The 54,104-nt window shown below is 40.9% G+C and overlaps 5 protein-coding genes and 1 pseudogene across 20 annotated transcripts; 2 read left to right on the top strand and 4 right to left on the bottom strand.

Annotated features, from left to right (window-relative positions):
• Positions 1-2,796: 2,796 nt before the first annotated feature.
• On the bottom strand, positions 2,797-3,924 carry LOC148800952 (uncharacterized). Its single transcript, XM_088899706.1, has one exon. It carries the CDS (start codon positions 3,922-3,924, stop codon positions 2,797-2,799), a length of 1,128 nt encoding a protein of 375 aa, XP_088755832.1.
• Positions 3,925-9,031: 5,107 nt separating this feature from the next.
• Positions 9,032-14,433, top strand: LOC104595649 (LIM domain-containing protein WLIM1-like). Its single transcript, XM_010256480.3, has 5 exons — positions 9,032-9,394; positions 11,785-11,881; positions 11,981-12,021; positions 12,121-12,210; positions 13,808-14,433. Exons 1-5 carry the CDS (start codon positions 9,257-9,259, stop codon positions 14,015-14,017), a joined length of 576 nt encoding a protein of 191 aa, XP_010254782.1. The 5' UTR covers positions 9,032-9,256; the 3' UTR covers positions 14,018-14,433.
• Positions 14,434-14,569: 136 nt separating this feature from the next.
• LOC104595640 (pentatricopeptide repeat-containing protein At3g62890 pseudogene) lies at positions 14,570-17,314 on the top strand (annotated as a pseudogene). Its single transcript, XR_016084076.1, has one exon. The product of XR_016084076.1 is annotated as a pentatricopeptide repeat-containing protein At3g62890 pseudogene (transcript).
• A 1,843-nt stretch (positions 17,315-19,157) lies between these two features.
• On the bottom strand, positions 19,158-22,168 carry LOC104595634 (uncharacterized). The gene is made up of 4 exons (XM_010256457.3): positions 21,683-22,168; positions 20,966-21,019; positions 20,386-20,445; positions 19,158-19,440 (listed from the first exon to the last, which is right to left on the bottom strand). The coding sequence occupies exons 1-4, from the start codon at positions 21,986-21,988 to the stop codon at positions 19,312-19,314; spliced, it is 549 nt and encodes a 182-aa protein (XP_010254759.1). The 5' UTR covers positions 21,989-22,168; the 3' UTR covers positions 19,158-19,311.
• A 4,311-nt stretch (positions 22,169-26,479) lies between these two features.
• On the bottom strand, positions 26,480-42,382 carry LOC104595616 (uncharacterized). 15 transcript variants are annotated; one of them, XM_088901052.1, is made up of 11 exons: positions 42,056-42,376; positions 41,696-41,742; positions 41,365-41,554; positions 39,122-39,280; positions 38,145-38,231; positions 35,080-35,172; positions 31,576-31,668; positions 31,339-31,482; positions 28,659-28,796; positions 27,148-27,199; positions 26,480-27,072 (listed from the first exon to the last, which is right to left on the bottom strand). In XM_088901052.1, exons 2-11 carry the CDS (start codon positions 41,707-41,709, stop codon positions 27,050-27,052), a joined length of 993 nt encoding a protein of 330 aa, XP_088757178.1. In that variant the 5' UTR covers positions 41,710-41,742; positions 42,056-42,376; the 3' UTR covers positions 26,480-27,049. The 15 variants fall into 15 exon arrangements, 14 of the variants coding, with proteins under 14 accessions (XP_088757178.1, XP_088757182.1, XP_088757172.1 ...); XM_088901056.1 differs by having other exon boundaries at positions 41,365-41,541; positions 42,056-42,370; XM_088901046.1 differs by having other exon boundaries at positions 41,365-41,742; positions 42,056-42,378.
• Positions 42,383-43,826: 1,444 nt separating this feature from the next.
• On the bottom strand, positions 43,827-49,220 carry LOC104595608 (RNA-binding (RRM/RBD/RNP motifs) family protein). Its single transcript, XM_010256405.2, has 4 exons — positions 48,456-49,220; positions 45,873-46,080; positions 44,334-44,792; positions 43,827-44,252 (listed from the first exon to the last, which is right to left on the bottom strand). The coding sequence occupies exons 1-4, from the start codon at positions 48,970-48,972 to the stop codon at positions 44,165-44,167; spliced, it is 1,272 nt and encodes a 423-aa protein (XP_010254707.1). The 5' UTR covers positions 48,973-49,220; the 3' UTR covers positions 43,827-44,164.
• Between the last annotated feature and the right edge of the window lie 4,884 nt (positions 49,221-54,104).

Below are 54,104 nucleotides of genomic sequence, written 5' to 3'. Positions count from 1 at the left end.
TTTAAAGTCGTTTTTGTCATTATGCCATACAGTTCAGTTCACAGTCACAACTCATCATCTTTGTATCGATCACACTTCTCACTTCTGTTTGGTCACAAGGACATTTTTCTTCGTTTTTGGGCTTTCTTTTCCTTTTTCAAATTACAATAGTACATTACCCTTTGGACCTTGATTTTCCTTTTAAATACTTTGAAGGGCTATACAACGGGGAATTCCGTCCCCCAATCCAGGTGCAGGCGAGATTCGAACCCCAAGTCTCTGCTCCTATCAGTAGAGATATACGGCCCGGTATGATACGGCCTGTATGCGGTTTGCGCAAAGTGCAGGCTAGGCTGTACTGGCCCATGGGCCGTCTCAAGCCGTGCCTCTCTCTGGATTATTTTGGGGGCTGGCCTGACACAGCCCACAGTCCAAGCCCACGTGGGCTCATATCGGGCCGAACTAGGTTGGTCTATGAGATGAGCTTTGGGCCAGGTCGGGTCGTGGATCATGCCAAAGTTATTTATTTAAAAAATTGAAAAAAAACCTTAAAATTTTAATTTTATATGAATTTTGATGTACACTATTGTTTATGTATACAATAATTAAATAAATAGTATAATAAAATTGAAAAAAATATTTATTTTATTAATATATTATATACTATATATTATTATGATGTAACCGTTTTTGGTCACGTACCAATTTTTGTGATGTATCAATTTTTTTTTGCTAAGTGCCTCGCCATTTGACCTGCTCCCAGGAGAGGATGGCAGAGCTCCCTGGTGGGGAGCTACCTTGGTGGACTCGTCATTTGACCTGCTCCTAGGCGGCCTGTAACTCAGAGGATGGTGGAGCTCCCTGGTGTAGCGCAACCCGACTGCCCTCTACATGAGGTGGTCTCCTCTCCTTTGTAGGCGGCGGGAGCTGAGAGACCTGCAAGAATTCCATCTTTTCCTCCTCTTTGTAGGCGGCGGGAGCTGAGGAACCTATGAGAACTGAATCAGAGGACCCGGGGGTATTTTCCCGGTGGGGACTCTCCGATGCCTAAGTTAGCATTATGATTATAGGGAGCTTGGAGAGAAATGAGAGAGCTAGAGAGTAGGGATTACCTCCATTTTCCATTCTCTCCCCCTTGTCTTTGGGGGTCGGAGTCCTTATATAGTGGTGTCCTGTCAGGCGTAACTGCCTCTGTCTCTCTACCGCATCCGTTACTGCTAGAGTTGAGGTGGCGGGTGCAGGCGACTGCTACAGAGTACGGCTCTGCCAGTCAAGGGACAACTCTCAAGACTGGCAGACACGGCGCCGCCTAGCGAGAGACGTGGGCGCAGGCCTCCGGATCTGTCAGGTAGGAAATCTTCCTGCGATACGCCGAGCTGCCCCTAAGTGCCGAACTACCTATGCCGAGCTACCAGTAAGTGTCGAGCTGCCCCTAAGTGGCGAGCTCTTCGTAAGACGCCAGGCTGCCAGCGGAGTGGCCAACTGCCTGTGGCGAGCTGCCTATGCCGAGCTGCTTGTAAGTGCCGAGCTGCCCCTAAGTGGCGATCTCTTCGTAAGACGCCAGGCTGCTTGCGGAGTGGCCAACTACCTGTGGCCACTCGTGGAGAGACTAGTTCGGGTTAGCAGACCCCGACTATATTTGTTGGACTAGGTTGTTCCATTATGATGACTGTGGCAGTGTGTTCCGAATGTCTTCTAACAGGGTGGCTCGTGGTTGGGAGATCGCATGGAGGAGCATACTATCTTCTTCTCGTCGGGATAGGGCATCTGCTGCACGGTTCAGGGATCCTGCCTTATAGTCCACTCGGAAGTCGAACCCCAGAAGCTTGTTGACCCAATGTTGCTGTGGGGAGGTGGTCAGCCGTTGTTCCAGCAAGTATTTGAGGCTATAGTAGTCTGTTTTGACGACGAAGGGTCTGCCCCACAAGTACGGCCTCCAGTGTTGTACTGCCTTGGCTAGGCCAATGAGCTCGCGTTCATAGGCGGGTAATTTGAGATGGCGGTCAGCTAGCTTGCGGCTGAGGAAGGCTGTCGGGTGCCCTTGTTGTTGAAGGATGGCTCCTATGCCTGTGCCGGAAGCATCACACTCGATTGTGAACTCAAGATCAAAGTTTGGTAGCTGGAGGACTGGTGTGGAAGAGAGGGCTTCCTTTAGGCCTACGAAGGCTGCATCGGCTGTGCTATCCCAGTGGAAGGCATTTTTCTTGAGTAGGTTGGTAAGCGGGGCTGCTAACAGGCCGTAATTCTGTACGAACTTTCGGTAGTACCCTGTTAGCCCTAGGAACCCACGGAGGGCCTTGGCGGACTGTGGCTGGGGCCAGTCCTTAATGGCCTGAATCTTGGAGCTGTCCACAGTTACACCTTGCCCGCTGATTACATGTCCAAGGTAAAGGACTTGGTGTTCCCCAAAGGAACACTTGGATCTTTTAAGGAAGAGTCGGTGCTGCTTTAGGAGCTCGAGCACGACCCGCAGGTGTTGAATGTGTTCCACCCACGTCTTGCTATAGACCAAGATGTCGTCAAAGAAGACCAATACATATTTACGGAGGTGGGAGTGGAAGACTTCATTCATCAGGGCCTGGAATGTGGAAGGGGCGTTGCAGAGGCCGAATGGCATAACTAGGAACTCGAAATGGCCATGATGCGTCCTGAAGGTTGTCTTTTCTACATCTGCGGAAGACATCCTGACCTGGAAATAGCCTGACCTGAGGTCTAATTTCGAGAAGAATTGTGCGCCGTGGAGTTCGTCCAATAATTCGTCTACGATGGGGACCGGGAACTTGTCCTTGACGGTTCGGCTGTTGAGTTCCCTATAGTCTACACAAAATCTCCAAGTCTGATCCTGTTTGGGCACCAACAGAACTGGGGAGGACAAGGGGAGTGGCTAGGCCGAATGATCCCCTGTTGTAGCATATCTGCGCATTGCTTTTCTAACTCATCTTTCTGTCGGTGGGGGTAGTGATAGGGCCGAACAACGACCGGGTCTGACCCTACAATTAGAGGGATCCGATGGTCGTAGGGTCTAGGAGGTGGGAGGCCCTTGGGTTCTTGGAAAACGGCCGAGTAATCGGTGAGAAGTCTCTCCACATCCGTTATGCGCGAATTCTCCCCCTGGAGTGCATGCAGTTGTGTCTTGGTCCTTGTCCGGGTCCCCTGCCAAGTAACCGGTTTGCCATCTAAGTGGAAGGTCATGGTTAGGGCGGCGAAGTCCCACAGGATTGGGCCTAGCGTGATCAGCCATTTGACGCCTAGGACGATGTCAAATTCGTCCAAGGACAGTACAAACAAATCTGCTTGGAAGGATTCTTTTTCAACCTGAATTCTGGTGTTCTTGCAGATACCGGGGCTGTGGACTCTTTCCCCGTTCGCCACGGCTACCTGTAATTGTGGCTTGACTTCCATGGGCAACTCTAACTTGCGGGCCGCCTGATTGCTGATGAAATTGTGGGTGCTTCCGGAGTCTACTAGAATGCGCACGGGTTTCCCCGTCACTAGTGCCCTTAGTTGCATCGTCTGGGAGGTTCTGATCCCTGTGATTGCGTGAAGTGAGATCTCGGGTTCAGTTGGTGACGAATCTTCCTCATCCTCTTTCGTCTCGTCTACTAGAAGGCAGAATAATTTCTTGCATCTATGCCCTGCGGAGTATAGATCATCGCAATTGAAGCACTGCCCCTTCGCGTGCCGTTCTGCCATCTCGGCTCGGGACATACGCCGGATGGGGGGTGACACCCTGCTGCTCCCTATCTGTGATACTGATCTGGAGGGGTTTCCGGTGTGGGTCCTCTGCTCCCTGTTGGGCGCAGGGGTAGACACTCCCGCTGGCCTTGACGGTGCCCAAGTCGTGGCTGGCCGTCTAATGCTAAAGGGTCCCTGAGTAAGCTGCATCTTTCGTTCAAAGGTGCGGGCGAGGTTCATTGCCGTAACCAGATTTGGGGGGTGCTGCATCTCTACGCCTACCCTTAAGGGTTCTATCAGCCCTGCTGTGAACATGTCCACCTACTGATCTGGTCTAACCGTGGCCACTCTGGCAAGCAAGGTTTGGAACTGGCGTTGATATTCAGCCACGGTTCCCATTTGCTTGAGATTGATTAGCTCACCCAGCGGGTTGCTCGTCATCGGGGGTCCAAACCTGAGGAGGCAATAGGACCTGAACTGCTCCCAGCTGAGCCCGGGTTCTTCTTGCTCCACGCGGTAGAACCAGAGTTGTGCCTCTTCCGTAAGGTGGAAGGCTGCCAGGCTGACCTTGTCTCTGTCCTCCATGCGCTGGTTGCGGAAGAACTGCTTGCAGTGGTACAACCAACCTAATGGGTCTCCGGTGCCGTCGTAAGATGGAAATTCAAGCCGGCTGTACTTGGGGACAACAACAGTCATCGGTGCTGTGGCCTGATGTTCGTTGGCAGATTCTGTCCCGTCCATGCGGCGACTGCTGGTAGAGGCTAGTCCCTCGGAGTTTTTTTCTTTGTTGGAGAGGAACGCTTCTAACAGGCGACGCAGCTCCCGGACGTCATCTTTGACCTCTCGGACCTCCATACTGGTTTCTGCGAGCCTATGCTCCAGTTCATGGACTTTGAAAGACAGCGGCTCCTGTTCCCCCATGACGGTTGGCTCTAATACCAAGATGTTATGGGCCCGAGCATAGGATTGCGTCATGGGTCGCTCCACCGCAGGAACCTCAGATCTTTCCTTGTCCTTGGCCTTGCGTACAGGCCCTATTTTGACTATCTCAGGGGTGATTTGTCCAAGAGATCACCGAACTCTCCTTTACTCTCTTTCTTGACTGAATATTCGATATCCTCATTCAATAATAGCGTCTCCTTAAATAGGAGATTACAAGAGGAGGGTTCCTTGTTGGATTCGGCTAGGTTAGTCCTAAACGGACTCAAAACTCCTACTTCTAATTAGACTACTTACTTTTAATGGTACTACAATTCCTTCTAAGAATAGGGGATAAGATAAGGGATAAGGCGCATTCTCTTGTCGTGTCCGGATAAGGGTGGGCCCACCCTATGAGCTGTCGTGTGGGCCCCGCTCTACTGCTGCTGCTAGTGTGCGTGCGCGCGGTGCTGCGCACGGCGCGTGGTGCCGTTGCCGCGCGGTGCTGTGCATGGCTCATGGTGCCGCTGCCATGCGATGCTTGTCGTGTGTGCGCTGCTGCCTCAACTGCTGCCGTGTGGTGCGGGTGCTCATAACACTGCACTTGGTTTGCATGTGGTGCCAGGTGTCACAATTTCACTAGAGGGCCAAATCCGCCCTCATCATATTATATAATATAATATATATATATATATATATATATATATTTATATTAGGTCAAGCCACAGGCTGTGCTAACCGGCAGGCCATGAGCGGCATGGCACGACAGTGCGGGCCATGCTGATCTGATCTACTGACCTAAAACCCCAAGCCCGGCATACAATTATGCCAGGTCACGGCACGGCCCGTAAACCTTCATCCAAGCCGGGCCGGTTCAAAATCGTGCCAGGCCTTACTACCTTGATTTTCCTTTGGCCTTTGCCCTTTTGTTACGGTTCAGCACAGGCTTAGCCTTGCCTACACTTGGCAGGCTTACGTTAGGGACATGCCCATCATTTTCGCCTGTAAGATTTTTGGGAGAACTGATGTCATCTTCAGGCAGACCACCAAAAGCTTAACGTACTCTTTGAGGAGGGGTGGTTGACCTCCTTGGGTGCCTAACCTTGGCACTCCTAGACCTTCATCCCCTTGCAGGGCGGCCTTGGTTAACGGCTAGCATGGCAACCAAGGTTCCTCATGGGCGCACACTTGCTCATGGGGACAGTGTTGGACCGACACTGCGCTACCGATACTCAAGGGAGGCTTGGCATGCGGGCCTGGCTCAAGCATGTCCCTTCACTTCGCCAGCCCCTTGCCCAAGCTGATTGAGCTATCCCGTTGCCCTTAGCGCACGGGTGTGTTCCGGCCCAAGCGGTTGCCTATCATCATGGCACACAGGTGCCTGTCATCATCAGCATACAGGAGACCCTTCACAACAGTGCCAAGTCACCTCATCGGCGCATGGTCGCCTTTCATGATGGTTGTCCCCCTTTAGCACGTAAGTGGTGCCTCCCATGGACCGGTCTAAGCCAGGAGAGTGCCCCGGCCATTGGACTTGAGGTCATGATCCAGTGCTACTGACTTTGGTGGAGCCATCCCATCGGGCAACTCCTAGCCTCTAAGCGCATAAAGGCTTGTCCTGGCCTGCCTTGGCCAGGACGCCGCACGGGTTTCTTCCGCTGTAGAACTACCCCCGTGACAGTTGGTATCAGAGCAACTTGGCTAATTGCAACAGTAGTTGGTTTTCAGCAGATTAGCCCAGAGCCAGTTGAAGCGGTCATTTCGACAAGCAGCATTTTGTGGGGTGTGGTCCCTAGTCACCTCCACCCAGGATCGAGCAGAATTCAGATCAGGCCTGGCAAGAGGCCATTTCATAGTTCGTGTCCCCATTCCAATGACATTAAAACAGCTTCCCTCGTGGTTGCAAACGCGATGGTCGTTGTCCTCATGCGGTGGCAGACGCGTGAGCCTTGATAGGAATGTGGGTACACTGCCCGAGCATATTGTTTATCAGGCCTATCAAGAGGCCATTCAATGTTCGCGTTCCCATTCCAATGACCCTAAAACAGCTTCCCTGCGGGTGCAGACGCATTGGTTGTTGTCCTCATGCGGGGGCAGACGCGTGAGCCTTGTTAGGAATGCGGTTACGCAAGCCGTTGGAGCATGGCGGCCCTACACCGGCAAAGTATCAGGTGGACATGCTCAGTTTTCAGGTTGAACACTTGTAGCAACAGAAGCTCATCACAAGGCGAGTGCATGTTCGGAAACTCATGGGTAAAAGTTGCCACACTCGCGTTTGAAGCGGTCAGGTCTCCTTGAGGCAGCAGCAGTGGGGCCCCCTCGGAGTGAAGATGTAGCCCGAGTCGGCGAGGCAAAGCGTAGTTTCGAGGGCCCAGAGAGCATAAGCCATGGCTAGGTTTGAGTAACCTGAATCGGCGAGGTGAAGTCTGCAGGCCAGCATGGTGAAAGGGTACCCATGTCATCGCCAACATGAGGAGTAGACCTATCAATGTGTTTGGTAGCATCACTGAAAAGCTACCAAGAAGACGGTTGAGCCTTGAGGTAAGATGATACATGGGGTGGACCTCCGCGAAGCACCACACACATTTCTTTGAGGGCCCTTCTTTCACAGTTCAACGGCATAGCCATTGCGCGGTTTGAGTAACCTCGACACTGGGGGTGAAGCCCAGGCAGGCCGACATGATAAAATGGTTCCGTCCCCATAAATGGACACCAATATAGGCAAGACCCGGGCTAGCCAGACGAGCCTTGGAACTGGCAAGGAAGTGAATGGCGCGGGACACAGACACCCATTCACGAGGAAGACCCATTGTCGAGGACGACAATGGATTGAGTGGGGGAGCCTGTTACAGTTCAGCACAGGCTTAGCCTTGCCTACGCTTGGCAGGCTTACGTTAGGGACATGCCCGTCATTTTCGCCTGTAAGATTTTTGGGAGAACTGATGTCATCTTCAGGCAGACCACCAAAAGCTTAACGTACTCTTTGAGGAGGGGTGGTCGACCTCCTTGGGTGCCTAACCTTGGCACTCCTAGACCTTCATCCCCTTGCGGGGCGGCCCTGGTTAACGGCTAGCATGGCTACCAGGGTTCCTCATGGGCGCACACTTGCTCATGGGGACAGTGTTGGACCGGCACTGCGCTACCGATACTCAAGGGAGGCTTGGCATGCGGGCCTGGCTCAAGCATGTCCCTTCACTTCGCCAGCCCCTTGCCCAAGCTGATTGAGCTATCCCGTTGCCCTTAGCGCACGGGTGTGTTCCGGCCCAAGCGGTTGCCTATCATCATGACACACAGGTGCCTGTCATCATCGGCATATAGGAGACCCTTCACAACGGTGCCAAGTCACCTCATCGGCACATGGTCGCCTTCCATGATGGTTGTCCCCCTTTAGCACGTAAGTGGCGCCTCCCATGGACCGGTCTGAGCCAGGAGAGTGCCCCGGCCATTGGACTTGAGGTCATGATCCAGTGCTACTGACTTTGGTGGAGCCATCCCATAGGGCAACTCCTAGCCTCTAAGCGCATAAAGGCTTGTCCTGGCCTGCCTTGGCCAGGACGCCGCACGGGTTTCTTTCGCTGTAGAACTACCCCCATGACACTTTGGTGCTTACTTCGGAACACCGGATCAACAGTGGCAACCAGGAAATCCACCCGTGAACCCAAGAAAACGTTTTCGTTGACAACTTCCTATCTCTATTCCTGAGCACGGTGTGGGTTCAGCAATGGCTTATCCATAACCGTTGGCCCTTTGGCGGGCACAGAGAATCACCATTGAAATGGGACAGAGCGATTTAAATCATGTGGACTTCGTGGTGGAGAAACCAATTGCAGGGATGCCAGTGGAGCTGCTCGTCTATAACTTCATATGTTGCATCATAAGTCACTCTTCTTCATTGAGTTTACAGGGAAGAAGGAGGAGGAAGAGAAGCAGCTTACGGTTGATCACCGATTGATCCTTTGCCGAGGGCATCGGATGGTATTGATTGCTGATGATCTGATAACAGGGCTAGGTTTGGATGACAGAGGGGGTTTGAGTCGAGTTCTAACATGAGAGAAAAAGCCAAATCGTGTTTTGTGGCCGGTTCAACCAGCCCAACCATTGATAACGGAGAAAGTCTCCGTTAATTCGCGGTTAAGACTGATGAGATGACGTGTTCGCCTTTCATTGATGGGTGCACTCGTCCAGTGCACAGAACGCGGACTCGAAAACATGGATGATTGGTCCAATATCCACCGATTCTACTACTCAGGTCAGGAATCAGGATTCCGATTGGTCGTTCAAATCTACCTGCTAAAAATACGGATACCACCCACGCTTGGTACGTACGTAGGTACAGATTTTGATTGTCTGTAACTGTAACTTCTCTTACGGCTCACGCCGTCTTGTTTTATGTAATGTTTATGTTTACAGTTTACAGTAAATTAAGCAGCAGTTCAATTAGTTAAAAACAACAGTCAACTCAAAATATATTGCTGCTTAGTGCCGTTATTTCTCCTCTAGTGTCCGAGATGGAATTGTGACGAAGACAGAGATTGATAGCCTGATAGGAGACCTCCTCATCTTCTACCTTCATTTTGGTTTCTCTTTTCCTCTATTATCTCTGAAAATCTGATTCAGAATCTATCTGGGCCTTTCTTCCTGATCGATATTAAAGGCGGTGAAAAGAGGGAGAGAGAGATCTGAAATGGCGACATTTGCAGGAACAACTCAGAAATGTAAGGCTTGTCAGAAGACGGTTTACTTGGTGGATCAGCTCACTGCTGATAACAAGGTCTATCACAAGGCTTGTTTCCGATGCCACCACTGCAAGGGTACCCTCAAGGTGTTTAATTTTTCTCTTTTTTCATTTATTTAATTTTGTTATTATCCTTCTTGTGTAGTTCATCTACCATATATATGTACCGACTTCCTGTTCCACCATCACTGTTGCTTTTCCTATGTTTGTCTAAATTCTACAGCAGTCCCCTTCAGTCTTCTTCATGTTCTTATGTTTCCTTTGTTGTTTGATTTGGGATATCTTCTTTGGTAATAACGGTCACGAAGATGTTTATGCCATCTGCTTGTTTCTCCTAATATGGCTATTTGTTTTGTTTGTTTCTGGACTTTCCACTTTTTTTTTTCTTTTTTATGTTGACGACTCCTCGATTCTAATTTCTAAATTTGTTCTTTTTTCCTCTTTTTCTTGAAAATTTTATTTTTCTTTACTGATGATGTCGCTTATGATCTTTCCTTGTCTTCCCCTGCAAAGATTTTAAACCTTAGATTTCTGTATGGTGGACTCTGATTTACATGCTCGCTCTTGCTTTTGACAAAGGTCGACTTCTCTTACTATGTTATCTTTTGGATTGTCTCCTTACACAGATCGATTTCAAATTCAGTGCTTTCAGGACTGTTCTCTTACGCCAAATAGGAAACTTGATGCTCTGTAACTCACATGGTTTTGGTAGAGATATGCTTGACATGATCCTTGATTATTGGCTTTATTCGCTTATCAATTAAAATCATCAATAGCATTCTGTAACTTCTGTGGTCCTGTTTCAATGGCAGATAACACTTTCAGCACAATCTTCTTAAACATATGGTGTTTTGTCTTGTCAAAGCACCAGCATGTTTAGCTTGCTGTAGCTACTAAATTAAGATATGTGAGATAAACACAAAATTAAATCTTTATGTGACTCAGATATCATAACGTGCAGATGATCCTACTATGGAACCTCTGCGACATGCTTGCTTGGTGTTTCCTAACAAATCTTATGTCAGTTCATTTTGGTGTCACGAGTAGAAGAAACAAACCTGAACTTGGTCAAGAAACACTTACAAGCATGTCATTCTAAGATGGTTGCCTTGGTGACATGACAGGAAGACCCAATTAGATGTCCTGAAAGAGGCAAATTTTAATTAATTACCACTGTAAATTTTAGAATGCTGAACCTTGGCCTATCTGACTGAGCAGGAAGCAAACATTTGAAGCTTCGGGCTTCCTAAGTGGAGGCCTATCTGACTGGATGTTCTCTGTTCTTTGAACTTGGAGATATACATTAAACATAGTATGAAGTCTGAATATCCAGCACAGCTGCGAAACTAATAATTGAAAGAATAAAAGCAGCCATTTTGTGCACTCTGAAATTCAAAGCAGCATCGAAGTCATAGGATATCATAGGAAATTTTTGAAGAAGAGTATCTTGGAGGAATAAAAAATAGTTGCAGTTCTGTTTTTTTTTATCATGGAAGATTTTTGAAGAATATCTTTGTTGTTCTGCTTTTACTTTTCAAGTTTTCATATTGTCATTGCATTTTGGCATGACAGATTATCAATGATGCAGTGTCTCTGAAATTATCCAACTTCATCTACTTTTTAGCCATATCAACCATCTGGGTTTGCTGTTGGAATGTAACTTAAAAAGACTTGCCAACATCATGAATCAGAACCGAAGATATGAAAAACAAGAATAACACAGGAATTAAACAAGAGTAGGAAGGCCATTGCATGATTTTAGTAGATCCACCATAACATATTATTTTCTTTTGAAGCATGGTTAACTATTTCATGATTTCTGAGCCACATGTTGATAGTTATGTAGTAATTTGAGTTTATGATATTAAATATCATATCTCTGCTACTGCCTTGATCCTTTACTTCTTAAAACATTAAGAGAAATTATGAGGATTCTTTGAGTTAGTGGAGTGAAATTTCATCTGATGGCATAACCATTGCCTCATCAGTAAAAAGTCTCTGCACTAATGTAATTTTATATTTCTCTAGTGAACCTAAAATCTAACTTCTGTTGGTTATTTAGTTAAACTTGAATGTATAATTTCCTATTATGATAGAGTTTTTTTTGCACGACTTGGTGATCAAGAGAGACTTGTAACTTGCAATGAATCTAGCTTTCTTTTTCTGGAAACATCTGCAGCTTATACATCATAGGACATGGGTGTTATTGCATTAATGTTGCATCATATCTTTCTCTTTCCGTTTCTGAGAGACCCATGTAAGATTTTAGTGACCAAAGTGTTGTGTGAACTATTGGTGATGCCCAAATTCCTCATCCGACACTGCACAGAATTAAGATATTATACACATCATCATCATTGGATAGTTGATTAACAGATATTGCACTTCATCTTATATTTATTTCTTCATCTGTAATGTATAATTTTGATCTGTCGTTTCTCACTACCCCTAATGGTTAATGGTGTTAATTTTAACAGCTTAGTAACTATTCCTCTTTTGAGGGCGTTTTGTATTGTAAGCCTCATTTTGACCAACTCTTTAAAATGACGGGCAGTTTGGATAAAAGCTTTGAAGGTGACTAGCAGGCAGTCAATTACTTCCAGTCATTTTTCCTGTTAATATTCATTTGAAACTAATCTGAACCTTTTCCCTAATTTTTCAATTATTTTCTAGGTGCTCCAAAAGTTTCAAGAACAGATAAATCGGTTGATCAGGTATGCTTTCAAGATTGGAAATACTTTTTCCTGTTACATACAAATTTTAATTTAATATTAGAGTTTACTAAGTTTATTTTGTTATGAGTTAATGAACAGGGTAATGCCAACAATAAAGTTTCAACTTTGTTTGCTGGAACTCAAGACAAATGTGTTGCTTGCAAGAAAACAGTCTACCCAATTGAGAAGGTATACCCTTATCTACTTACCTATTTTGGTTAGAACATCCAGGATGAATGTGTTGTGAACTTACGAGCATGCAAACTATTATCTGCTTGCATTGGGTAAATTGGGTAAATTGCACTTTTTGGTAGTGAAGAAGGATAGGTATACTTCTCTATGTTTGCACTTTTTGTATTGGGTAAATTGCAGATAGGTATCCTGTACTTTGGGGTAGTGACAGATAGGTACCCTGAACTTTCAAAAATACACTTAGGTCCATCCATAGTATTCCGTCAGTTAAACATTACATAGTGCCAAAAATACCCTTGTGTATTTCTGAGATCATTCTCAGGTAGCCGAACGTCTTCCCATGATGTCGTTCTCACATGGATAGCAAATAACATATTCAAATTCTCCAACGACGGTATTCTCTGGTGACGATTTTACTCTGTAGAATGATCTTAAAAATACACGAGAAGGGTACTTTAGACATTATGTAATGTTTAACTGACGGAATACCTATCTGTCACTACCCCCAAAGTACAGGGTACCTATCTGTAATTTACCCTTTTGTATTTGATTGTTTGGGTTAGAAGCCTAGAACCATTACAATTATTCTGTTTTTGATAATACTCTTTTGTCTCTTTCCTTGGTAATTAAGCCCCAATAGGTGATAATGAGGAAACGTACACTAAAATGGTTCTAGTATAGGTAAGGTCAGCTGACCTTAAATGGGTTCAAGCCTGCATTACTACAGGCTCTCCATGGTAAGGTCAGTGGACCTCACATGCACCCTGCTCTGTCCCCTCCCCTTCCCCCTACCAAATAAATAAAAAAGATGGTTCTAGTGTGCACCCTACAGGCTCTCACACTTGCCAGCCTGAGATTTTACCATTACACCAAGTAATTGCCCCTTTGCACTAGAAAGTGATAGTATCAAATTACTAAAGGTATTGCCAGTTCTATGGAAGTATACTTCATTGATAGAGGTGCCTAGAATAATACTTGATATAGCTGCCGTCTTGACTCAAATTATTTGTAGTAATGAGTTTGTGACACTCGTGCTATATATAAAATGTTCATAGTAAAGGTCTAGTCTTGAGTATCCTTTACACATGAGAAATTCTGGTATTGTAATCATGTTCAGTTTAGATTAATTACTTTTTCTTGATGGTGGGCACATGCTTAGAATATTGAATCGAGTATTTATATTTCACCATGTCCATAGTCCAATTTTGGAAAACATCAACTATATATAACTGTATGCTTTGATCCAAATGTAGTCAGAATTCCTTGTCTGTGTATGTGGTGGTCCTTTGCAGTAAGGTTTTTTACCAAGTCAGTTATCTGAGATTTTTTTTTTTCACTTCAATAGATAAGGAGCAGCCATCTATATTTTGAAGAATAATTATATCATAACAAACTCAAAATGAAAATAAGAAATCATTTTCAGTGGTAAGTGAAAGTTTGTCATGTGTGGTGAAACATTTCCTTTCATATATTCCAAGAATCTAGATAACAATGGTGTCTCATGTCCACTTGACACTGCATTTTAGTTGTCTGATCAAATGGATTTTTTTTTCTACTTAAGAGGCATAATTATTTTATTCTTATCTTCTTTCAGGTTGCAGTGGATGGCAGCTCATACCACAAGGCTTGCTTCAAGTGCACACATGGGGGCTGTGTGATCAGCCCGTCTAACTATGTTGCCCATGAACACAGACTCTATTGTAGGCACCACCATTCTCAGCTCTTTAAGGAGAAGGGGAATTTCAGCCAGCTTGACAAGAATGAACACAGCAAAGGGATGACTGAGAACACAGTGTCTGAGTGATGCATGGGAATTATGCATATTCTTCTCTTGGTGCAGTGGTCTATGTCGTCTATCGTAGACTCGATGTACTGGTGTAAGACCACATTTAAAGTTGGATTGATCAGCATGAATTGGAGGCAATTATTAAGTATATAACTAGGATATGGTCCTAGTTTTATCTTTATTAGGAGGTCTATATTCAAGAGAGGGAGGCTTCAGTTGTTGATTCTTTTTGATTGTGAGTGAGTTTGAATGAATTAAAGTTTAGGAGAAGCAGGTTCTATTTATAACAATAAGTAGTAGTGCAAGGTCTTCCCTAGTTTGTGCCGGCCTTGGAATAGGATTTTTGTCATATCTAGTAGTGACTGGTTTGTTGTTGTAAACTTTGGAATGCTTTCTCTTTCGAGTAATAACCCTGCCTGTTTATGTTTATTTTCCATATGGTGTAGTTACGTACCTGGAGTTTGAGGAGATACATGTTCACGCAATGGCCACATCAGGTGGTGGTGCCATGCATCCGAATCCCATGTAGACTCATAGTACATATAAGAACTGTTTTAAGTTAACCATTATCTACGTTATATTTATGTATTGTGTCTAGGAAATGCCCTGAACGTAAAAGACAATCTTTTTAGCTATTTGCCCCCGGATATCTATCTTATTTGATCACTTGATTGCAAATGTCCTGATGATTTTCTGCTAGTCTCACCACCACCTAAATGCCCTAGAGAATGTTCCCCAATTGACTAAGATGCCACTTTGTTAGAGAATAAATAAAGCTTTTAAATTGAACGGTTTCTCGACATGGTACCAGAGTTAATTTGATCCCCATCATTTCCATCATAATTAATTAAATTTCAACATACTCATACCACCTCCAAACCCCAACCCTGGTGATAGGCTGATAGCGGGATTCAACCACGGATCCCTGCTAAAAGCAGTTAGAGATCTTCTAGTTCTAAACCCATTAACAAAAAAAAAAAAGAAGTCAGAAACCTTACCGATCAAGCCACCGTCACCATCAATTGGACCCCTTAAATCCATTGCATTCGTTTTTTAGTATTCAGGCTCTATACTTTCCATTTAAAACGCATCATCGAATTCCAGGTTTCCAACCCCCCAACCAACAGGCAACAGGCCAACAGAAACCAACTTAGCGAGAGAGAGAGAGAGAGAGAGAGAGTAAGCATGATTATGATTTACCTTAGCAACACCAGATGCATTTGATCTCACGATACAAACCATTCCTACCATTCAAAGCTCAATGGCTGACATTCAACAATTACACTCTGTCAACTACCTCTCCGGCAATCTCCAAACCGACCAACAGGGCTTCATTCTTATTCCTAAATCCAACAATACTTTCTCAACTGCTAAAGCAAGGTTTAGGATTATCCCAGATCAAACAGGTACATGCTCAAATCATCACCCATGTCCTCTCTTTCTCTCACACCATTTATTTTCTTGGAGCCCTCATTCGCTCTTATGCCTCCACAAACAACCTCCGTTACGCCCGGATCTTATTTGATCAGTATCCTTCTTCACTACCAACTCTTGTATGGAATCTCATGATCCAAGCCTACTCCAAGACACCCAATTCCCGAGAATCACTCTATCTCTTCTGCCGCATGCTTGCACTTGACCCGTCCTTGGCACTGGCAGTGAAACCTGACAAATACACCTTCACCTTTGTGATTACTGCCTGTTCCCGTCTTCCAACGCTGGTGGGTTACGGTGAAAACGTTCATGGGATGGTCATAAAGAATGGTTACGAATCCGATATCTTTGTGGGGAATTCGCTAGTAAGCATGTATTCCATGTATGCGAAGATGGTGGACGCACAGAGGCTTTTCAATGAAATGCCTCAGCGAGACGTGGTCACTTGGACTAGTCTTGTTTGTGGGTACGCCAAGTCCGGGGGGTTGGTTAAAGCTCGCGAGTTGTTTGATGAGATGCCGGAGCGGAACGATGTTTCTTGGGCTGTTATAATTGCAGGTTATGTTGGTAGTGGAAGATACAATGATGCACTTCAACACTTCCATGGTATGTTATGTCATGATAAGGTGAAGCCCAACGAAGCAGTTCTTGTCTGTGTGTTATCGGCTTGTGCTCATCTTGGGGCCTTAGACCAAGGGAAGTGGGTTCATGTTTATATAGACAAGAATGGAGTTCCAGAGAGTTCAAACATTTCCACTGCTCTCATTGATATGTATTCAAAATGTGGGGGGATAGATTATGCCCGCCGAATTTTTTACGAGACAACTAAAAAGGATGCTCTCACATGGACTAGCATGATTTCGGGGTTGTCGATGCATGGTCTGGGTAAGGATGCTCTACAGGTTTTCGCCCAAATGCTAGCAGAAGGGGTTAAGCCAGATAGCATCACTGTCCTTGGGGTATTAAATGGTTGCAGCCATTCGGGTCTGGTAGAGGATGGTTGTTGTATCTTCTATAACATGCAAAACTTATGGGGGATTGAGCAAAAAATTGAGCACTATGGGTCTCTAGTAGACCTTCTTGGTCGTGCTGGACAATTGGAAAGGGCATTTGAAGTTGTCAAGAGCATGAGGATGGAACCTGATGTCGTTGTATGGAGGGCCTTGCTTAGTGCCTGTAGAATCCACGGCAATGTTGGCCTGGCGCAGAAAATCATAAATCACATTGCCCAATTGGATCCCAGTCATGGTGGAGGTTATGTGTTACTATCGAATTTGTATGCATCTCTGGGTCAATGGGACAAGGTAGTTGGAATGAGGACCTCAATGGGTGAGAGAGAGGTTGAATCCAGTCCTGGTTGTAGCTGGATTGAGGTTGATGGTTATATTCATGAATTCCTTGCTGCTGACCGGTTGCATCCTCAGCTTGTGGAGATACATAAGAAACTGAGTGAGGTACTGAAAAGAATAAGTATCGAGGGATACTATGTTCCTAATACAAAGCAAGTTCTGTTTGATTTAAGTGAGGAGGATAAAGAGCAGGCAGTGTCTTGGCACAGTGAGAAGTTAGCAGTGGCTTTTGGGCTGCTTAATAGTGTGGAGGGGACTCCCATTCGAATAGTAAAGAATCTAAGGATATGTGAAGATTGTCACTCTGCTATGAAGGCCATTTCAAATGTTTTTTGTAGAGAAATTGTTGTCCGAGATCGTTCTCGTTTCCACACCTTTAAAAATGGTGAATGTTCATGTATGGATTATTGGTAGATAAAAATTAGTTCATATTGCTAAACAGAACCAATATGATCCGGTTTGAACTGATAAAATGCCAAAGTAGAAATGCCTGTTGGCTCTATCAAATTGAGCAGTTATAACATTTTAATCTAATTGTTAAAGGGAAATTCATGTCTAAAACTTGCCTCCATCTTTTAATAGCATACTGAGCACATAGGTTTTCACTGAATATTTTGTTGCTTGACATGATTTCGTAGTAGAACAGGTATAATTGAATCTGATCGGGTAACACCTGATAAACCTAATTGACAATAAGGGGCATTAAATTCCATTCCTTGACCCGTTATCTCCATATCTCGTCAGGTTGGTTGATCATGCCTTCATGGTCTACAAGAAATGGACCTATTTCCACAGTTAAGACTGATGTATTGTCCCACGTGGAAGTGTTTTTATCCTCTCTAAATAGTTAAGATTGATGTATTGCACCTTTTTTTTGATAATCAATCATTGTTTTTTCTATAATAATCACTTACATCATCCTGGGACACATTTGATTTAACCAACTACAAATGAAAAATCGATTCATCTTTGAGTATAAATTAAGAAGGATACTACTTTATCGAAAGTGATCTATTTTTATTTGATGATTATAGCCAATCAAATCAAAGCCTCAACCAGATGGTTTGTCGTCAAACCAAAGCATCTACCAAATGGGTTCCCATAATTGTTCATATATCAGTTCCAAAAGAAGCCGACCCCAGTGTCCCACCAATTGTCTCAACTCTCAAATAAACTAGACGGATACGCCATATTTATGCTCTATAGGAGCTGCTACATGTGTAATGTGTTTTTATGTTGCTCATACTTTGAATTTAGATTAAATTCTATTAAAAGTTTAAAACGTTTCAACACTCAATCACGAGGCGAGATATTCAGAATGCATTTGCATTTGCTGAGATCAGATACATCTAAGATCCACTCTGTTGGACCCATAATTTGTGATACGTGATAAGACGGATTAATGGACTCCACAACTCTTCCCCGCCTCTCCATGGTCCATAGAAAGCCTGATATTACGAAGAATTCATTTTCATAGTGAAAATATAACCACTTGATATTTTAATTTCCGTTTTAACTTAAGTTCATTTTAAAAGTCAGCCCTATAATGAAATACGAAATTTTACCAAGTCACAGAAATCCAATTGGGCCAGTTCTTGTGGACAGCAAGAGGGATGAGCCATTTGGTGCAGTGAAGTGGGCCCAAGCTCCAAGGACAGGTAAGGTCTAAAATAACACATTGCAATTCAAAAAATTCAAATTAGCGTATGGTAGAGAATGGAAGTTGTGATGATGAACTACAAGATGGAGATCGATCTCCTAATAATATAAAACATCCAAGTAGAAATGAACATTTATTGATAGGGTGTTTCTCAGATAAATATTTTATTGAAAAGCATCACTTTAAACGTGTGTTGTTTTCGTTGTTTGATTGGGCATTTCAAGTAATACCCTATAAAGCTATCTTCTACCTCACCTTGGTTGGGCATTTTAAGTAATACCCCGTAAAACTATCTTCAACCTCAGCTTACAATGCTCCAGATCAGCATTACAGCCATTGAGAGAAATCAAAATTTACATAAATCCAAGCATTTCTGTTTTTTTTAATGTTTATTGTTACACATTTAAACCAAACAGTGGTTTCATGCGAACATTAACACCATATGTAAGTGGCAGTGTGACATGTGGCGGCATTTTTTTTCAAGAAATGCCCACAGAACCAAACTTAGCCTTGGGACATAACGTCTACCTTTTGAGCTTTACCACTCTCCAACCTTTTTCTTTGGCACATCCAACAATTCAATGCAACAGAAGATTATTGCCTTCCACACGTTTTCATGAATCAGATTATTGCGAAGCTAATAACAATTTGTGAGTGAAAAGCACGCATTTCAAGTAAATTTTGATCTTTAAAGAATGCTAGTTTGACAAGAGAATGGAAGAAACAAATCAGATAGAGACGATAAGCTGACAGAAAATTCCCTTAATCAGTGTATACAAAGTTCTGTCCGGTTTTAGTTTGCCATCAGCAAATGGGAATCCCCCAGTTTTTTTTTTTTTTTGGTGGGAGGGATTTAAACTAACAGAGGTCTAATTAGAAGTGTCTTCTTCATCCTCAAAACTCAAATTCAATGCCTGCAACTTGAACCCAGATCCTTGTATGACCTCAACCAAATTGGAGGCCACCGCTGTAGCTTGTATTGTCGTCTGCTTCGTTAACTACACATGAAAAAAGAAGTTAAAACTAGCTGATACAAATTAATAAGAAAAAAAGAAAAGGACTTTCAATAATCTAGAGATATAAATTCATTCTAATATTTCTATAGATAGAACTCTTTATCTAGTATCTTTTGTTTTCCCAAGTTCAACTTTTATGTGGCTACCCTTCCAATAAAAATAATAACTGGTTTGTATGAAAAAAAAAATGATTTGGGATTGCTTAGATCTAATGACGATAAAGGTCCTTTTTATCATCCTTGGTGTCATCAAGTTCAGAATGTTGCTGTCAAAATTAAAAAGCTAGCATTACCGCCGGGGGTGTGGGGCGGGAGATTCACATGCACCCTAAAACCCTAAAAAAATTAAAAAGCTAGCATTCAGCTGAAACTACTGTAGGGTATACTTCAATGAAATAATATTACTGATGATGGAAACTACATATCACTGGGAGAAGTGGAACCAGACTATGGAAATTGAATTTCTTATATCATTTTCCATCATTTCATCATAGAGCATTGAAAAGTATTGGTTTACATCATATCCATTCTGTTTCAATAGGAAAAGAATTTAAAGTTCCTGCAACCACAGTGATATTCACTGGCACAACAAAAGCAGTTTTGGCCGAGACTATGCATTGTATGAAATAAGAGTGTGTTTTAATCCGTGTTTTGTGCAACAGTAATCAATTGGAAGATTCTACTAGAACTTTTTAGGTCAGTCCTAGCAATTCTTGTTTTTATTTTGTCCTGGATAAGGTTGGTGAGAAATAACTGAAAAGCTTACTGCTAGTCAAAACTCATGAGATCATAACTCTAATGAGGAATCATGTCATCTAAAGAATGGTCACCTTTGAACGTAATCTCTAACAAACCCAAAAAGCATTAAGCATTTTTTCCTTTTTTATGTATGATGACACAAATATCCAACAAGTTAATATGCACGTACCTCAACACTTGCAATACCCTCAAGGATTTGAACATTTAAATGACTGACACCCTCAATTTCCTACATAACCAAAGGAAAATGGTCAGTTTTGTTTTCACATATAGGAATTTTCCGACTATCCAATCTTAAACCCAGACAAATTAATTGAAACGCCATTTATAAACATATATTGAATCATGGAAAAATACATGCATAAAATTCACACCTAAGTATACAGATGTAAATATCTCAAATTCTCATACTTGAGGAACTGAGCTACTGATAACTGTTGTTAACCCTTTGCCCACCTCACCGGCAAATATTAGATTCCATCCCCTCAGCATTTTTTCCCACTTCACCACCCCTTCCTAGCTCTTGTCCTCTCGAGTATCCTGCTCCTCAAACACCCTCCCTTCATCTCTTCCTATAAGGAGAAAGAATACAGAGAAGACATAACATTACTGGGATGCAGGGGGATGATATTGGTTAAAAAGCATGGCACCAAGGCCACTTCTCATACACGACTTGGGATAATCTGAACTTGAAACAAAGTGAAGTATAAAAGACATAGCACACTAAAGACAGAGCAACAAACTTAAACCTCCAAAGCTTTGGTCACGGTTGGGACAGCTGATTCATCCATTGTTCCTTCTGCCTGCATATTCAAAATATAGAAGTGTAAGATAAATCCTATATAAAATTTGCAGATAGCACTTACATAAAGTAGAATCAAAGCGCAACTAGGCAACAGTTAAAAAGGATTTGGATGGAGTTCTCCGATTTCTTGGCAGGAAAAGTTCAGTTCATTTCCTCTCCTCTTAATAATGTGCTTAATTTTCTTTTACTACCATAACAACCATATCGTTGAGGACAAATGATGATGAACTTTTTGCTTTTTTATTTTCTTTTTGTTTTTGGTTAAAACAGACATGTGGAAGGCATCCCAAGGCCAGAAACCTTGGAAAACTACTGCTCTAAGTTTTGGTGCAGTGTAGAACAAGTCCCTTCAGAAATAATTATGCAAGGAAAGGTCCTACTAACGTTATTTATCGTTTTTGGGGTTTTTGTATTGCTTGAATTGTCTGTCCAATGTCCATTTTATTGACGACCTTGTATGCTTTCAAATGCTGTAAAAACCAGGATAGATGATCTCACTTCCAAGCAAATCTGTTACAAACAGGCTAACGATGACTAAAGAAAACAAAAGGGACCATTGAAGAACAAACCAAATGAGCAAGCAATTGAAACAAAAACGACATAAACAAGAAATTCGATTGAGGAATAAGAAACTCGGTATTCACATAGAGAGTGTGGGTACCTGGAAGAACATAGTGAGCATGTCGGAAGGAGAGACCGGGACCGAGACAGACTCATTAACAGGAGCTTCTTCCTTCTGCTCCTCTTCTGGGACAAGGGTTTCCTCTGCAACTGATCGAAACCTTTGCATTTCCCGGGTTGACTTCTTGTTTGTCAAGTACAGAGAACTATGGGCAACACCGTTTCTACCAAGACGAAGACATGGGAGGGGAGTACCCAAAGAAGAAGAACTAGAAAACAGAGAACAGTTGTTTCTGCAAATGGAGTACGGCGATGATAATGCTGCAACAGCTGCTGCCATTGGCATTGCTCTTCAACAAACAGCACAGCCAGAGCCTTCTTCCTCTCCTGCAAGTTCAATAACCGGGAGTGAGTGAGAGTGAGGTGATACTGATAGTGCGTTCGTCAGTGGTTCCACTCCACTGTTTCTACCCTGAACTTCCTCCCTATCCAGTATCCACTTAGCACATTATCTTTTCCAACTTGTACAATGTTGAGTGAATTTGGTGTTTTGTTGTGTGTAGTACAAATTCCCTGTTGTTCAATTCTGTGCACACGATCGTGGATCAAGACCATCTATCTTGAACAGAACAGTCAGAACTCAGAAGGCGGACCCCTTCGAGTGGTTTTTCATGCTCTCACCGTACACGTGGTACTGGTAGCAAGTTGTTGAGTAGCCGCTACGTCCGTTGGCATAGCTTTGGGCTAAAACCATGAAATCACGGCCATCGATCGATGTAGATGTATTGCGTGGCCGTCCCTTCAAAGGTCAAGTGGGGTCACAACGATAAATCAAGGGTAGGGTGTCCACGGTATTCAAAAATCCGATAAATCGAATTCAGATATTAACTAATTGGATTCGATTTGATAAATATTCAAATTCGATTAATTATAATAATATATAGAATATTTAAATATTTTAGATAGTTTATATTTATAATATATATATATTTAAATAATTTATATAAATAAAATATTTGTATTATATAATTATGAATTACTTAAATGTCAAATATCTAAGTGAATGCAAATATTAATTTCAATATCTTACAAGATATTAAATCAAATTTTCTAATCTGGATTCGATTTAAATTCTATTCATTTACACCCCTAAGAGTCGTGGTTCAAAGTTTTTAACTCAAAGAGACGTGGAGTCACAGGCATGATGGCATCTCTTCCATGCAAGACTGTAAATACCTGTATATATGTATATTCATAGATCTATGTATATGCACCTATGCATCTGTAAATGTTCATATTTATATATATTTTTCTGTAAATATTTATGCATTCATGTATTTATTTATCTACATATATATGCATGTATATTGTTTGTCAAATTGAAGTTAAAAACATTTTTCTTAATGAAAAATCTATGATGCCACAAAAACATTGTACCGAAAAGAGCTTTGGCCAATCAAAACCCATCAACAAATTTTGATACATACCAACTGATTTGTTACCACATTTATGATACGGGTTGCTTGGTTATAGTCATTCGGATATCTTGTCTTTGGTAGGGATGGCAATAGGGCGCGTTCGGAGAGGGTTTTGTAAATTCTAGACCCTAAACCTCTCAACCTATACCTGTCCCAGAACCCATAGCGGGTTGGATTTTGAGAATCTAAACTCTACCCATACATGAAAATGCAAAACCCTCCCCGACTATATCCTCCCCACATTCAAGGGTAGAGGCAGCTGGGCAGGTTGGGTTTAGAACCCGCATCTAATTTCCTTTTATTTCTTGTCATATATAAGTAATAAATAAGAAAAATAACACAAATAAATAACAAATTTTCTAATTATTTGACTAAGGTGTGTAAAAAACACAAACTATCAATTATCCTTCATGTAAAATTTAAAATATTATTAAATTCAACACATGCTTTCCAACAATATGCAAGTCAAGGAAGGTCGGGTTTAGCCTAATACCATACCCTACACGTACCCCTATGGGTTGTAGAATCCCAAAACCCATCCCCACCCTAAAACACATTCTTCAAGCAAAAAAAACCCACCCCATCGGGGAGGGTAGGGGCGGGTATCCACCAGCAAGGTTCAAAAAATCGTTATGTATCGAACTGTATCAACCGATACATATCGTATTGGGAGCACCTCGATATGCCCCTACAAAGGGTGTATCAGGGTTTTGACTAGTTCAGGGGGTGGAGGAACCTTAAATCGGCCCCCCTGAATCGGATTTGAAAAAGAAAAGTAAAAAAATAAAAAAAAAGTACCGATACACTCATGTTCACGGGTTGGATTGGGTCAATTTACTAGTGCTTTCCAGCCGACCCAACCTGGTCAGGTTAGCTAAAGGTGAAATTGAAATCGATCATATACTAAGCAAAACCAACCTGGCCGGTTTGAATCGGTTTGGGTTGGTTTTGTGATATTCAAAGCATCTCTTGGCCTTAAAGATCTAAGTCATAAGATCATCACTTGAATAATTTGGGAAGTCAAACTTTGTTGTTCTACTTGTTGTCCATCCACTACGCCTTGTCATTGCCTATTGGAAGAAAACTTCTAATCTAAGAAAACTTCTAATTTAAGAAAAAATGGATACCTATTTGGTGTAAAGGACCTTAGAGAGTAAGGATCCTTTCTTTAAACCTTTCTGATGTAACCGTTTCTGGCCATGTATCATTTTTTCGTGATGTATCAATTTTTTGGCTAAGTACCTCGTCATTTGATCTGCTCCCAGGTGGCCTGTGGCTCAGAGGATGAAGTGGAGCTCCCTGGTGGCGAACTGTCTGGTGGTGAGCTGCCTTGATGACGAGCTCCCTAGTGTAGTGCAACCCGATTGCTCCCTACATGAGATGATCTGCTCCTCTTTGTAGACGGCGGGAGCTGAGGAACCTGTGAGAATTGAATCAGAGAACCCGGGGGTGTTGACCCGACGGGGTCACTCCGATGGCTAAGTTAGCACTCTGATAGTAGAGGGCTTGGAGATTGTATTAGAGAATGAGAGAATTAGAGAGAAGGGGTTACCATCCTTTTTTCTCCTTCTCCCCTCTAGGGGGTGAGGTCTTTATATACTGGAGTTCTCGTGGGTTAGTGTAACGGTCACTGGATCCCTGCTGTGATGGGACCTGTTGCGTGTTAGGTGGGTGAAAAGCCTTCAAACGGTAGGACTCGTCACATTCCGTCAGAACCGGGGTACGGTGGTGAGCTCCTCGGGGTTGTCAGGCTGGCGCTTATGTCAGGCGGCCAAGTCGGCGCCTGGGCCAGGTTGCCAGGTCGACGCTTGTGTCAGGCGGCGGGTCGGTGTCTGGGCCAGGTTGTCAAGCTACCAGCTCGCGCCTATGTCGGGCTAAGGGTGAGCTGCCTGTGGTGAGATGCCTATGGCGAGCTGCCTGTGGTTAGTTTGAGTTGTCTAGTTGTCAAGAGGCTGTACATTTGGCATGAGGTGCCTGGTGTCACAATTTCACTAGAGGGCCAAATCCGTCCTCATCACTTTCTGTAAAATGCAAGAAGCTATCAAGCTAATATTTCTAAAGGAGTAAAGGTGTAGGGAGTAGGACTAGGGATTCCTTGCTTTGCAATGCTTTCCATTAATTAATGGCAATCCTAAAGAGAAGACTAGAAACTAAGTTAGGTTGTAACTAGGATTAGGGCTGTTCATAAGAATGCCCAACCCGACCAAACCGACCAACCCGGACCGACCCAACCCGAGTCGGCCGAGTTTTCATCAGTACCGGTCGGTTTCGGGTTGGGCAAATATATAAACCGATATATCGGGTTGGTTTCGATTTTCTTGTGTGAAAACCGAAACCAACCCAACCCGAACCGAACTAGTAGAAACTAGTCTTCTACTAGTTCGGTAGTTCCTAGTTTGAATAGTTTCCTAATTAACTATAACTAGAAGGCCCATTAGGCAATTACAATTAGAATAGACAATCTATCCTAGTTTCTAACTTTCTATAATCTTTTACACCAAATAGGCAACCCATTAGGCAATTACAATTAGAATTCAATTAGGTGTCCTTTTGTACAGGAGCAAAACCGAAACCGACCCAACCCGACTCAAACCGACCGGTCGGTTTGGCATATCAGTGGGTCGGTTTCAGTTTCCACCTCAAGTAACCCAACCAAGTCGGGTCAATTGGGAAAACCCCAATAAATCAACCCAACCTGACCCGTGAACACCCCTAACTAGGATAGAGACAACCTAGTTAAGTAATAACTAATAAGTAATAAGTAGTTATATAACTCAATTCGGTTCAATTCAGTTTCGGTTTTCACACATGAAAACCAAAACCAAACCAAACCATCGGTTTATCCATATTTGCAACCCAAAACCAACCAGTGGTGAAAAAAACTGGCCAACTCAAGTTGGGCCAGACCGGGTTGGTTGGTTTGAACTTTGTTATGAACAGCCCTACCTACAGGTGTATCGGGCATATCAATATTTAGAACCTTGCCCACCAAGTAGGGTAAAAATTGACATCCCTACTTAAGTACATTTGGCAAACACGAGGTAGAGAAATCGGGCTAATTCAAAACCAACTTGAACCCAATTCAATCCCAACCCAACCCAAAACTTCGGAATGGGTTAGGGTTGGGGATTCAACAACTCAAGTTGGTTTAGGGTTGTTCTTAACTTGACCTAATCCAAGGAGGCTTCGGATTCCAATTTTCATTTAAATAGACCCTTCTTCATCCAACACAAGTACACCAAACCAGATTGAGTGCAAATAAGACAAGCACAAATTTTATATCGATTAGAACGCAAACCACAGTTACAAATAAATAGATGCATAACCGAACTGGGTGCAAATTTTGCATCAAATTCAGATTTGCACTGTAAATAGTCTGTTCCGGCTAGTATAGTTCAATTTCAATAATGAAATTAACAATTTAGTTCAACAAATTTCACAAAACCAAAAACCACGGGCATCTGACGGCGCACATAATGGGACTTATAACACATTCAGAGGATGTCAGCTGATATGGCCTTGAAATACATACCCGTTTAATAAACTTAAGTACAAATAATAGTAAAAACATTCTTTTCCTTTCAATTCTTCCCTTGTGAAACAAGAGGCACCAAACTGAAATCCTTAAACTAGTGTGTAATTGGGGTATCACGTATCAGCCCTCCCAAAAACTGTCAAGTTAGACACCATTCTCAATAAAGCCGAAAGTCAGGACATGCTAAAATGGAATCTAGTAACCACCATCGAGGACCCAGGGGGAACTGTAACATGTCGCATTAGCATCGCTCACCACCCAGAATATGGGATCACAAAGTAATCTTTGATCCCATTTGCAGTAAAATGTAGTTTAAGTTCATGCATATTACTGCCTCTTTCTGCAGAAGAACCGTTTAGAATAGAGTTGTTTCTGATTATTCACGAGCTACTTGTCACTCCACTTGAACTTCACCATCTGAAGAAGTAGATGGATCCAATCAACTTTCCACAATTAACAAAACAAGACTAGACGAGGAATCAAATATCTCACCTTCAAGATTGACAGCCAAGTTTGCTTGAGCATCAGCATCAGAATTAAGGTCCTTTAGAATGAAAATAATAAAGTTCCTATGAGTGGGATAAATTTATGAACCAAGATAAAATGATAAACAAAGAAAAAGCTGGTGAACATTTAAAAGCAGTGAACCAAGAAGAATACGAGCATAAAAAAAAGAACATAAGCATCCAAAAGCAAGGCAATCTACTTTATTACATTCCGATCAATTTTCTAATAGTAGCAACAATGTAAGCATCCTGTTTTGCCATCATCATCGCTACATGAATCCTTTTTCACCATTCTGTTCTATTTAATGCCATATCCATCATTAAATTATTAGCACTTAAATCATTTCTTACTACTTGGATACTACCCCTCCTAGCACCTTCAACTTGCAACAGATCACTTGTTCCTATGTGACCAAACTTAGTCTACTTTCTCTCATTTTATCACCTATTGGAGCTACTCTTAGGTTCCTTCAAATGACTTCATTTCTTACCCTATCCTTTCTAGCATTACCTCTCAGCATATGCATTTCTGCCACTCTTTTTTTGGAAATGTTTCTTGAGTGCCCAACACTCTGCTCCATACAGCATAACTTGCCTTACAACTGTTTTATAGAATTTTCCTTTTAACCCAAGTGGTATCCGCCTATCATATAAGATATGCGCCTCTCCATTTTGCCCATCTTGCTCTAATTCTATGGGGCATGAGCAACATCCTCCTTAATCTCTCCCTTGTTATGAACATTGAATTATCTCTTGGTCTCTCATACTCTGATTAGCACTCCTATTATTATTAAAATTACATATCATATATTCTGTTTTAGTCCTACTTTTCTTAAAACCTTTTTTGTAAGGTATTTGTCCATAAACTTAATTTTGCATTTAATTTGCATATAAGAACCCATCAATGTAATAATTATTAATTCACATAACCAATTAGGCCAGAAATGTAGCAATTATTAATTTGCATTATAAGCCTTTTTGGTCTCTAGCGGATGACAAAGGTCAAATTCATATATTCCCAATTCAATTTTCTTAAGCAAGAGGAAGCTGATGCTAAAGAAGACTATCCATATAAATCAAGTGAAACATTTTAGCACTGGATTATTCCACTACAGGCTGAGGATGAATACTGGCGGATAGAACAATTTTAGGAACCATATGTTTCATATTGCAATAGTAATTCAATATCTATATTACCAAACAATAGGAGCAACCATTGCGCTAACAAGCCAGGAATTTAGGATTCAAAAACCATCAAAAACAAGTTGCAGAAATACAAGCAATGTTTGTATGTCTTCCATGATAGATCTAGCAAAAGCACGAATTAGCTTAGACCACAAAGTCAACAGGAAGGCACTGACCTCTTGTTGAATTCCCTTAAAATAAAAATAAGCCATGTTCACACTAAAAAAATACAGTTAAGAACCATTAATCTGGCCATCAAAATGTGGATTGACCTAAAAAGCATAAAATTCTCCAGACACTGATAACACATACTATTGGCATTGGAACACAGAATTTATATACCCTGAGAACATGACTAATCTCAAAAGAGAAAAATTTATCTTTGAGCTCCTTGGCCTCCTTTAACAAGTCCAACATGTTCTGGTTCTTGGCTTTCCATAGACCCTGAACCTGTTGCAGAACGTAGTACAGGAAGGAAATAAAATTCAATAGGAATCTATTACCACAAAGTAGGAAGCAAAGTGTACTAGAGAGTGATACAAATAGAGTTTGAGCACCACATCAGTAGTTACAATACTTAAGCTTATTCTTTTTTCTGATCAATAACAAATGAAATTTGATTAAAGAACAAATGTCAAACAATGAAGAAAGAACATGATGGCTGAAAGAGAAAACAAGCGCAACAAGTAAAAGGAAGAACCATCTTTAAAGTATTCCAGCACTAAAGATGCATATCTAAATGATCATACTAATTCCCTAATTAGTGCCACATAAACTAGGATAGAACAAACATCCTGGACATCACAACAGAGAACTCCATCAAGTAGACTTACAAGTCTTCATGTTAGAAGCAAAATAATGGAAATAAAATATCTGATCTAATTCAATCAAGGAACTGGATAGACTTTTTTAAAAGACAAAACTCAACAAATAAAAAAGAATTAGAGCTGAAACAAAACAAGATAAAATTTACACTCTGCTCAAGAAGTATGACTTCATATCACCTTGTGTGATAGAATCTCTTTTGCTTTGAAGGATATTTGTCAAATTTAGGGGCATATATGAAACTTGACCGGTTAGCGAGAACTCAAAAGACATTTATTTTATCAGCAGAAAAATGATTTTATTATAACATTTTGAATGCCAAAATGATTAATATAACTTCTTTTTACCATATTGTCAATCCCTACTTGCAACCCCAAATTACATGGATGTCCAAAACAAATTTTAACTCATAACCCTGTGTTTAGTTAGGGAGTCGGCTAAACTATTTGCAAACCTTCTAACACACTTAAATTCAACAACCAACCATAGATTCTCCCAAAAACTTATTTTGTCACCCTTTCCCACATCATACCTAATAGTTAAGAAAGATTGGGAAGACTTCATGAATTGCTTTCCAAGGAGATACTAAGGAGTGGGGAGCAACTTTAGCAGAGCAGCAAACTGATGAAGGCATTATTTTAATTGATGAAGTCGCTCAGCTTGATAAAAAGATAGACTTGAAAAAGGTGACAAATAAAAAGGCAAGAGTAGGTGAGAGTTTTAGGTCATTCTTGATTTCTTTCTAGGAGATGAAGAGTAGGATAAGAAGGTGATCATGGAACTGGAGAAAAGAGACAGATACAGGTTCTAGAAAAACCAAATTGTAGCAGATACTGTATAATGATACTCTATGAGATGGTCTTCTCCTATACTTAATTTTTGGGAAGCTTGGCATCATTGTAAATATTAACTTTATGCATTAATAGTAAAATTAAGTTATCCATTGAAAGAAAGGTTCTCCTGGAAGGTAATTTAAACAATAAATCACTTTGGAAAAGTTGTGTTGGGATTTTGAAGTGGCCTTTATTTTTCTCTTAGGGTGTTTAGCATATTGGATGGCAGAGAAAGATTGGGGCGAGGATTTTGAAGTGGCCCTTATTATTATTGTTTTTATTGTATGGATGAGGATGTTATTGTATAAGAGTTATTATTGTTGTAATTGTTTTTTTTTTTTTTGGAAGATAAATAAAAAAGATAATTTTACTAAAACTACTAAAGAAGAATACAACTTCAGGTGACAAAGAATCACCCCAAGAAAGAAAAACGGAAACACCCACAAAAGAACCACCACCCAACATAGATGATAGACCTTCCCACCCAATACAACCAGAAGAAAAAACAAAACCCAGCCCTAACAACTTCCAACTTCAACAAGAAGAAGACCCTAACCCATCGACATGACCAAACCAGCACCAAACCCAATCCCTCTTCTCTCCTACCTTAAACCAACAAGTTTCACCCTTCAGCTCAGACCACCCTGAGCTTATCCAACCTTACCGGCTTACCCATCTCTCTTTTCTCAAATTCCAGAAAAGTTTTCCTAGCAAAATCTTCACCACCCATAAGCAAATACCCAATAATTTGCTAACTTGAACATCTGCTTCTACCACATCTTCCAGCTCTAACTTCTTAACCAATCTAGTTTGATTTAGGATTTGCTCATCATTAGTTTCTTGCCCTTCCAAACCCTCCTCCTTGTTCACCTCCCTGCTTACACAATTTAATGCCAAATCCTCTTGAAGTCCTTCAACATGCCCTGCATCCCACCAACAAGGAGTCCTGATCCCCAGCCCAGAGTGTTGATCGGTTTTAACTTCACCATTCTCTTATATATTCTTTTATATCTATCACTTGGCCCCACCACATAAAGCCTGTTCTTCAACCTGTAAAATACCTTAGTCACATGAACCAGCTGGCCTGAATTTAAACCCTTAGGTCTTTTACTAAGCAGATCATTTTTGTTTCTAACTACAACCTCCTGCTTCCTTCCATCCTCACTAGTTTCAGATCTTCTTCTACCCAAATCTCTTGTCAGTTTCCCTACAACAGTTTCCACAAAATTTCCTGCATCAACAAGGTTCTCATCCTCTGGCTGCAATGAGTTAAAAGCACAGCACGCTGAACAAAGCAATTAAAACATTGATGGAATTGGGGAAGATAAACAGACCTGCATACAAACAAGTTTGGAGTCACCTTGCACGCGAATTCGTTTAAATCCTTTCTTGATAGCATATTTTAATCCCAAGAGCATTGCTCGATATTCAGCAACATTGTTGGTTGCAATACCCACTCCTTCACGCAATCGGCAAATCTTCACAAAATGAATGCAAAATTAGAAGGCTGGAATTTAAGAAAAGTCATCAGCAGGCAAAAACACTTGGTATCTATTCAAGGAACTGCATACCACACTTCCATCTTCAGCTCGAAGTACAGCTCCAGCACCAGCTTTTCCAGGATTTCCTTTTGAAGCACCATCGAACTCAAGAATGCAGGATAGCTGTATGTGTACATGGTGATCAAGTCCATGTGCAACAAGGGAACAATGGCACAACATGTTGTAAGATAAGCATTGGCTGACATATTCATCTCATATAGTGATATAGCATAACACATATAGCCTTTGAACAAAACCACTAGCCACCAAGAATGTCTAACCATATGAGTTACAATTGCTCAGTTATACTTTCCAGTTTGTTAGTTTATATTTTCATTCAGTTGGGCTTCAGAAAATACAGAGAGCATAATCACTGGTTAGAAAAAGAAAGATAAATGGGTAATCTAATAGACAAAGACTGACTGGTTAGGAACAAATAACACAGGAATGCTGGAAGTTTTCCTGTGAAGCCACATGGTGACCCCTTTCCCCTTACTGTTTAGAAATTGATCTTTGAAATAAACTTCAAATAGGATCCATTAATGGCCAAGCAATTCTCATTGTGTTGAGATAGACTCTATTATATAAAAAAGTATAATCAATACAGCTCCTCCCTTTGGAGAATCCTGCAGACATCCCTGTTTATGCTGAAGCCATCCAATTTGGACTTCTAGCTTCAGGTAGCGCTTGGACACATTAAGGCTCCAAAGCCCAGATGGTAACAGCTGCTACTTAATAGCTGGAGTAATGGCTGTATGGACTATGGAGAGCACCATTTTATGCAGTTCTCTAGGAAATTTGGGTGGAAAGAAATGCCAGAACATTTCAGAACAAGGAGATGACACCTTAGAGGAGAATAATTACTACCCTCTTGTGCAAACCCTGAATACCCGAATAGAAAATCAAGCAGAACCAAGAACACAATAGAAACTATCAATGAGGACTAGGGTTTTCTGAAATTTGAATTGCAAAATCAGAGCCAGAACTGAAACCAGGGGAACCACCAGATCGTGTACTAACAGTTAACCCATTTTTATTACCAAGGATCATCAGACTCTGCAAGCCTAAATAGAAGAGTTAGATCTTTACTGCATGGACATCTCTATTCCATAAGATATGAAGAAACAAATATCATATTCGAGGTTTTGAGTGCAACAACAGATCCTGCAAATGGACACTGTTGACTGTACATTTGGTTAACCAAGAAAGCAGGCATGAGACCTGGGTGACCAGGATTCAAATTTTGGAAACAGCCTCTCTGTATGTGCAGGGGTAAGGCTGCATACATCTTTCCCTCTCCAGACCCCACATTGGCAGGAGCCTCATACACTGGGCTGCCCTTTTTTAAGAAAGCAGGCATGAGACATGACTATCTTATCAAATCTTCAGAGTTGAGACTTGAGAGAGATATCTCTGAACATTGCCTCACCCCTTCACATACCTCACTATCAGATTTAGCAAAGAATATTTGAACAATTAGCATGTCTGAGCTAATTTTTTCTCATCTTAAAGAAAAAGGTTTCCATTCTGTAAACTGTAATGAAGTATCTGCAGAAAAGGTTCCCATTCTTTTTAAGAAGTTTTCAAGTAGAAAATCGATAGAACAATAAAAATCAAAATTGAGTATGCAAGAGGAAATATGTATTGGTCAAATTGAACACTATAAGCCTTTCAAAAAGAGGAACCAGGGAAGTGGAAAGAAATGAATGTCATACAAAATTGAGATAATAAACTACAATATTTCTTGAGGATATTTAATGAACCATAAATGCCCCTAGCAATACACACCCATAGAATAAATACCAGATTGTAGAGTCCATTGCTTGGTGCAATGGTAAAATTCCAGGCAGGTTGCACTTTATGGAAAGGTTTCGAGAAAGCTCATGACTTTTTCTCAAAAGGAATAAGGTTCAAAATTGGTGATGGTCTCAGGGTAAAATTCTGGGAAGACACGTGGTATGAAGACAGACTGCTGAAGAAAAGTTTTCCTACTCTTTTTTGAGGTGGCAGTGAACAAGAATTCCTGTGTGGCTGAGAATTTACAAGTGCTAAATGGCAGTCTGGTGTGGTCTCCTCAGCTCAGAATACTTTTGAATGATTGGGAAGGAGAAGCTATGGTAGAATTGCTACAAAGATTATATGATACTCAGGTGGACATAGGGAGTGTTGATAGAAGAGTGTGGAAATGGGACAAATCTGGAAATTTTTCACTTTTTCAGTTAAATCCTTCTATAAGGCTATCTCAAGGTCGGTAGGATATGTTCTTGGATGTTGGTGCATAAGACATTCCAGCATATTCAATCTAGCTCTGTTTTGTCCATTCGCGAATGGTTTGGGGAGGATCGAGTTTGTCCCTCTGTGGGTCCACAATTTGCTTTTGGGGATGGATTCTCATGTATACAGCTTCTTACTGTATCTTAGCCAACTATGTCAGTTTTGATGGTTTTCTATAATCTGCTTTTCCCATGGTTTAGAATGTCAACATATATCCTAATATTTCCTTGACATATTTTCATTTAAATGGGTACCTATACGAAATATTACTTGATAGACATTTTCCCCAATGAAAACCAATGGCACTATATGGAGTACACAAGATGGTATTATAATATAATAATTTGGAAACAACACTGTAGATATGCAGAGTAGCACTATCATTGACAACCTAATGGAGATGACCACTTTGAGCCAGTTTGATGTTCTTTTTGGAAATGATGTTAAATCTAAGTTTTTATTTGTGTAATAGGTTATTTAGCATCTATTAGAATCATTTGCACTTTCTATGAGTTTAAATTTTGTTTGAATTTATTCTATTATGTACTTTTTAACTCTTTAAAGTCTACAGAACAACTCCACAGTGTGTACTATTTTGTATATCAACATTAGTTTCTTGGTTTGTTTGATGATTTGGGACATGACAATAATCTGAAGGGGCGTATCTATGCTTTTTATCTTTTCATGAAATATTATGGTATGTTACAATGATTTTTTTTATAATTAACAGAGTTTCATTAAAAGAAATGAGGAAACCTTATAGGCATGCAGCAAGAACAAGAATACAAACAGCATGCAGCTGACATAAGACACAATGAGAAATAGCAAGTTATAAATCAATTTGCAAACCCAGAGAATCCCACCCTTGATTTTCTTTTAAACCCCCTCCTTGCCAAGTTCATCAGCCGCCTCATTTGCACCTCTAGGAATCCAGTTGAACAAGCGTTTTATTTGATTCCCAGGGAAGAGAAATTCTCTGGCACAAAACCTGAACTTCCAAGGCACTTCTCCACTAGGATGAGTGACCTCCAGCCAAGTCATCATATAATACAATGATTTTCCACCATGTCTATAATTTATACCATATTTCTATACAACATTTCAGACATTTCTGACATGTTTCTTATATTTGGATGACCAAGAATTCCACCGATAGCAACATTTTAAGCCTTGGTTTTCCCTCCTCAACAATAAAATGCTTTCTCTTCTTCAAAGAAGAAAAAAAAACAGTACTCAACAAGCACCATGAGGTCATCTTACAATTTTAGAGATTCCCTGTGCCTCAACTGAATGCTCTAATTTGGCATGCTTCCACAAGGGATCTGACATAACAGATGTAGAACCAATTCCTACCTGCAGAAAGGTTTGAATATTACTATAGATAATAGTATAATACCATATTAAGAATAAAATCAAGCCTATAGATGCCCTGAAAAATTCAACCTAGAATGTCCTCAAACCTATCAATTCTCAAACAAAATCTGCAAGACATCTTGTATCATAGCTTATATCATACTCTATTTCCTATCGTAAAGTTTTGAGTTTCAATTTTGGTACAAAATCAAGTCCTTGTAAGCAGATATTCATGGACTGTAAAAGGATTGTAAATTTACAGAGACAATAATGAACATGATGAAAATTTTGAAATATAACTTTTAAGAAAGGGCATATAAGCATCAATATATGCTTAGGTCTTATCATATGACCAAAATCAATCAACAAGTACAACAAATCCAAGAAGTAACAAGTGAGACAATCTCTACATAACCATGACAATGCACATTTGAAGTCATCATAAAGTAGTATATGCCCAAAAACAACCATTCAGAATGGTAGATGTGAACAATGGCCATAAAAAAGAAGCACTAAATACTAAGTGATAATCCATATAATAAATCAAGTAATCAACACATCCTTTAGACTAAAAACACTTTAAATTACACATCAATTAGTTGATCTGTATGCTAACAATCTGTTAGTTTTTTTTGCAATACTAATATTCTTTTGCACTATTCTTATTATTTTCCCAAGAAATAATAAAATGCATCAATGTTTTAATTATGAAAACCAAAAATTACAAATTACAACTCATCCACCATCCCAAAAATGCCATTATCGATTCACAATTGACCTCACAACATTTTTTTTTTGAAAGGAAAGGTAAAGCTTTATTAAAAACATCACATAAATATTACATCAGCTCCCAAGCCACACTAGGCTTGGCCAGGAAAGCTGACAACAATTAATAAAAAGCATTAATAGATTGCCCATCCAACAGAGAGGTTCTGAAGTTGTGGCCACTATTTATGTATCTTAAGTGCCACACTAACATAAAAATGGGGAAAAAGGCAGAGTTTATTGCAAGCACCCTGTGAGTATGCAAATTTTCTTTGCTTCCATGCCACAATTGATCTTAACGCTTTTTTTTATAATCAATAGAAAAATTTTATTAATAAATAGTATGGAAAATACAGAGCACATTAGAGAACACAGAGAAGACATTACACATCAGAACAGAAAAAGAGAATAAATAACAATAACTAAAGCATTAAGACAATTGATCTTAATGCTTTTTGCACCATTGTAAGCTCAATAAGTAAAGTTGGAAGGCAATCCTATTTCCTACACTTACTGCAGTGCAAGAAAACTTTGCAGAGCTTATTGGACAATACTTGACTTCACAGTGTCACTAAACCCGCATCATTTCTATACCCCTTTATCCAGTATGGAAAATACAGAGCACATTAGAGAACACAAAGAAGACATTACACATCAGAACAGAAAAAGAGAATAACTAATAAGAATTAAAGCATTAAGACAATTGATCTTAATGCTTTTTGCACCATTGTAAGCTCAATAAGTGAAGCTGGAAGGCAATCCTATTTCCTACACTTACTGCAGTGCAAGAAAACTTTGCAGAGCTTATTGGATAATACTTGACTTCACAGTGTCACTAAACCCGCATCATTTCTATACCCCTTTACCCAGTAGAGACAGCTCTTACTCCATTTCAAGGTATCACAGGCTAAAAGGAAAAAGTTAAAAATGGCAAAGCTAGATTACACTTCACACCAGGCTTTAACCGACTAAAGAAAATAGGTGGCAATGCCAGCTGTGACACACTTCTATCAGACCTTGATGGTTCAACAAAATATACTCTCAAGTGCATCATCCTTCAAATGAAATAAAATATTTCTTTATTTGTTGTCTTTCACTTTCTAATGTAAATTTCATAGACATACTTAAATTGCTAGTTTTTTGCAGATGTTAAGATCTAATTGGAGATTCACCCACTGACCCACATACCATCTATAATTGGTATATTTAGAGATACTCATGATCCCTTTTCTCCCATATACCCTATGTCCCTATTAAAATGCACAAATATCTACTCGGCAATAAGTTCTGAATCTACTCGGCAATAAGTTCTGAATGCTATCATTGGCTTAATTGCACATTCTATCAACTTGGCATACAAACTTTTGGTCAAGGCCTACATTACATAGGTTTAGGTGCATGTGTGTCTAGGAATCAGGTCCATTTGATTGACCTTAAAAAATTGCAACATGCCAAGGTTGGTCCACTAATCAGTAAATACATAAGGACATATCACATGTTAGACAATAAGTCATAAATTTCAAATCGCTCAAACAAACCATATCTAGTGCTTTTAATACATCGTAAAGTCTTGATCAGTTGATCCACAAGAGGAAATAAAAAAAAAATACGGAAATGGTGCAATAAATGGAATTGTAACATGATAAACCTAATATGTAATAATATATTGAAAATCCAGCATACCATGAAATTAAAGGGGCCTTCCTGGTTGGACATTGCATAAATTCCAGTTAAAATATTAAAAAATAATGCATATATTGAAATTGAAGCATATAGACCCAAAACTCCCTAATAAATGAAAATCCAATGCAGCTTGACAATGAAGGGGCATATCTGGTTAGGCATTGCATATATTTAAGTTTTAATTTCTAATTGCAACCACACTTAGCTGGGCTGTAGCTGGTAACCCCCTAAAGTACCAATGACAGATGAAGCAAAAGAATAAACATAATTGTTGGGTCTATATGACTATATGTGAACCAATTCATGGGACCACCTCAAAAGTTGGCCATAGGAAATCAAATTTCATGGTAAATCTGAAGATGGAGTGGTACTTGGGTTAACAGAGCAGTAGGCAGAAAAGATCAAACGTTTTTGAAGTTGATATCTTCAATGTAAACAAAAGATAGTCTATTGTTGATTAGTATCTTAGTGATGTCTAGTTACTGAACAAAGATGTTCTAGGGAATGAATTTGCAATATCTTACCACATTGCTGTCTAATTCCAGTGCTTCATGTGATCTCTTTTGTGGGGAATCCTTTTTGGATGTCTTACCTTTAGGAGACACTGGTTGCTGAAAGCAAAAACAAGAAACCAAATTTCCCAAATTCAGAAGTACTTCAAATAAAAGCAGTCATGTTTTATAGTAGATAGCGAATTAGCAATAAACACTTCTAATCAAGCTACAGTGGAAGTAATTATCTCTTGAACAAATGATAAGACACATTAAGATCTTACATGGCAGTAAAAGGAAAAGAATAACAAATTTGAGCATGTCAGTTGTTCGATCAGATATTTCAAACCACTAAATATTTGAAACTAGGATCCAATACCTACATTTTTATTGTCTGTTTAAATTTGCTTGATAATTTTACTTGGCATACAAAGGAATATAACTTGCTATGCAATGCCAAAAATGCAGTTGGCTCTGTTTTATCAGTTTTCAGATTATTCTAGGGAGGACTCTGCATTTTAGGTGTTTTTGCCAATTTTAGAATAGACTTTTAAGAAGCAAGAGCCATTCTGTCAGAACCAGAAGCCACTATAGCAATCCTTTCTTCATTTGGCTTTTGCTGGTAGCTGAAGTACAAACTGGTCTGATTTAACATGTCCCAAAGCCTCTAGGCACTGTACAAACAGCCATCCACCAACTCCAAGGGTAACACACAGTACATGGACACAGTTGCTTTGTCAGCATAATGCAGGTGTGCTTTACTTCCATGTAAATTTGGTAACTCAAAATATTCTATTTGACAATGGAAAAGGATTGTCTCTAAAATATCTATATTCACAATTGACAAAGAACAATCAAAAAAATAATGCACATCAGTATCATTTTTCTATTGATCAGTTCACCTTCATCAAGAATGAAAATTTATACCAAGTGGGTAATTCTGAAATAGCATCACAAATGCTTCTACCAACCATAAACTTCTTCCAAAGAAGATTGTTTGGGTACATAACCTGGAACGGACAAGGAACAAGAGCTCCAAAAAGGTCCCCTTTTACATCTTCAGCGCTGATGGAATACATAGCATTCTTGAGCCCATGTGCAACAAGATATTCCTCAGCCTCCTTGGGCAGCGAATACCCTTTGTACACGCTGACAGAAGGATCACATACCTACAACCGTAAAAGAAAGGGGAAAAATAAAGAAGAATAAGGCAATCATATTTTGTATATAATGAAGTCATAAATCTACACATTAGTAAGTATGTTGTGACATGCACATGTTGACCTCTTCTGGATGTATTTCAAATTTTAAAACAGGAAAAGCAGCAAGTATCTAATATCAAAATGCAGAGAAAGTACTCATTACCAAAATAGTATATACCAAACAAAATGTCAAACAACTCCATCTCTTGTGAATGTAAAAACATTAAACAGTAAAATGACCAAAAAAGTGGTTTGAATGGGGAGTCTCATAAATGAGGATGAGCAATTCACTTGACGCATAATTATTCATCTTAAAAGAGTGTCTTTTTTCTCTCACTAGGATGTAACATTATCAATACCATAGAATTAGCATAACCGCCTATTTAACAGATTCAGTAACCATTTGCAGAATCAGTAATTTTTTTATCAGTGAGAAGGAATTGCAATGTTGAGAGCTGGCACAATCAGATATTTCTTTTCAACAGTAAAAAAGGGACATATCAAGTTTACAAGAGAAACTAGATGGACTTTTCCAACATAGTGTTGAAGCTATAAAGAAGCATACTAAAATTATCCATGAAACACCTATGTTTTGGACTGTCAAGGCAAGTGTTCTATCTTAGGTAATGACAAGGCTTGCTTAGAGAACCAAAATTGAAATATACTATTTTCAAAGTAGTGCAGATACCAAACAATTAGCATAAATGGTAAAAACAAGTAGCAGAGCTTTTTCCCAACATAAAAACATTCCTGTCTCATAGCCACTGACTGCCCAGATCTTAATGCAGTTTGCAGGAGTCATAGCCAGGAAAGTTGACTGCCTACCGGCATTGCATACACAACTCATTAACATAGAAAGAAAACCCTTCAAAGAGAATATTTGAAGAACTAATCAATCTTAACAAATGTGAATATCAGAATTTAGAGAAGCACTAGCCTGAAAAGAACCAAGTTGTTGCAGCTTATAAATTTCCTAGAACAATAATAACTGGATCAAAAATCTTCACACTTGTTGGCAGATTACTCCTTTGATGACTTAAGGAGAAACTGGGCAGCAGTGGCTTCTACAGTCTCCACAAAGAACAAATCACAAGCTGAATGGGAATCCCCACCGGATGGAGTGGTAAAACTGAATTTTGATGGTAGCTGCCAAGGTAACCCAGGGCCATCTGGAATAGGAGTGATTCTGAGAGACAAAGATAGCAACATGTTGTCTTTATTTTCAGGACCAGTGAGTGTTGGTGATTCTGTAAGGGCAGAGATATTAGCAGCGGTACAAGGTATACAGATGGCCAGCCAACTTGGAGTGAATAATTTGATAGTAGAAGGGGATTCCAAGGTAGTAGTGGGCTGGTTGACAAGTCCATAGACAGCTTGTTGGGGCTACAGGGATCTGTTAAAGAAAGTTAAATGGCTGACAAGGAATATGTCAGTCAGGTTTCAGTGGGTCAGCAGATCAGCAAATGCAATGGCTGATTCTTTGGCCAAGCAAGGGGTGTCAAGGGGAGATCTGTTTTGGGCCACTTTGTAACTGTGTTTCAGGCTTGTGTTTGTTTATTGTTTATGACTCAGTCCTAGGGGGAGATAACACCTTGTGCCTCTTCCTAGGCTGAATGTACTACTATTTTTTGAATTAATGAAACTACTCTCATTTATCAAAAAAAGATAATAATAATAACTGGATCAAGATGCAAGGACATGGTTACATTCATTAGAGAGCACTGCTACAGCCATAAAAATTTTGTAGTGAGTGAGACACATTTCTGTAAAAGAAAGCAATGTGAAAATTGAGAAACTGGCAGGGTTAACATAAAGAAAAAAAGGGCACCATTCACCATTTCCTTGGTCAGAAACCAATAACATGTTCCGATGCAAGAAAATAACCTTGGTCTAACAAAATGCTCATAAAGCAAAACAAGGGGGTGGACGAATCTAAAAGTATGTATCACAGCGTAAAGACTTGGAAGAAAGCATAGCAAGAAACGTAAAACTTCCCCTACAGAATGGGAATCAAACAGATAACAATAGTTTACAGGGAATGTAGGAATTACAGAAGATCCAACTTGAGCTTGGCAATCACTTAAAGTCTTGTAAACGCCAACGATATCCCCCTTGCGAACAACATAGAAAGCGTCCTTCTCATCTTCACCCATGGATGATGGTCCAGGATTCGGCTTTGATGACGGAGAGGCACGTCCCCCACCACTGCCACGCCGGCTAGAATAACACTGAACACGAAATCTTGTCAACACGAAATCTAAGTTAACGGCTTTAATACCAGCATGGTTTATGCTTCTTTTCCATGATGAACTACAAAAGGCATAGAAAGAACGCTTCATGATGAAATTAGTCTTTGAAAATATAGCCGCAGAAGACACGTACAACAAGCAGTTCATCACAGAGTAGTTTTCCCACAGTTGTCCAATTTTCTGGAAGAAAAACTTTTTCAGGTTACATTTTATGACACAGCGCCAGAGGACTGGCAAAACAAACGATATTCAATGGAATCACAGCCCGGTCCCCTTCCCCGTGGAGAAAAGGGGGAAAAACCAATAACAATGTGAACATATTTGTCTCAGGAAATCAAGGATGAACATTGAACACATTACACATGAGTCGAGAAACTTTCATTAGTAGAGAAATGAGGGAAACCAATAATAGAAAAAACTACATTTCAATGAAACCCTAATAGAATGATGTGCCAAAACCAGAATTGGAGAAAAGAAAATAAGCTAAGCCTACCTCGACGATCACTCGTAAAGCCGTGGGAGAAACGTTACAGGCCTAGCCTCAGATGAGTTCTCTGCTAGTCTGCTGGAGATGTTTGAGTCCCGCAAGGCAAAACAAAAGTCGAGAGAGGGAATCATCATCGTTCATCGAAATGATGATCATAGGTTTTGGCGGGCAAAAGGAGTCCGGATTAGCTGAAGGCCCAACGCTGTTTAACTGGCTGTGTAACCAATTACTGCCCTCCACATCAAAGTTGCACGATAATACAATCTCGCATGTGCGAGCCCCTATAACAGTGACTCTGTGACAGTGTGACCGACGTCTGACGAGAAAAGGAGTAATTGGTTCAACATCCGCTCATCTTGCTTTCGCCTCGTCTCATGTGCCATGAGTCATGACCCCCAGTCGGCATTGGTAAGAGTTTTAGGCACTAGCATTACAGACTAGTACTACCAAGCTCAGCTAGAGCTAGCCTTATGAATTCTCAGATTTTACATGCTTTTCTTCTTTGAAAGAAAAATTCCCTGACAGCCAGTGTATTAGTACGGTTGTTGATCTTAACAGTCGAACTGTTAAGCCCGAAAACCGTTCAGTCAATTTGTTATGTTCTGTTTCACCCTTAACCTGTTCTTAGATTGAACCATCCATTCATTAATCTGAACAATAGTTTCTGGCCATTCTTATTTTAATTATTTTTTTATTTTTTAATTAGAATAAATTATCTATTCAAACCAAATGATTAAACTGCCAACCAAAAAATCAATGGCCAAAGCAGTTCCAGTTCTGGATCTATTTTTAAAACATTACCGACAGCAACCAAAGATGGAGTATGTTCTCAGGAGTTGGATCTTCGGCATATCAAATTAAATCCTAAGTCATTGGCATAATTTGTGATGGTAGCTTCCAGGATGACATGCTCAGCTCAGTTCACATGGTCTTTGCTTTGGGTTTGGGGGTGACATTTATTGGCCCATACTCTGAGGAGCAAATCCGAACTCCGCACATGGCAATGCTTAACTGGATTGTCATGGTTGGGCACACAGCAAGCTGAACAGCGTTGGGTATTCAGGGAATCCGGCCCAAATGACTTGGCATTCTTTTTCAATTTCTTAACATGAACGGTAAGCGATACCAACATATGATACTTGCCGTGGCTTCGTGTCAAGACAGGACCACCGTGCGAAAAAATATTTACAATATGGCTTTCAAGGCATTTATTCATAGAAAGTCACTCTGTGGTTATTCTATATTTATTCGGAGACAAATATCTATATATATAGTTTAAGAAAATTGTTCTTTGGTCACGCCATGTGGTTCCCGCAGCCATGACGTGGCCATGGGATCTCCTCAAGTAAAAACTCTTAAAACACACTTTGAAAGGTTGGGTATTTAGGCAGACACTGGGAATATCTCCTTATAAATTTTACATGCATGTATGAGAGATATTCCTGATGTATGGATGCCATGTACGCACAGTTTTTGCTTACAGGAGACCTAGGGTCTTTGGGAGAGCTGAACTGGACATTCAAGATTTATGTGAGTTTCCCTAACATATATCCTAATATATGCATTTCAATACTTCTCTTAAAATTGATTTGGAACCTTGATGCAAGCAAACATAGAAATGCAAGAGCAAGTTCATTATTTCAGGAAAAGAACTTCATTGTCTTTACCATAGAAACGTAAGAGCAAGCAAATATTTAACAATCAGGAATTGGTGTACCTGTGACAATGATTGTCGTGCAGAACCAGAATGAAATGGTTCCATTTTACAGTCATATACTTGTATCTTAACAAAATGTAAACGAATCATTTAATTTTGCTTAAAGCTAAAACAATTCATCTACAATGGCCTTCTTTTTACATATTGAATCAGCTTAAGAGCCAAAAAGCCAAAACTCATTTGCACCAAGAATCTCATTTGAATTTGGTGGTGGTTAACATGTGGAAAGTGGAAATTATTCTTTCCATCCCCTCCCCCAAGTACCTAGCTCTCATAAAACAATATCAGCTACACAACTTCAAACACTTTCCTCAATTTTAACAAATCTGCTGCCTGGGAACCTTGGATTGGTCTTCAATCTCAACAGTTGTGAAAATGATCTACACTACTATACCGAATTACCTCTCTTCTTGTGAGGTCAGTGAAGGATTTCCTCCATACTTGGAGAACACACCTGTTAGGACAGCTTTTTCCCTAACCTTCAGTCTGCACCAACAAGAAAATGTAAATTAGTTTTTCTATAATACCTCCATAGACCATAGTAGATATTAGAAACCCAACAAATACCTTTTCGCAGAACCTGGAACATTCAATTTTGGAGGCTTGGCTGAATTTCTTTTGACAGATTGTTTCTTATGGACTTTCTGGGCCTTTTTTTGTCGCTTTGAGGATAATAAATTAGTTGTAGATCCTGGTCGCATGCTTTCATCTTCACTTGGCTCACACATGTTGGCAAATTCAACATTCTCACCAGTCTCTTCCCAGTCTGCTGATATAATCTGATCCTCTAAATCATTATACTCACCAGAGGGGTCTTCCCACGAATTCACTGTAATTATATCAGAATCTGAATCTAGATCTTCTTTGATGCTGGGGTAAGTTTGTTCAGATGTAGGCATGTAGTTTTCCTCTATTGACTGCTCAAAATGGGCATAGGAAGAGTGGCGTGGATTTGTTATCTCACAGGTTATCTGCTTTTCAATCTTGCCAAAAAGTAAACTTTGTCTTGAATATATCTTCACAAACCTGGCTTGACAGACATATGGAAAGAATTAGCCAAGTATACCAATCAAAAGATAAACAAACAGATAAAAAAAACTTACAAACATATAATCAAACAATCAAGATCCAGAGATGCTCACCTCAGATATAACCTTTTATTATGAAGAACAATAAAAAAAAAAAACTTCTCATTATTTTAAGACAAACCACATATGTCGGTTCCACAGAAAATAAGGTTGGCATTAGTTATTGGCATAGAGAACTAAACTGACAAAGGTAAAAGTTTGAGTTGAAGAACAATGAAAATAACCCGTGAACAACCATTATCATTGGGATGATTGGAATAGTTAATTTGAGAAAATATCTTTCCTTCATCTACAACTCCAGATATACTAAAAGGATTAAGCCCATAGGCATATGATTGGTAATTCACTTGATTAATATTCACCTCGATTTTGTTGTGACTAATATATTGTTCAACAATGAGAATTTCAAGGGAGTAAGACTTCTGGAAGACAACTCAGCATCATTACTTTAAAATAGAGATCCAGTATGAAAGGCATTAGTTAATATGGCTTTGGGAATCCTTATATGTTCACAAAAGCCAGTCTTATGAACTTCAATCTCAAGGAAAAAAAAACATAAAAAGCCTTGGTATTCATTCTTAAAATTTACAGAAATGCACAACAAATATTAGGCAGTCCATGGCTAGGTCAATGAAGTGCATAAAATCTCACCATTACAATACAATTCATAATCTGAAGCATGAGTCTCAATGGTTTCAAATTGAATCTTGCGTCTGAATCCTTTTATGCAAAAATCTTACAATTTCTTTTGTAATTTTTGTTTGGATCCTATGATTTGATTCAAAAATCTTACAACTTACATGATTCATGCTATTGAAATCAATTCAATTAAAGATTGGTTATCTAATTTATCTTTTTTCTTTTTCTTTCTTTTTTTTTGTTTTGGTAGGGGAGGGGTTGTTTTAAGTTTTGTCAAAGGAAACTTGTTTTAAAGCCCTTATTGCAGCCTCCTCATTGATTTATGATATGATATGATTTTCAGAAATTCACATATAAGACAAAGTTACAAAGCATATACCTTATTGCGGCCTCCTCAGTGTCAAAGTCAATAAACGCAAAGCCCTTGCAAACAGGGTCCCTAGTCTTTTTGTTTCCAGAGACTGCTGGGCTTATGTTTATTATTCCAGGAAACTCTTTAAATGCCACTTTCAGATCCCTATGGATGTTCTTCTTCTTGGGAAGGTTCCCAATACGAACCTGAACTCCACTTGAAATAACCTCAGGTGCTGCAAATATCCAGTATAATTTTGTAACATTAGACCTTTCCTCTTTTTTTCTGGAAAGTGAGAAGGAATGACAATGTACAATCCCAGGCATGGTGATCCTAACAAGTCAAACATGCCAGCATGTTTGTATGGTTTATTCCATATTTAGAAAAGGCAAGTCTTTTCAAATAAATAAATATGAATTTTTAAAGATCCTGGTTGGGTTGTTAAGTAAACAAGTTTATACAACCCAGGAATCCTCCATGTGACAAGAAATGCAAAAGCCCAGAGATGCCCACACATTCCTATCACAACCCTTTATTAGTGGAACAACTTCTAACCAAAAAATCTTTGCCATGTGTCTAAGAAAGGTTGAGAATAAGCTCATCCTTGTTGACAACTTTTAGAAAATTTGAAACTCTGGACAACTAATATCAGTTGGTAACATGCCAATACAAGGTGGGGAATAGATGTATAGGGCTAATGTGGAGTAGTGAATTGAACATATAGCCAATCCAGAGAATCTGTATCCAATGGATACACACGCCACATCGTCCATTCACGTAGTAGAAGAAATAAGGTAGGTTGTGTCAGGAAGCTCCCTAATTGACACAAAATCTGTGTATGTGTGTGATACTAAATAAAGATGGTTCCCTTGGAGACCAAAAGGCCCATTTCCACCAGGACTAAGCAATAATCTTCATTTTAAGCAAGCAGCACAGTGTACCTGTTTGCAACATACACCAGTAAAGGCTAAAACAAAATATTTTGTGGGTTATAATGCATTTGAGCTTTGAGTAAGATGTGACAACATTTATCTAACAGAAGTGAGGGGGTATTATTTCTATTGCAAATATTTTTTTAGATATGGGGTTCACTACTTCACCTGTGCACCTGTTATTTACAATAGTATATATATATATATATATATATATATATATCATGAAGGATTATGTAACAAAAATCAAAAGCATTCAACATTACCTTGAAGTGTAAAAATGTGCCTAAGGGACAGCATAAACTACTGCACTCCTTCCTTAGTGAAATTTCAGGTGACATTAAGAAATCTATTGTATTTCTTTTTCTTTTTCTTTTTATTTATTATTATTATTTTTTGGGTGGGTGGGTTAATGGGCTACACAATAGGCGGTGGCCATCCCCTAGACACCCCCCCCCCTAAAACCCAGGTGAAGGTGGGACTTGATCCCAGGTCTCTGCTACAACCAACTAGAGACTTTACAAGCAGGCTAGCTGGCACCTTTAGAAATCAATTGTCGTGTAGAACTCATAATGACAATATTCACATCATTCTTTTCACGAATAAAAATGTTTCCAGGACACCTGTTATGGTTCCATGGATACCTAGATCCCGGTACATTCTTAGATGGATGCAAAATGTACCTTGTATGACAACATGGACACTTCTAGAGAATATAATTCATAAAATTTAACTCTTATTTTTTTTATCAATCACATTTATTTTTTTATAACATTTAAGTCTTTTAGAACAAGTGAAATGGTATAACTTAACGCATCCTACTATAAAGAATTTATATAGTCTAAGTTTAATTAGATCTGACAAAAATAACTATTGAGAAATGATGTTTAGCTTAGAACACAAGATACAAGAGCACCATTTAAGCATATAAAATGGAACACTGTACCCGTATTCATGTCCTGTATCTCAGGATATGGGGACATCCCCATTTCTCGTCTTAGATCTGATATATAATTCTAAACAACAGAAGTTGCAAAGTTTTTACTGAATCCAGTTTACATGCTTGGATTAACATGTGCAGTCTCTTGCAGGTCGGGAATGACCATGGAGAATCTAAGCCTTGTTGGTCAAAACAGTATAACCAGCTTCAAGTTATTCTTATAGGGGGTTTGTTGTTAACCAGCTCCTGTAAGAGCATGGTCTCCGGAACTATTCGGGACAGAAAAAATGGTTTGTCCATGTAAGAATAGTAGTTCATCTGCTTCTTTAAATATGGGTCTGATATGGAAGTTGGAGATTGGGAAGTCCATCTATCAAAAATAACATATCAAAATAAAAAGAGAGATACAAGCTCTTTTAAGTGATGTCATAGCAACAGAATCCCAAAAGTATCTTGAGGAAACAAATAAATATCAGACTTTGTTTCTCCAGCTGGTGTAGTAAGTTGAAAGATATATTTACATAGTCTCACGAATTCACATCAATTATCAAATACCAATCTAATAGCATTACAGTAAGTCGAATTGGTATGATATATAGAAGAAATGATGGGTACGATAAAAAAGTTGCGAACTTCAAAAAGGAGTATAAAATGAATAGAAGAGAAACAAACTAGTGAGATTCATCCCAAAGAAAAAAGAAACTAGAGAGACAAACAATAAGTCAAATCACTTCTAACCTCTCACTTGCTTCTCCTTCTTGGAGTTGACATTTGGAGGGTTGTTTTTAAGATTATTAATATTGGCAAGCTGTGCGTTTCTACTCTGCTCCATTTCTTCAAGCAGCTTATCCTCAATTGAAGTATCATAGACTTTGCCTTCACCAAACCCAGATGGCTTATCCTGCAGCCACTTTTTCATGTTAGCAAAAGGTACAAACATCTCATCATCGTCTTCCTCATCCCCAATATCGTCATCATCATAACCGCTCATATCCAAGAGCGTGCTAGTGCTTTTGTTACGTTTCTTCGTGGCAAAAACGGAGAAACGAGCTCCTTGCTGATCAAGAAAAGGACCGCCTTCTTTACGAACCTGTGAGACCAAACTGTTGGAATTAACATTCAAAAGGAGAGTAGGTGAGTGTGTTTTGTAGCTTTTGCTGGAAAGAGATGAAATGGTGAGATTATGAGGAATTGTGAGAAGAATAGAAGAAGAATTGCAGGAAAGTCGAAGGGCTCCCAAGCTTAACACCATCATCCCTCGATTTCGTTCGCGGCTTGTGTCTTCGACCTACTAACTAATACCTCTTCTACTCTTCTTATGCCACCGCATACTTATCATCAGGACTCGCTGAGTCGGGTTCAATTCGGTCGACCACTAACGGGTGACGCGTCTGAATCGTATCTAGAACATTTACTTAAGAATGAATCAAAAGGAACGGGCTTGTCAGTTGCCAGTTGCCAGTTGCCACAGAGACGGGATAATAATTAACAAATGGGCGCCTCACAGATACATCCACCGTGCATTAAAAATATCTCCCGTGAATAATAATTAACAAGTACGAAAGATGTTTTTAATGCATAATAGAATGTGCGTGTGAGGCGCTAGGTGTGAGAAGCATATCTCATCTCATAAGTTCCCGGCCTCTGAAAACGATTATTAGGCTGCATTAAACATACATGTCTGTCACAACTCGTGCTAATGAGTCCATGCAATACTGTCTAATAAAACTACAAAACTCAAAAACAAGGTAAAGCCACCTAATTAAATGCCATCACGCACAAATTTAAACACGAGTATACCTATTCATGGATCGGGTCGGGTTTGGACCAGGCTTTGTTTTTTTATTAATAGAAAATGTGGAGGCCTGAGTCGGACTCGACCATCGGGCTTAGCTCTTGAATTCAAACCTGTCCCTTATATAAAGTTTAAAGCCTGAGCCCGAACTCAAAGTCCGATATGTACACAAAATGTCTTATTTTAAATGTATTTTTATAAATTAATATTATATTAATTTAATAATTTAATAAAATAATTTATATTTCCTAATAATAAATTAATATTTATTAATAATTTAAAAAACAAATATATATTATATATAATATAAATGTTTTTTATTATATGTAATAGTATCGGGCTGAACTTATTTAAAAAAATCCGAACCCAACCCAAAAAATGACCGGACTTGATATTTAAAACCCGAATCCAAACCCACAGACATAAAGTTTTTATCCAAACTCAAAAAATAACAGGCTGTGCTGTTGGGTTACCCGACCATGAACAGATCTAAACACGATTATGTTTGGTGGCAAATATTTTCGAAGTTTTTTTTGGAAGACTAAAATTTAACCTATTTCATTTGGAAGACAAAACAACTGGAATGATCTGCATCCGGCAAAAGTTCAAAAAAAAAAAAAGGCTAAAAATCAGGAATCCCATCTTTCCCATGCAATATCCACGGTACATGAGGATATCCCTTTACCAAATGGATTTTATCTTGAAAAACAAGCTCCAAAAACTTCGGTATATCTGAGTCCGCGTTCTGTGGACGCGTGGGTGCACTGCACGAGTGCCAATGCACCCTCCAATGAGATTCGACCACGTCTGTTAGGCGAAAAGAACTTAAAGTTAACGTTTCACATGGCTATTAAAAGTGACGAACCGCACACAAAATGAACTTAAAAAATAGGATAATACGGGGGTCTGTGATAAAGACATCCTTCCGCTATGACCGTGAGACAAAAGACCACTTAACCGTTAAGTCGGATGATGAAATGCGTTAAATTATTAAAATATCCTATAAAACTTTTTTTATTTTGTTCTTTTTCTTTTAAAACCTATTTAATCTTATATTTTCCCTTTCTTCTCTTTTTTCCCTCCTTCACCCTCCTCTCTCGTTCTTTCTCTTTCCCAACTCTCCGAAATGATAGGACGGAGGAAATATTATCTTCTCTGTAGTCTTGTCCATTTCTTCAAATGATAAGGCTAGATTGACGGTCGGCTGCACCCCATTCCCATTCGTTCCACGTCCATTCAATAGTAACATTCGAAAAATTCGTAAAAGCCCAGAAACTTCATTTGGGTTACATTTGGCATGAATTTAGTCGTCATTTGAGGCTTATTTAAGAGTGCACAGGGGAGCTGATGAAGGGAAATTTGGCCCGACCTCGCGATCGCCCGACACGTGGCAAAGGCAAGCAGCTCGGGACAGTAGAGCGCCCGAATCGAACATCGGAAGCAAATCCAAGCTCACTACCGAGCCCAAACTCCAGACCGTTGTACTGAGTCCGAGCTCCCTGTTAAGAGCGAGCTCCCTATTAAGGGTCCGAGCTCCCTAAGTAAGAACCCGAGCTCCCTAAGTCCGAGCTCCCTACTAGGAGCCCGAACTCCCTGTTAAGAGCGAGCTCCCTGTTAAGGGTCCGAGCTCCCTAAGTAAGAGCTCGAGCTCCCTAAAGTCCGAGCTCCATATTAAGAGCAAGCTCCCTACTGGGAGTCCGAGCTCCCTATTAAGAGCGAGCTCCCTACTGAGACCCGAGCTCCCTGCAAGGAGCACAAACTATACTGGGCCCCAAGCCTCACAAAGCTGACCCGAGCTGGCCCATGGCAGCTCGGAACACTCCAAACCGAACTCAAGACACCTCGCTCGCCACTCCAACACTTCGCTTCCGAAACACCAGGCTGACCAAACGTACACGACACCAAGGACGTTCGTATCCAAGGGCGACGCACCTGACTGATTTGGGATCTGACGCCTGACAGCCGCATTTCAAACGGCTTCCTGCTACCGCCACCTACAACCGTCGTCACTAGCTGCAGAGACGGCTCCGACAAAAGGAACAGTGACGGTTCTGTCCGGCCAGAGGAAATGACATCCGAACTGGCAGGAATTCAGAAGTAATCATGCCCGACCTAACGGAAGCCTGGAAGTGAGTGCGCGAGGTAGTTATAAAAGGCTTCTACCCCCCAGGAACGAGGTATGCTAACTTTCGCGCTATCTGGTTTATCTTGCCTTTGAAGGATTCTAACTTGAGCTTCGGAGCCCTTACGCCGGGTTCTCCCCGGAGCTTCTCTTCTCCTTCCGTTTCAGGTCCCTGTTACTCAGTTCAGAGGCAAGATCATTGACAGCTAAGACCGGCCAGATTGTGCATCATCAATTGGCGTCGTCTGTGGGAACGCTTCTAAAGGCCTCCCTCCAAAACTTTCATACCCTTTTCTTCTTCTCTGATAAACTCAATACTCATGGCCTCATCCAGCAACGTCGGACGCGGCACAGAGACAAACACCACCGGGGAACAGCCCCAAGTTCCCGTGGTGTGTGTTGGGCAGTTCACCATCCCCCTCTCGGTGGATGGAATCCCCAATCTGACTACGCCACAAGCAGTGGCGCCTGTAAGCCTACCTACAGCAAACATCCCCTTCCCTCTTCCCATCGAGACTACCTTCACTGAACAAACCGCCGTCCCCCTGGCAGCCAGCCAAAATCGGTTGGACGACCTAATGCAGTGCATTAGGGCAATGCAAGCCCAGATGCAACAGTTCCAACAACACCAGCTTCACCAGCACCAAGTGTTGCACAACCTCTCCCAATACCACTATCAACAGCAGTTCCCCCAACAGACACCGAACCAACCACTACTTCCACCTCGCCACCCTGCCCCGAAGCCAGTCAAGGCCTCTCCGCAGGATGGGCGCCTCCACCAGGGAAAGGCCTCTAGGCCCCAAAATCCCCCAAACAGCCAGGCCTCGTCCCCAGGCCGGAGAGAGAGAAAAGTCATCCCCGCCTCGCGGCTCGCAGGCGGATCGGGAACCTCGCCCGCGAGATCGGCACCTCGGGGCTCCAAACCGAAGTCCCCACTGGTGGAAAACCGATTCGGCGCACTGGCAGCAGCGGACTACCAGCGCTCCGGGCCCATCGAGCTCGGCAACACGGAGGCCAGCAGCGCTAGCACAAGGCCCACTCAGCAGCGAAGGCGCCGTCGAAGTCGATGAACCGCCACCCGCGTCCTATCCGAGCTCAGAGGCAAAGGCGAGACGAGCTCGGACGAGGTAGGAGTCGCCCCGATTCTCTCAGTTCCTTCCCCCCTCACATCAGAACTCCTGGCAGTCCCCTTGCCCAGAGATTTCAAGCTCCCGCCCCTAGACAAGTATGACGGGTCCTTCGACCCCAACGACCACGTGGACGCTTTCCAGTCCCAAATGCACCTCGCCAGAGCCAGCGAATCATGCATGTGCGTGGCTTTCACCACCACCCTCAAGGGGGTAGCCTGCACTTGGTATAGGAACCTGGCCCCCGGATCGATAAAGTGTCGGGCTCAGTTCGTGTAGGTCTTCACTGCACACTTTGTCACCAGCAAACGGTGCCCCAGAGCAGAGGAAAGCATCTTCGGGGTAGTCCAGAGGGAAGGAGAACCCATACGGGGCTACATCAAGCGACTTAACGAGCAATGCTTACAGATACCGCGGTTAGACCCCGTGGTGCAGCTCGCCGCAGCAAAAAGAGGGGTGACGCACAAGGAGTTCAAATGACACATGGTAGCCAACCAGCCCGCAACCGTGGCCGAGTTCCTCAAGCTCGCGGACAAGTTCATGAGAACGGAGGAGGAAATCAACCAGCAAACCGAGGGCGGAAATGAGAAAAGAAAGAGGGACGGCGAGCCCTCTAGCTCGGCCGACCGAAGAAACCCGGCCCGGGACCCAAAATCGAACCAGTCGTTCCGAGCTCCCCTGCCAGTTCGGACGGATTACACGCCCCCGAACACGAGGCAGACCGAGATTCTCATGACGATCAAGGACGCCCCATACGTGAAATGGCCACCTTGCCTAAAGGGAAATCCGAACGAAAGAAACAAGAATTTGTATTGTAGTTTCCATAGGGACCACGGTCACAGTACCGAGCAGTGCAATAACCTCCGAGACGAGATAGAGGGGCTCATCCGTCGCGGATACTTAAGAAACTTTGTACAGCACAACAATAATAGCAAAAAAGCGAATCGGCCAGGCAAGCACGAAAAGGACGCCCCGGAAACCAGCAGCAGGCCTGCCGAACCGATGCAGCGACAACCTCCGGCAGAAAGGCCAATTCGGGGTACCATCCATGTAATTGTGGGAGGTTCGGTGGTAGCGGGGTGCACATCAGCGACAGCCCGGACTTCAGTTCGCGAAGCGGTCCTCGAGGAGCGGAACCCTCCGAAAAGGCCAAAGACCGAGGAGCCAATCCTCTTCACAGAAGATGACGCGCGAGGAGTTCGCTACCCTCACGACGACGCACTTGTCATTAAACTCAGGATCAGCGACTTCGAGGTTAGGCGCGTGCTCGTAGATTCAGGCAGCTCGGCGGACATCCTCTTCAAATCGGCGTTTGATCGGCTACAACTGCCAAGGAGCGAACT

The sequence above is a fragment of the Nelumbo nucifera genome, chromosome 3 (genome assembly GCF_055504915.1).
Source record: "Nelumbo nucifera cultivar China Antique chromosome 3, China Antique-T2T, whole genome shotgun sequence".
Classification (NCBI taxonomy): Eukaryota; Viridiplantae; Streptophyta; class Magnoliopsida; order Proteales; family Nelumbonaceae; genus Nelumbo; species Nelumbo nucifera.
Note: the sequence above shows the minus strand (reverse complement) of the source record. Positions and strands in the feature narration are given on the sequence as shown.

What these genes read in the sequence shown, in the direction of transcription:
- LOC148800952 (XM_088899706.1), bottom strand. Translation starts at nt 3,924, where the DNA reads ATGCAGCACCCCCCAAATCTGGTTACGGCAATGAACCTCGCCCGCACC.
- LOC104595649 (XM_010256480.3), top strand. Translation starts at nt 9,257, where the DNA reads ATGGCGACATTTGCAGGAACAACTCAGAAATGTAAGGCTTGTCAGAAG. An exon ending in TTTGGATAAAAGCTTTGAAG is followed by an intron (nt 11,882 to 11,980) that starts GTGACTAGCAGG and finishes ATTATTTTCTAG; the next exon opens with GTGCTCCAAAAGTTTCAAGA. An exon ending in CAGTCTACCCAATTGAGAAG is followed by an intron (nt 12,211 to 13,807) that starts GTATACCCTTAT and finishes ATCTTCTTTCAG; the next exon opens with GTTGCAGTGGATGGCAGCTC.
- LOC104595634 (XM_010256457.3), bottom strand. Translation starts at nt 21,988, where the DNA reads ATGCCAATGGCAGCAGCTGTTGCAGCATTATCATCGCCGTACTCCATT. An exon ending in TGCTCACTATGTTCTTCCAG is followed by an intron (nt 21,020 to 21,682) that starts GTACCCACACTC and finishes TTGAATATGCAG; the next exon opens with GCAGAAGGAACAATGGATGA. An exon ending in AGGGTATTGCAAGTGTTGAG is followed by an intron (nt 19,441 to 20,385) that starts GTACGTGCATAT and finishes TTTCATGTGTAG; the next exon opens with TTAACGAAGCAGACGACAAT.
- LOC104595616 (XM_088901046.1), bottom strand. Translation starts at nt 41,709, where the DNA reads ATGAACTGCTTGTTGTACGTGTCTTCTGCGGCTATATTTTCAAAGACT. An exon ending in TTGTTCCTTGTCCGTTCCAG is followed by an intron (nt 38,232 to 39,121) that starts GTTATGTACCCA and finishes TTTTGCTTTCAG; the next exon opens with CAACCAGTGTCTCCTAAAGG. An exon ending in TGGAATTAGACAGCAATGTG is followed by an intron (nt 35,173 to 38,144) that starts GTAAGATATTGC and finishes ACCTTTCTGCAG; the next exon opens with GTAGGAATTGGTTCTACATC.
- LOC104595608 (XM_010256405.2), bottom strand. Translation starts at nt 48,972, where the DNA reads ATGATGGTGTTAAGCTTGGGAGCCCTTCGACTTTCCTGCAATTCTTCT. An exon ending in GAAGGAGAAGCAAGTGAGAG is followed by an intron (nt 46,081 to 48,455) that starts GTTAGAAGTGAT and finishes GGATATTTGCAG; the next exon opens with CACCTGAGGTTATTTCAAGT. An exon ending in GTTCCAGGTTCTGCGAAAAG is followed by an intron (nt 44,253 to 44,333) that starts GTATTTGTTGGG and finishes TTGTTGGTGCAG; the next exon opens with ACTGAAGGTTAGGGAAAAAG.